We start from the raw sequence: 72,089 nt of genomic DNA, 5'->3' as shown, positions 1-72,089 counted from the left end.
AGGCAAGGCTGAAGGGGAGGAGGAGGCCTTTATTTGAAGATAACAATTCTTGTGTTGTTATGTTCAAAAGTCTTATCTAGTAAGTTTCCCATAGGAAGGTATTGGGAATAGAGACATATTTTTTTTTCAAAATTCCATGTAGGTGTCGTGGTATGGCACCATTTGCTTGTTAGGAAGTCATATGAGTTTATTTTACATGATGGTGTTCATTATGTTATTTTAGTCTTTGAAGCCAGTGACTCCATAGGGACTTGTTTTTTGATTAAATTTGCCACCAGTCTCTACTTATTTGTCCCAGAGTAGTATGTGATATCTCATAGGCAGGGATTTGAAACTATTTTTTTAAGAATTCTGGACTGACTGGTTTCCTGGATGATGAGGTCTTAGGCTATGGGAACTTTACTGTCTGCTGATTTTTATAATAAGTAACGCAAAGAATTGGTAAAGACACCAATTTTGGAGATGGAGAGGAAAGGCTGAAGGGGAGGAGGAGGCCTTTATTTGAAGATAACAATTCTTGTGTTGTTATGTTCAAAAGTCTTATCTAGTTAGTTTCCCATAGCTCGCTATCTTTTTTTCCAAATTCTTCATGTACCCACTATCTGACAAATATAATAGAAGTAGCATTATTTACTCACCTAATATTCCAAGAGCTGTTTTACAAATGGTTGAAGACTCATGTATATTGGGCTTAAAGCCAATGCCTGTAGTGGTGCCATAGGTTTAGATAAAGAACCAGGACTGAAGCAGATTTTGAGAGCTTTTGTGTGATGATAAATTGTGTAGACTTAGGATATCCAGACCTTGTACGTTTTCCAATGTGTAGCTATCATGTGTTGTACTATAGAATCAATATATTTTGGAAAAAAAAAAGTGCTTGTAAAGGGGTATACACTTCTGGGTGAATTAATTCTGTGTTTTCCTGTTTATTGTAAAAAAGTTGGGATTTTTTGGTATAGTTTTCAATTTTGTTTTATACTTGCACACATTTCATGTTAATGTTGTACTCTCATTTGATTTTGATTGGCTGTGTATAATCATGGAGATTTTATCTAGATTCTTTTACTATATTTTATATGTTATTCTGTTACATTGAAGTTAGACGCACCTTAAATCATTATAGTTACATTGGTAATATGGTGAGATTGCTATCATATCACTGTGTCATTTCCATTATGTTCATCTAATTTCCAATGGAGATGTCTGGTCAGAAGTGGTTTGTTTGGTTCAGTTGCTGGGCCCTCCTTGGATATTGGTGCTTCATGTGAAGTGGAATAACTTAGGGTAGGTCCCTTTTGCTGGATTTGGTCAGGGCAATAAAGAGATATGTAATGCTTACGTTATTGCTCCTCTCTCTCAAGGTAAAATTGTGTGGTCTGAAATGGTATCATGTTTGTTTTGGAGAAATACCACAGACCAATAACCTTAAAAGGTATTGGGAATTAAGAGGTCTGCTTTTTTCAAAATTCTGTGTAGGTGTCATAGTATGGCGCCATTTGCTGGTTAGGAGTCATCTGATTTGATTTTAGTGATGGTGTTCACTGTGTTTTTTTAGTCTTTGAAACCAGTGACTCCGCAGGAACTTGGTTTTGGTAAATTTGTCACCAGTCTCTACTTCTGTGTACCAGAGTAGTATGTGATATCTGATAGCCAGGGGTTTGAAACTATTTTTTTAAGAATTCTGTACTGACTGGATTTCCGGATTATGAGGTCCTAGGCTATAGGAACTTTAGTATTTGCTGCTATTTACAATAAGTGACACATAAGATTGGTAAAGACACCAATTTTGGAGATGGAGAGGCAAGGCTGAAGGGGAGGAGGAGGCCTTTATTTGAAGATAACAATTCTTGTGTTGTTATGTTCAAAAGTCTTATCTAGTAAGTTTCCCATAGGAAGGTATTGGGAATAGAGACATATATTTTTTTCAAAATTCCATGTAGGTGTCGTGGTATGGCACCATTTGCTTGTTAGGAAGTCATATGAGTTTATTTTACATGATGGTGTTCATTATGTTATTTTAGTCTTTGAAGCCAGTGACTCCATAGGGACTTGTTTTTTGATTAAATTTGCCACCAGTCTCTACTTATTTGTCCCAGAGTAGTATCTGATATCTCATAGGCAGGGATTTGAAACTATTTTTTTAAGAATTCTGGACTGACTGGTTTCCTGGCTGATGAGGTCTTAGGCTATGGGAACTTTACTGTCTGCTGATTTTTATAATAAGTAACGCAAAGAATTGGTAAAGACACCAATTTTGGAGATGGAGAGGAAAGGCTAAATGGGAGGAGGAGGCCTTTATTTGAAGATAACAATTCTTGTGTTGTTATGTTCAAAAGATTATCTATGAAGTTTCCCATAGCTCGCTATCTTTTTTTCCAAATTCTTCATGTACCCACTATCTGACAAATTTAATAGAAGTAGCATTATTTACTCACCTAATATTCCAAGAGCTGTTTTACAAATGGTTGGAGACTCATATGTATATTGGGCTTAAAGCCAATGCCTGTAGTTGTGCCATAGGTTTAGATAAAGAACCAGGACTGAAGCAGATTTTGAGAGCTTTTGTGTGATGATAAATTGTGTAGACTTAGGATATCCAGACCTTGTACGTTTTCCAATGCGTAGCTATCATGTGTTTTACTATAGAATCAATACATTTTGTAAAAAAAAAAGTGCTTGTAAAGGGGTATACACTTCCGGGTGAATTAATTCTGTGTTTTCCTGTTTACTGTAAAAAAGTTGGGATTTTTTGGTATAGTTTTCAATTTTGTTTTATACTTGCACACATTTCATGTTAATGTTGTACTCTCATTTGATTTTGATTGGCTGTGTATAATCATGGAGATTTTATCTAGATTCTTTTACTATATTTTATATGTTATTCTGTTACATTGAAGTTAGATGTACATTAAATCATTATAGTTACATTGGTAATATGGTGAGATTGCTATCATATCACTGTGTCATTTCCATTATGTTCATCTAATTTCCAATGGAGATGTCTGGTCAGAAGTGGTTTGTTTGGTTCAGTTGCTGGGCCCTCCTTGGATATTGGTGCTTCATGTGAAGTGGAATAACTTAGGGTAGGTCCCTTTAGCTGGATTTGATCAGGGCAATAAAGAGAGATGTAATGCTTATGTTATTGCTCCTCTCTCTCAAGGTAAAATTGTGTGGTCTGAGATGGTATCAGGTTTGTTTTGGAGAAATACCACAGACCAATAACCTTGAAAGGTATTGGGAATAAAGAGGTCTGCTTTTTTCAAAATTCTGTGTAGGTGTCATAGTATGGCGCCATTTGCTGGTTAGGAAGTCATCTGATTTGATTTTAGTGATGGTGTTCACTGTGTTTTTTTAGTCTTTGAAACCAGTGACTCCACAGGGACTTGGTTTTGGTAAATTTGTCACCAGTCTCTACTTCTGTGTACCAGAGTAGTATGTGATATCTGATAGCCAGGGGTTTGAAACTATTTTTTTAAGAATTCTGTACTGACTGGATTTCTGGATTATGAGGTCCTAGGCTATAGGAACTTTAGTATTGGCTGCTATTTACAATAAGTGACACATAAGATTGGTAAAGACACCAATTTTGGAGATGGAGAGGCAAGGCTGAAGGGGAGGAGGAGGCCTTTATTTGAAGATAACTATTCTTGTGTTGTTATGTTCAAAAGTCTTATCTCGTAAGTTTCCCATAGGAAGGTATTGTGAATAGAGACATATGTTTTTTTCAAAATTCCATGTAGGTGTCGTGGTATGGCACCATTTGCATGTTAGGAAGTCATATGAATTTATTTTACATGATGGTGTTCATTATGTTATTTTAGTCTTTGAAGCCAGTGACTCCATAGGGACTTGTTTTTTTATTAAATTTGCCACCAGTCTCTACTTATTTGTCCCAGAGTAGTATGTGATATCTCATAGGCAGGGATTTGAAACTATTTTTTTAAGAATTCTGGACTGACTGGTTTCCTGGATGATGAGGTCTTAGGCTATGGGAACTTTACTGTCTGCTGATTTTTATAATAAGTAACGCAAAGAATTGGTAAAGACACAATTTTGGAGATGGAGAGGAAAGGCTGAAGGGGAGGAGGAGGCCTTTATTTGAAGATAACAATTCTTGTGTTGTTATGTTCAAAAGTCTTATCTAGTAAGTTTCCCATAGCTCGCTATCTTTTTTTCCAAATTCTTCATGTACCCAGTATCTGACAAATATAATAGAAGTAGCATTATTTACTCACCTAATATACCAAAAGCTGTTTTACAAATGGTTGGAGACTCATATGTATATTGGGCTTAAGCCAATGCCTGTAGTGGTGCCATAGGCTTAGATAAAGAACCAGGACTGAAGCAGATTTTGAGAGCTTTTGTGTGATGATAAATTGTGTAGACTTAGGATATCCAGACCTTGTACGTTTTCCAATGCGTAGCTATCATGTGTTGTACTATAGAATCAATACATTTTGTAAAAAAAAGTGTTCGTAAAGGGGTATACACTTCTGGGTGAATTAATTCTGTGTTTTCCTGTTTATTGTAAAAAAGTTGGGATTTTTTGGTATAGTTTTCAATTTTGTTTTATACTTGCACACATTTCATGTTAATGTTGTACTCTCATTTGATTTTGATTGGCTGTGTATAATCATGGAGATTTTATCTAGATTCTTTTACTATATTTTATATGTTATTCTGTTACATTGAAGTTAGACGCACCTTAAATCATTATAGTTACATTGGTAATATGGTGAGATTGCTATCATATCACTGTGTCATTTCCATTATGTTCATCTAATTTCCAATGGAGATGTCTGGTCAGAAGTGGTTTGTTTGGTTCAGTTGCTGGGCCCTCCTTGGATATTGGTGCTTCATGTGAAGTGGAATAACCTAAGCGTAGGTCCCTTTAGCTGGATTTGGTCAGGGCAATAAAGAGAGATGTAATGCTTATGTTATTGCTCCTCTCTCTCAAGGTAAAATTGTGTGGTCTGAGATGGTATCATGTTTGTTTTGGAGAAATACCACAGACCAATAACCTTGAAAGGTATTGGGCATAAAGAGGTCTGCTTTTTTCAAAATTCTGTGTAGGTGTCATAGTATGGCGCCATTTGCTGGTTAGGAAGTCATCTGATTTGATTTTAGCGATGGTGTTCACTGTGTTTTTTTAGTCTTTGAAACCAGTGACTCCACAGGGACTTGGTTTTGGTAAATTTGTCACCAGTCTCTACTTCTGTGTACCAGAGTAGTATGTGATATCTGATAGCCAGGGGTTTGAAACTATTCTTTTAAGAATTCTGTACTGACTGGATTTCCGGATTATGAGGTCCTAGGCTATAGGAACTTTAGTATTTGCTGCTATTTACAATAAGTGACACATAAGATTGGTAAAGACACCAATTTTGGAGATGGAGAGGCAAGGCTGAAGGGGAGGAGGAGGCCTTTATTTGAAGATAACAATTCTTGTGTTGTTATGTTCAAAAGTCTTATCTAGTAAGTTTCCCATAGGAAGGTATTGGGAATAGAGACATATTTGTTTTTCAAAATTCCATGTAGGTGTCTTGGTATGGCACCATTTGCTTGTTAGGAAGTCATATGAGTTTATTTTACATGATGGTGTTCATTATGTTATTTTAGTCTTTGAAGCCAGTGACTCCATAGGGACGTGTTTTTTGATTAAATTTGCCACCAGTCTCTACTTATTTGTCCCAGAGTAGTATGTGATATCTCATAGGCAGGGATTTGAAACTATTTTTTTAAGAATTCTGGACTGACTGGTTTCCTGGATGATGAGGTCTTAGGCTATGGGAACTTTACTGTCTGCTGATTTTTATAATAAGTAACGCAAAGATTTGGTAAAGACACCAATTTTGGAGACGGAGAGGAAAGGCTGAAGGGGAGGAGGAGGCCTTTATTTGAAGATAACTATTCTTGTGTTGTTATGTTCAAAAGTCTTATCTAGTAAGTTTCCCATAGCTGGCTATCTTTTTTTCCAAATTTTTCATGTACCCACTATCTAACAAATATAATAGAAGTAGCATTATTTACTCACCTAATATACCAAAAGCTGTTTTTCAAATGGTTGGAGACTCATATGTATATTGGGCTTAAAGCCAATGCCTGTAGTGGTGCCATAGGTTTAGATAAAGAACCAGGACTGAAGCAGATTTTGAGAGCTTTTGTGTGATGATAAATTGTGTAGACTTAGGATATCCAGACCTTGTACGTTTTCCAATGCGTAGCTATCATGTGTTGTACTATAGAATCAATACATTTTGTAAAAAAAAGTGCTTGTAAAGGGGTATACACTTCTGGGTGAATTAATTCTGTGTTTTCCTGTTTACTGTAAAAAAGTTGGGATTTTTTGGTATAGTTTTCAATTTTGTTTTATACTTACACACATTTCATGTAAATGTTGTACTCTCATTTGATTTTGATTGGCTGTGTATAATCATGAAGATTTTATCTAGATTCTTTTACTATATTTTATATGTTATTCTGTTACATTGAAGTTAGATTTACCTTAAATCATTATAGTTACATTGGTAATATGGTGAGATTGCTATCATATCACTGTGTCATTTCCATTATGTTCATCTAATTTCCAATGGAGATGTCTGGTCAGAAGTGGTTTGTTTGGTTCAGTTGCTGGGCCCTCCTTGGATATTGGTGCTTCATGTGAAGTGGAATAACTTAGGGTAGGTCCCTTTAGCTGGATTTGGTCAGGGCAATAAAGAGAGATGTAATGCTTATGTTATTGCTCCTCTCTCTCAAGGTAAAATTGTGTGGTCTGAGATGGTATCATGTTTGTTTTGGAGAAATACCACAGACCAATAACCTTGAAAGGTATTGGGCATAAAGAGGTCTGCTTTTTTCAAAATTCTGTGTAGGTGTCATAGTATGGCGCCATTTGCTGGTTAGGAAGTCATCTGATTTGATTTTAGCGATGGTGTTCACTGTGTTTTTTTAGTCTTTGAAACCAGTGACTCCACAGGGACTTGGTTTTGGTAAATTTGTCACCAGTCTCTACTTCTGTGTACCAGAGTAGTATGTGATATCTGATAGCCAGGGGTTTGAAACTATTCTTTTAAGAATTCTGTACTGACTGGATTTCCGGATTATGAGGTCCTAGGCTATAGGAACTTTAGTATTTGCTGCTATTTACAATAAGTGACACATAAGATTGGTAAAGACACCAATTTTGGAGATGGAGAGGCAAGGCTGAAGGGGAGGAGGAGGCCTTTATTTGAAGATAACAATTCTTGTGTTGTTATGTTCAAAAGTCTTATCTAGTAAGTTTCCCATAGGAAGGTATTGGGAATAGAGACATATTTGTTTTTCAAAATTCCATGTAGGTGTCTTGGTATGGCACCATTTGCTTGTTAGGAAGTCATATGAGTTTATTTTACATGATGGTGTTCATTATGTTATTTTAGTCTTTGAAGCCAGTGACTCCATAGGGACGTGTTTTTTTATTAAATTTGCCACCAGTCTCTACTTATTTGTCCCAGAGTAGTATGTGATATCTCATAGGCAGGGATTTGAAACTATTTTTTTAAGAATTCTGGACTGACTGGTTTCCTGGATGATGAGGTCTTAGGCTATGGGAACTTTACTGTCTGCTGATTTTTATAATAAGTAACGCAAAGATTTGGTAAAGACACCAATTTTGGAGACGGAGAGGAAAGGCTGAAGGGGAGGAGGAGGCCTTTATTTGAAGATAACTATTCTTGTGTTGTTATGTTCAAAAGTCTTATCTAGTAAGTTTCCCATAGCTGGCTATCTTTTTTTCCAAATTTTTCATGTACCCACTATCTGACAAATATAATAGAAGTAGCATTATTTACTCACCTAATATACCAAAAGCTGTTTTACAAATGGTTGGAGACTCATATGTATATTGGGCTTAAAGCCAATGCCTGTAGTGGTGCCATAGGTTTAGATAAAGAACCAGGACTGAAGCAGATTTTGAGAGCTTTTGTGTGATGATAAATTGTGTAGACTTAGGATATCCAGACCTTGTACGTTTTCCAATGCATAGCTATCATGTGTTGTACTATAGAATCAATACATTTTGTAAAAAAAAAGTGCTTGTAAAGGGGTATACACTTCTGGGTGAATTAATTCTGTGTTTTCCTGTTTATTGTAAAAAAGTTGGAAATTTTTTGGTATAGTTTTCAATTTTGTTTTATACTTGCACACATTTCATGTTAATGTTGTACTCTCATTTGATTTTGATTGGCTGTGTATAATCATGGAGATTTTATCTAGATTCTTTTACTATATTTTATATGTTATTCTGTTACATTGAAGTTAGATGTACCTCAAATCATTATAGTTACATTGGTAATATGGTGAGATTGCTATCATATCACTGTGTCATTTCCATTATGTTCATCTAATTTCCAATGGAGATGTCTGGTCAGAAGTGGTTTGTTTGGTTCAGTTGCTGGGCCCTCCTTGGATATTGGTGCTTTATGTGAAGTGGAATAACTTAGGGTAGGTCACTTTAGCTGGATTTGGTCAGGGCAATAAAGAGAGATGTAATGCTTATGTTATTGCTCCTCTCTCTCAAGGTAAAATTGTGTGGTCTGAGATGGTATCATGTTTGTTTTGGAGAAATACCACAGACCAATAACCTTGAAAGGTATTGGGCATAAAGAGGTCTGCTTTTTTCAAAATTCTGTGTAGGTGTCATAGTATGGCACCATTTGCTGGTTAGGAAGTCATCTGATTTGATTTTAGTGATGGTGTTCACTGTGTTTTTTTAGTCTTTGAAACCAGTGACTCCACAGGTACTTACTTTTGGTAAATTTGTCACCAGTCTCTACTTCTGTGTACCAGAGTAGTATGTGATATCTGATAGCCAGGGGTTTGAAACTATTTTTTTAAGAATTCTGTTCTGACTGGATTTCCGGATTATGAGGTCCTAGGCTATAGGAACTTTAGTATTTGCTGCTATTTACAGTAAGTGACACATAAGATTGGTAAAGACACCAATTTTGGAGATGGACAGGCAAGGCTGAAGGGGAGGAGGAGGCCTTTATTTGAAGATAACAATTCTTGTGTTGTTATGTTCAAAAGTCTTATCTAGTAAGTTTCCCATAGGAAGGTATTGGGAATAGAGACATATTTTTTTTTCAAAATTCCATGTAGGTGTCGTGGTATGGCACCATTTGCTTGTTAGGAAGTCATATGAGTTTATTTTACATGATGGTGTTCATTATGTTATTTTAGTCTTTGAAGCCAGTGACTCCATAGGGACGGGTTTTTTGATTAAATTTGCCACCAGTCTCTACTTATTTGTCCCAGAGTAGTATGTGATATCTCATAGGCAGGGATTTGAAACTATTTTTTTAAGAATTCTGGACTGACTGGTTTCCTGGATGATGAGGTCTTAGGCTATGGGAACTTTACTGTCTGCTCATTTTTATAATAAGTAACGCAAAGAATTGGTAAAGACACCAATTTTGGAGATGGAGAGGAAAGGCTGAAGGGGAGGAGGAGGCCTTTATTTGAAGATAACAATTCTTGTGTTGTTATGTTCAAAAGTCTTATCTAGTAAGTTTCCCATAGCTCGCTATCTTTTTTTCCAAATTCTTCATGTACCCACTATCTGACAAATATAATAGAAGTAGCATTATTTACTCACCTAATATACCAAGAGCTGTTTTACAAATGGTTGGAGACTCATATGTATATTGGGCTTAAAGCCAATGCCTGTAGTGGTGCCATAGGTTTAGATAAAGAACCAGGACTGAAGCAGATTTTGAGAGCTTTTGTGTGATGATAAATTGTGTAGACTTAGGATATCCAGACCTTGTACGTTTTCCAATGCATAGCTATCATGTGTTGTACTATAGAATCAATACATTTTGTAAAAAAAAAGTGCTTGTAAAGGGGTATACACTTCTGGGTGAATTAATTCTGTGTTTTCCTGTTTACTGTAAAAAAGTTGGGATTTTTAGGTATAGTTTTCAATTTTGTTTTATACTTACACACATTTCATGTTAATGTTGTACTCTCATTTGATTTTGATTGGCTGTGTATAATCATGGAGATTTTATCTAGATTCTTTTACTATATTTTATATGTTATTCTGTTACATTGAAGTTAGATGTACCTCAAATCATTATAGTTACATTGGTAATATGGTGAGATTGCTATCATATCACTGTGTCATTTCCATTATGTTCATCTAATTTCCAATGGAGATGTCTGGTCAGAAGTGGTTTGTTTGGTTCAGTTGCTGGGCCCTCCTTGGATATTGGTGCTTTATGTGAAGTGGAATAACTTAGGGTAGGTCACTTTAGCTGGATTTGGTCAGGGCAATAAAGAGAGATGTAATGCTTATGTTATTGATCCTCTCTCTCAAGGTAAAATTGTGTGGTCTGAGATGGTATCATGTTTGTTTTGGAGAAATACCACAGACCAATAACCTTGAAAGGTATTGGGCATAAAGAGGTCTGCTTTTTTCAAAATTCTGTGTAGGTGTCATAGTATGGCACCATTTGCTGGTTAGGAAGTCATCTGATTTGATTTTAGTGATGGTGTTCACTGTGTTTTTTTAGTCTTTGAAACCAGTGACTCCACAGGTACTTACTTTTGGTAAATTTGTCACCAGTCTCTACTTCTGTGTACCAGAGTAGTATGTGATATCTGATAGCCAGGGGTTTGAAACTATTTTTTTAAGAATTCTGTACTGACTGGATTTCCGGATTATGAGGTCCTAGGCTATAGGAACTTTAGTATTTGCTGCTATTTACAATAAGTGACACATAAGATTGGTAAAGACACCAATTTTGGAGATGGAGAGGCAAGGCTGAAGGGGAGGAGGAGGCCTTTATTTGAAGATAACAATTCTTGTGTTGTTATGTTCAAAAGTCTTATTTAGTAAGTTTCCCATAGGAAGGTATTGGGAATAGAGACATATATTTTTTTCAAAATTCCATGTAGGTGTCGTGGTATGGCACCATTTGCTTGTTAGGAAGTCATATGAGTTTATTTTACATGATGGTGTTCATTATGTTATTTTAGTCTTTGAAGCCAGTGACTCCATAGGGACTTGTTTTTTGATTAAATTTGCCACCAGTCTCTACTTATTTGTCCCAGAGTAGTATGTGATATCTCATAGGCAGGGATTTGAAGCTATTTTTTTTATGAATTCTGGACTGACTGGTTTCCTGGATGATGAGGTCTTAGGCTATGGGAACTTTACTGTCTGCTCATTTTTATAATAAGTAACGCAAAGAATTGGTAAAGACACCAATTTTGGAGATGGAGAGGAAAGGCTGAAGGGGAGGAGGAGGCCTTTATTTGAAGATAACAATTCTTGTGTTGTTATGTTCAAAAGTCTTATCTAGTAAGTTTCCCATAGCTCGCTATCTTTTTTTCCAAATTCTTCATGTACCCACTATCTGACAAATATAATAGAAGTAGCATTATTTACTCACCTAATATACCAAGAGCTGTTTTACAAATGGTTGGAGACTCATATGTATATTGGGCTTAAAGCCAATGCCTGTAGTGGTGCCATAGGTTTAGATAAAGAACCAGGACTGAAGCAGATTTTGAGAGCTTTTGTGTGATGATAAATTGTGTAGACTTAGGATATCCAGACCTTGTACATTTTCCAATGCGTAGCTATCATGTGTTGTACTATAGAATCAATACATTTTGGGAAAAAAAAGTGCTTGTAAAGGGTTATACACTTCTGGGTGAATTAATTCTGTGTTTTCCTGTTTATTGTAAAAAAGTTGGGATTTTTTGGTATAGTTTTCAATTTTGTTTTATACTTGCACACATTTCGTGTTAATGTTGTACTCTCATTTGATTTTGATTGGCTGTGTATAATCATGGAGATTTTATCTAGATTCTTTTACTATATTTTATATGTTATTCTGTTACATTGAAGTTAGATGTACCTCAAATCATTATAGTTACATTGGTAATATGGTGAGATTGCTATCATATCACTGTGTCATTTCCATTATGTTCATCTAATTTCCAATGGAGATGTCTGGTCAGAAGTGATTTGTTTGGTTCAGTTGCTGGGCCCTCCTTGGATATTGGTGCTTCATGTGAAGTGGAATAACTTAGGGTAGGACCCTTTAGCTGGATTTGGTCAGGGCAATAAAGAGAGATGTAATGCTTATGTTATTGCTCCTCTCTCTCAAGGTAAAATTGTGTGGTCTGAGATGGTATCAGGTTTGTTTTGGATAAATACCACAGACCAATAACCTTGAAAGGTATTGGGAATAAAGAGGTCTGCTTTTTTCAAAATTCTGTGTAGGTGTCATAGTATGGCGCCATTTGCTGGTTAGGAAGTCATCTGATTTGATTTTAGTGATGGTGTTCACTGTGTTTTTTTAGTCTTTGAAACCAGTGACTCCACAGGGACTTGGTTTTGGTAAATTTGTCACCAGTCTCTACTTCTGTGTACCAGAGTAGTATGTGATATCTGATAGCCAGGGGTTTGAAACTATTTTTTTAAGAATTCTGTACTGACTGGATTTCTGGATTATGAGGTCCTAGGCTATAGGAACTTTAGTATTGGCTGCTATTTACAATAAGTGACACATAAAATTGGTAAAGACACCAATTTTGGAGATGGAGAGGCAAGGCTGAAGGGGAGGAGGAGGCCTTTATTTGAAGATAACAATTCTTGTGTTGTTATGTTCAAAAGTCTTATCTAGTAAGTTTCCCATAGGAAGGTATTGGGAATAGAGACATATATTTTTTTCAAAATTCCATGTAGGTGTCGTGGTATGGCACCATTTGCTTGTTAGGAAGTCATATGAGTTTATTTTACATGATGGTGTTCATTATGTTATTTTAGTCTTTGAAGCCAGTGACTCCATAGGGACTTGTTTTTTGATTAAATTTGCCACCAGTCTCTACTTATTTGTCCCAGAGTAGTATGTGATATCTCATAGGCAGGGATTTGAAACTATTTTTTTTATGAATTCTGGACTGACTGGTTTCCTGGATGATGAGGTCTTAGGCTATGGGAACTTTACTGTCTGCTGATTTTTATAATAAGTAACGCAAAGAATTGGTAAAGACACCAATTTTGGAGATGGAGAGGAAAGGCTGAAGGGGAGGAGGAGGCCTTTATTTGAAGATAACAATTCTTGTGTTGTTATGTTCAAAAGTCTTATCTAGTAAGTTTCCCATAGCTCGCTATCTTTTTTTCCAAATTCTTCATGTACCCACTATCTGACAAATATAATAGAAGTAGCATTATTTACTCACCTAATATACCAAGAGCTGTTTTACAAATGGTTGGAGACTCATATGTATATTGGGCTTAAAGCCAATGCCTGTAGTGGTGCCATAGGTTTAGATAAAGAACCAGGACTGAAGCAGATTTTGAGAGCTTTTGTGTGATGATAAATTGTGTAGACTTAGGATATCCAGACCTTGTACGTTTTCCAATGCATAGCTATCATGTGTTGTACTATAGAATCAATACATTTTGTAAAAAAAAAGTGCTTGTAAAGGGGTATACACTTCTGGGTGAATTAATTCTGTGTTTTCCTGTTTACTGTAAAAAAGTTGGGATTTTTTGGTATAGTTTTCAATTTTGTTTTATACTTACACACATTTCATGTTAATGTTGTACTCTCATTTGATTTTGATTGGCTGTGTATAATCATGGAGATTTTATCTAGATTCTTTTACTATATTTTATATGTTATTCTGCTACATTGAAGTTAGATGTACCTCAAATCATTATAGTTACATTGGTAATATGGTGAGATTGCTATCATATCACTGTGTCATTTCCATTATGTTCATCTAATTTCCAATGGAGATGTCTGGTCAGAAGTGGTTTGTTTGGTTCAGTTGCTGGGCCCTCCTTGGATATTGGTGCTTCATGTGAAGTGGAATAACTTAGGGTAGGTCCCTTTAGCTGGATTTGGTCAGGGCAATAAAGAGAGATGTAATGCTTATGTTATTGCTCCTCTCTCTCAAGGTAAAATTGTGTGGTCTGAGATGGTATCATGTTTGTTTTGGAGAAATACCACAGACCAATAACCTTGAAAGGTATTGGGAATAAAGAGGTCTGCTTTTTTCAAAATTCTGTGTAGGTGTCATAGTATGGCGCCACTTGCTGGTTAGGAAGTCATCTGATTTGATTTTAGTGATGGTGTTCACTGTGTTTTTTTAGTCTTTGAAACCAGTGACTCCACAGGGACTTGGTTTTGGTAAATTTGTCACCAGTCTCTAGTTCTGTGTACCAGAGTAGTATGTGATATCTGATAGCCAGGGGTTTGAAACTATTTATTTAAGAATTCTGTACTGACTGGATTTCCGGATTATGAGGTCCTAGGCTATAGGAACTTTAGTATTTGCTGCTATTTACAATAAGTGACACATAAGATTGGTAAAGACACCAATTTTGGAGATGGAGAGGCAAGGCTGAAGGGGAGGAGGAGGCCTTTATTTGAAGATAACAATTCTTGTGTTGTTATGTTCAAAAGTCTTATCTAGTAAGTTTCCCATAGGAAGGTATTGGGAATAGAGACATATTTATTTTTCAAAATTCCATGTAGGTGTCGTGGTATGGCACCATTTGCTTGTTAGGAAGTCATATGAGTTTATTTTACATGATGGTGTTCATTATGTTATTTTAGTCTTTGAAGCCAGTGACTCCATAGGGACTTGTTTTTTTATTAAATTTGCCACCAGTCTCTACTTATTTGTCCCAGAGTAGTATGTGATATCTCATAGGCAGGGATTTGAAACTATTTTTTTAAGAATTCTGGAATGACTGGTTTCCTGGATGATGAGTTGTTAGGCTATGGGAAATTTACTGTCTGCTGATTTTTATAATAAGTAACGCAAAGAATTGGTAAAGACACCAATTTTGGAGATGGAGAGGAAAGGCTGAAGGGGAGGAGGAGGCCTTTATTTGAAGATAACAATTCTTGTGTTGTTATGTTCAAAAGTCTTATCTAGTAAGTTTCCCATAGCTCGCTATCTTTTTTTCCAAATTCTTCATGTACCCACTATCTGACAAATATAATTGAAGTAGCATTATTTACTCACCTAATATTCCAAGAGCTGTTTTACAAATGGTTGGAGACTCATATGTATATTGGGCTTAAAGACAATGCCTGTAGTGGGGCCATAGGTTTAGATAAAGAACCAGGACTGAAGCAGATTTTGAGAGCTTTTGTGTGATGATAAATTGTGTAGACTTAGGATATCCAGACCTTGTACGTTTTCCAATGCATAGCTATCATGTGTTGTACTATAGAATCGATACATTTTGTAAAAAAAAAGTGCTTGTAAAGGGGTATACACTTCTGGGTGAATTAATTCTGTTTTCCTGTTTACTGTAAAAAAGTTGGGATTTTTTGGTATAGTTTTCAATTTTGTTTTATACTTGCACACATTTCATGTTAATGTTGTACTCTCATTTGATTTTGATTGGCTGTGTATAATCATGGAGATTTTATCTAGATTATTTTACTATATTTTATATGTTATTCTGTTACATTGAAGTTAGATGTACCTCAAATCATAGTAGTTACATTGGTAATATGGTGAGATTGCTATCATATCACTGTGTCATTTCCATTATGTTCATCTAATTTCCAATGGAGATGTCTGGTCAGAAGTGGTTTGTTTGGTTCAGTTGCTGGGCCCTCCTTGGATATTGGTGCTTCATGTGAAGTGGAATAACTTAGGGTAGGTCCCTTTTGCTGGATTTGGTCAAGGCAATAAAGAGAAATGTAATGCTTATGTTATTGCTCCTCTCTCTCAAGGTAAAATTGTGTGGTCTGAGATGGTATCATGTTTGTTTTGGAGAAATACCACAGACCAATAACCTTAAAAGGTATTGGGAATAAAGAGGTCTGCTTTTTTCAAAATTCTGTGTAGGTGTCATAGTATGGCGCCATTTGCTGGTTAGGAAGTCATCTGATTTTATTTTAGTGATGGTGTTCACTGTTTTTTTTTTAGTCTTTGAAACTAGTGACTCCACAGGGACTTGGTTTTGGTAAATTTGTCACCAGTCTCTACTTCTGTGTACCAGAGTAGTATGTGATATCTGATAGCCAGGGGTTTGAAACTATTTTTTTAAGAATTCTGTACTGACTGGATTTCCGGATTATGAGGTCCTAGGCTATAGGAACTTTAGTATTTGCTGCTATTTACAATAAGTGACACATAAGATTGGTAAAGACACCAATTTTGGAGATGGAGAGGCAAGGCTGAAGGGGAGGAGGAGGCCTTTATTTGAAGATAACAATTCTTGTGTTGTTATGTTCAAAAGTCTTATCTAGTAAGTTTCCCATAGGAAGGTATTGGGAATAGAGACATATTTATTTTTCAAAATTCCATGTAGGTGTCGTGGTATGGCACCATTTGCTTGTTAGGAAGTCATATGAGTTTATTTTACATGATGGTGTTCATTATGTTATTTTAGTCTTTGAAGCCAGTGACTCCATAGGGACTTGTTTTTTTATTAAATTTGCCACCAGTCTCTACTTATTTGTCCCAGAGTAGTATGTGATATCTCATAGGCAGGGATTTGAAACTATTTTTTTAAGAATTCTGGAATGACTGGTTTCCTGGATGATGAGTTGTTAGGCTATGGGAAATTTACTGTCTGCTGATTTTTATAATAAGTAACGCAAAGAATTGGTAAAGACACCAATTTTGGAGATGGAGAGGAAAGGCTGAAGGGGAGGAGGAGGCCTTTATTTGAAGATAACAATTCTTGTGTTGTTATGTTCAAAAGTCTTATCTAGTAAGTTTCCCATAGCTCGCTATCTTTTTTTCCAAATTCTTCATGTACCCACTATCTGACAAATATAATTGAAGTAGCATTATTTACTCACCTAATATTCCAAGAGCTGTTTTACAAATGGTTGGAGACTCATATGTATATTGGGCTTAAAGACAATGCCTGTAGTGGGGCCATAGGTTTAGATAAAGAACCAGGACTGAAGCAGATTTTGAGAGCTTTTGTGTGATGATAAATTGTGTAGACTTAGGATATCCAGACCTTGTACGTTTTCCAATGCATAGCTATCATGTGTTGTACTATAGAATCGATACATTTTGTAAAAAAAAAGTGCTTGTAAAGGGGTATACACTTCTGGGTGAATTAATTCTGTTTTCCTGTTTACTGTAAAAAAGTTGGGATTTTTTGGTATAGTTTTCAATTTTGTTTTATACTTGCACACATTTCATGTTAATGTTGTACTCTCATTTGATTTTGATTGGCTGTGTATAATCATGGAGATTTTATCTAGATTATTTTACTATATTTTATATGTTATTCTGTTACATTGAAGTTAGATGTACCTCAAATCATAGTAGTTACATTGGTAATATGGTGAGATTGCTATCATATCACTGTGTCATTTCCATTATGTTCATCTAATTTCCAATGGAGATGTCTGGTCAGAAGTGGTTTGTTTGGTTCAGTTGCTGGGCCCTCCTTGGATATTGGTGCTTCATGTGAAGTGGAATAACTTAGGGTAGGTCCCTTTTGCTGGATTTGGTCAAGGCAATAAAGAGAAATGTAATGCTTATGTTATTGCTCCTCTCTCTCAAGGTAAAATTGTGTGGTCTGAGATGGTATCATGTTTGTTTTGGAGAAATACCACAGACCAATAACCTTAAAAGGTATTGGGAATAAAGAGGTCTGCTTTTTTCAAAATTCTGTGTAGGTGTCATAGTATGGCGCCATTTGCTGGTTAGGAAGTCATCTGATTTTATTTTAGTGATGGTGTTCACTGTTTTTTTTTTAGTCTTTGAAACTAGTGACTCCACAGGGACTTGGTTTTGGTAAATTTGTCACCAGTCTCTACTTCTGTGTACCAGAGTAGTATGTGATATCTGATAGCCAGGGGTTTGAAATTATTTTTTTAAGAATTCTGTACTGACTGGATTTCCGGATTATGAGGTCCTAGGCTATAGGAACTTTAGTATTTGCTGCTATTTACAATAAGTGACACATAAGATTGGTAAATACACCAATTTTGGAGATGGAGAGGCAAGGCTGAAGGGGAGGAGGAGGCCTTTATTTGAAGATAACAATTCTTGTGTTGTTATGTTCAAAAGTTTTATCTAGTAAGTTTCCCAGAGGAAGGTATTGGGAATAGAGACATATTTTTTTTTCACAATTCCATGTAGGTGTCGTGGTATGGCACCATTTGCTTGTTAGGAAGTCATATGAGTTTATTTTACATGATTGTGTTCATTATGTTATTTTAGTCTTTGAAGCCAGTGACTCCACAGGGACTTGTTTTTTGATTAAATTTGCCACCAGTCTCTACTTATTTGTCCCAGAGTAGTATGTGATATCTCATAGGCAGGGATTTGAAACTATTTTTTTAAGAATTCTGGACTGACTGGTTTCCTGGATGATGAGGTCTTAGGCTATGGGAAATTTACTGTCTGCTGATTTTTATAATAAGTAACGCAAAGAATTGGTAAAGACACCAATTTTGGAGATGGAGAGGAAAGGCTGAAGGGGAGGAGGAGGCCTTTATTTGAAGATAACAATTCTTGTGTTGTTATGTTCAAAAGTCTTATCTAGTAAGTTTCCCATAGCTCGCTATCTTTTTTTCCAAATTCTTCATGTACCCACTATCTGACAAATATAATAGAAGTAGCATTATTTACTCACCTAATATTCCAAGAGCTGTTTTACAAATGGTTGGAGACTCATATGTATATTGGCTTAAAGCCAATGCCTGTAGTGGTGCCATAGGTTTAGATAAAGAACCAGGACTGAAGCAGATTTTGAGAGCTTTTGTGTGATGATAAATTGTGTAGACTTAGGATATCCAGACCTTGTACGTTTTCCAATGCATAGCTATCATGTGTTGTACTATAGAATCGATACATTTTGTAAAAAAAAAAGTGCTTGTAAAGGGGTATACACTTCTGGGTGAATTAATTCTGTGTTTTCCTGTTTACTGTAAAAAAGTTGGGATTTTTTGGTATAGTTTTCAATTTTGTTTTATACTTGCACACATTTCTTGTTAATGTTGTACTCTCATTTGATTTTGATTGGCTGTGTATAATCATGGAGATTTTATCTAGATTATTTTACTATATTTTATACGTTATTCTGTTACATTGAAGTTAGATGTACCTCAAACCATTATAGTTACATTGGTAATATGGTGAGATTGCTATCATATCACTGTGTCATTTCCATTATGTTCATCTAATTTCCAATGGAGATGTCTGGTCAGAAGTGGTTTGTTTGGTTCAGTTGCTGGGCCCTCCTTGGATATTGGTGCTTCATGTGATGTGGAATTACTTAGGGTAGGTCCCTTTTGCTGGATTTGGTGAGGGCAATAAAGAGAGATGTAATGCTTATGTTATTGCTCCTCTCTCTCAAGGTAAAATTGTGTGGTCTGAGATGGTATCAGGTTTGTTTTGTAGAAATACCACAGACCAATAACCTTAAAAGGTATTGGGAATAAAGAGGTCTGCTTTTTTCAAAATTCTGTGAAGGTGTCATAGTATGGCGCCATTTGCTGGTTAGGAAGTCATCTGATTTTATTTTAGTGATGGTGTTCACTGTTTTTTTTTTAGTCTTTGAAACCAGTGACTCCACAGGGACTTGGTTTTGGTAAATTTGTCACCAGTCTCTACTTCTGTGTACCAGAGTAGTATGTGATATCTGATAGCCAGGGGTTTGAAACTATTTTTTTAAGAATTCTGTACTGACTGGATTTCCGGATTATGAGGTCCTAGGCTATAGGAACTTTAGTATTTGCTGCTATTTACAATAAGTGACACATAAGATTGGTAAAGACACCAATTTTGGAGATGGAGAGGCAAGGCTGAAGGGGAGGAGGAGGCCTTTATTTGAAGATAACAATTCTTGTGTTGTTATGTTCAAAAGTCTTATCTAGTAAGTTTCCCATAGGAAGGTATTGGGAATAGAGACATATTTTTTTTTCAAAATTCCATGTAGGTGTCGTGGTATGGCACCATTTGCTTGTTAGGAAGTCATATAAGTTTATTTTACATGATGGTGTTCATTATGTTATTTTAGTCTTTGAAGCCAGTGACTCCATAGGGACTTGTTTTTTGATTAAATTTGCCACCAGTCTCTACTTATTTGTCCCAGAGTAGTATGTGATATCTCATAGGCAGGGATTTGAAACTATTTTTTTAAGAATTCTGGACTGACTGGTTTCCTGGATGATGAGGTCTTAGGCTATGGGAACTTTACTGTCTGCTGATTTTTATAATAAGTAACGCAAAGAATTGGTAAAGACACCAATTTTGGAGATGGAGAGGAAAGGCTGAAGGGGAGGAGGAGGCCTTTATTTGAAGATAACAATTCTTGTGTTGTTATGTTCAAAAGTCTTATCTAGTAAGTTTCCCATAGCTCGCTATCTTTTTTTCCAAATTCTTCATGTACCCACTATCTGACAATTATAATAGAAGTAGCATTATTTACTCACCTAATATTCCAAGAGCTGTTTTACAAATGGTTGGAGACTCATATGTATATTGGGCTAAAAGCCAATGCCTGTAGTGGTGCCATAGGTTTAGATAAAGAACCAGGACTGAAGCAGATATTGAGAGCTTTTGTGTGATGATAAATTGTGTAGACTTAGGAAATCCACACCTTGTATGTTTTCCAATGCATAGCTATCATGTGTTGTACTATAGAATCAATACATTTTGTAAAAAAAAAAAGTGCTTGTAAAGGGGTATACACTTCTGGGTGAATTAATTCTGTGTTTTCCTGTTTACTGTAAAAAAGTTGGGATTTGTTGGTATAGTTTTCAATTTTGTTTTATACTTGCACACATTTCATGTTAATGTTGTACTCTCATTTGATTTTGATTGGCTGTGTATAATCATGGAGATTTTATCTAGATTCTTTTACTATATTTTATATGTTATTCTGTTACATTGAAGTTAGATGTACCTCAAATCATTATAGTTACATTGGTAATATGGTGAGATTGCTATCATATCACTGTGTCATTTCCATTATGTTCATCTAATTTCCAATGGAGATGTCTGGTCAGAAGTGGTTTGTTTGGTTCAGTTGCTGGGCCCTCCTTGGATATTGGTGCTTCATGTGAAGTGGATTAACTTAGGGTAGGTCCCTTTAGCTAGATTTGGTCAGGGCAATACAGAGAGATGTAATGCTTATGTTATTGCTCCTCTTTTTCATGGTAAAATTGTGTGGTCTGAGATGGTATCATGTTTGTTTTGGAGAAATACTACAGACCGATAACCTTGAAAGGTATTGGGAATAAAGAGGTCTGCTTTTTTCAAAATTCTGTGTAGGTGTCATAGTATGGCGCCATTTGCTGGTTAGGAAGTCATCTGATTTGATTTTAGTGATGGTGTTCACTGTGTTTTTTTAGTCTTTGAAACCAGTGACTCCACAGGGACTTGGTTTTGGTAAATTTGTCACCAGTCTCTACTTCTGTGTACCAGAGTAGTATGTGATATCTGATAGCCAGGGGTTTGAAACTATTTTTTTAAGAATTCTGTACTGACTGGATTTCCGGATTATGAGGTCCTAGGCTATAGGAACTTTAGTATTTGCTGCTATTTACAATAAGTGACACATAAGATTGGTAAAGACACCAATTTTGGAGATGGAGAGGCAAGGCTGAAGGGGAGGAGGAGGCCTTCATTTGAAGATAACAATTGTTGTGTTGTTATGTTCAAAAGTCTTATCTAGTAAGTTTCCCATAGGAATGTATTGGGAATAGAGACATATTTTTCTTTCAAAATTCCATGTAGGTGTCGTGGTATGGCACCATTTGCATGTTAGGAAGTCATATTAATTTATTTTACATGATGGTGTTCATTATGTTATTTTAGTCTTTAAAGCCAGTGACTCCATAGGGACTTGTTTTTTGATTAAATTTGCCACCAGTCTCTACTTATTTGTCCCAGAGTAGTATGTGATATCTCATAGGCAGGGATTTGAAACTATTTTTTTAAGAATTCTGGACTGACTGGTTTCCTGGATGATGAGGTCTTAGGCTATGGGAACTTTACTGTCTGCTGATTTTTATAATAAGTAACGCAAAGAATTGGTAAAGACACCAATTTTGGAGATGGAGAGGAGAGGCTGAAGGGGAGGAGGAGGCCTTTATTTGAAGATAACAATTCTTGTGTTGTTATGTTCAAAAGTCTTATCTAGTAAGTTTCCCATAGCTTGCTATCTTTTTTTCCAAATTCTTCATGTACCCACTATCTGACAAATATAATAGAAGTAGCATTATTTACTCACCTAATATACCAAGAGCTGTTTTACAAATGGTTGGAGACTCATATGTATATTGGGCTAAAAGCCAATGCCTGTAGTGGTGCCATAGGTTTAGATAAAGAACCAGGACTGAAGCAGATTTTGAGAGCTTTTGTGTGATGATAAATTGTGTAGACTTAGGAAATCCACACCTTGTATGTTTTCCAATGCATAGCTATCATGTGTTGTACTATAGAATCAATAAATTTTGTCAAAAAAAAAGTGCTTGTAAAGGGGTATACACTTCTGGGTGAATTAATGTTTTCCTGTTTACTGTAAAAAAGTTGGGATTTGTTGGTATAGTTTTCAATTTTGTTTTATACTTGCACACATTTCATGTTAATGTTGTACTCTCATTTGATTTTGATTGGCTGTGTATAATCATGGAGATTTTATCTAGATTATTTTACTATATTTTATATGTTATTCTGTTACATTGAAGTTAGATGTACCTCAAATCATTATAGTTACATTGGTAATATGGTGAGATTGCTATCATATCACTGTGTCATTTCCATTATGTTCATCTAATTTCCAATGGAGATGTCTGGTCAGAAGTGGTTTGTTTGGTTCAGTTGCTGGGCCCTCCTTGGATATTGGTGCTTCATGTGAAGTGGAATAACTTAGGGTAGGTCCCTTTAGCTAGATTTGGTCAGGGCAATAAAGAGAGATGTAATGCTTATGTTATTGCTCCTCTCTCTCAAGGTAAAATTGTGTGGTCTGAGATGGTATCATGTTTGTTTTGGAGAAATACTACAGACCAATAACCTTGAAAGGTATTGGGAATAAAGAGGTCTGCTTTTTTCAAAATTCTGTGTAGGTGTCATAGTATGGCGCCATTTGCTGGTTAGGAAGTCATCTGATTTGATTTTAGTGATGGTGTTCACTGTGTTTTTTTTAGTCTTTGAAACCAGTGACTCCACAGGGACTTGGTTTTGGTAAATTTGTCACCAGTCTCTACTTCTGTGTACCAGAGTAGTATGTGATATCTGATAGCCAGGGGTTTGAAACTATTTTTTTAAGAATTCTGTACTGACTGGATTTCCGGATTATGAGGTCCTAGGCTATAGGAACTTTAGTATTTGCTGCTATTTACAATAAGTGACACAAAAGATTGGTAAAGACACCAATTTTGGAGATGGAAAGGCAAGGCTGAAGGGGAGGAGGAGGCCTTTATTTGAACATAACAATTCTTGTGTTGTTATGTTCAAAAGTCTTACCTAGTAAGTTTCCCATAGGAAGGTATTGGGAATAGAGACATATTTTTTTTTCAAAATTCCATGTAGGTGTCGTGGTATGGCACCATTTGCATGTTAGGAAGTCATATGAATTTATTTTACGTGATGGTGTTCATTATGTTATTTTAGTCTTTAAAGCCAGTAACTCCATAGGGACTTGTTTTTTTATTAAATTTGCCACCAGTCTCTACTTATTTGTCCCAGAGTAGTATGTGATATCTCATAGGCAGGGATTTGAAACTATTTTTCTAAGAATTCTGGACTGACTGGTTTCCTGGATGATGAGGTATTAGGCTATGGGAACTTTACTGTCTGCTTATTTTTATAATAAGTAACGCAAAGAATTGGTAAAGACACCAATTTTGGAGATGGAGAGGAAAGGCTGAAGGGGAGGAGGAGGCCTTTATTTGAAGATAACAATTCTTGTGTTGTTATGTTCAAAAGTCTTATCTAGTAAGTTTCCCATAGTTCGCTATCTTTTTTTCCAAATTCTTCATGTACCCACTATCTGACAAATATAATAGAAGTAGCATTATTTACTCACCTAATATTCCAAGAGCTGTTTTACAAATGGTTGGAGACTCATATGTATATTGGGCTTAAAGCCAATGCCTGTAGTGGTGCCATAGGTTTAGATAAAGAACCAGGACTGAAGCAGATTTTGAGAGCTTTTGTGTGATGATAAATTGTGTAGACTTAGGATATCCAGACCTTGTACGTTTTCCAATGCGTAGCTATCATGTGTTGTACTATAGAATCAATACATTTTGTAAAAAAAAGTGCTTGTAAAGGGGTATACACTTCTGGGTGAATTAATTCTGTGTTTTCCTGTTTATTGTAAAAAAAGTTGGACATTTTTTGGTATAGTTTTCAATTTTGTTTTATACTTGCACACATTTCATGTTAATGTTGTACTCTCATTTGATTTTGATTGGCTGTGTATAATCATGGAGATTTTATCTAGATTCTTTTACTATATTTTATATGTTATTCTGTTACATTGAAGTTAGATGTACCTCAAATCATTATAGTTACATTGGTAATATGGTGAGATTGCTATCATATCACTGTGTCATTTCCATTATGTTCATCTAATTTCCAATGGAGATGTCTGGTCAGAAGTGGTTTGTTTGGTTCAGTTGCTGGGCCCTCCTTGGATATTGGTGCTTCATGTGATGTGGAATTACTTAGGGTAGGTCCCTTTTGCTGGATTTGGTCAGGGCAATAAAGAGAGATGTAATGCTTATGTTATTGCTCCTCTCTCTCAAGGTAAAATTGTGTGGTCTGAGATGGTATCATGTTTGTTTTGGAGAAATACCACAGACCAATAACCTTAAAAGGTATTGGGAATAAAGTGGTCTGCTTTTTTCAAAATTCTGTGTAGGTGTCATAGTATGGCACCATTTGCTGGTTAGGAAGTCATCTGATTTTATTTTAGTGATGGTGTTAACTGTTTTTTTTTTAGTCTTTGAAACCAGTGACTCCACAGGGAATTGGTTTTGGTAAATTTGTCACCAGTCTCTACTTCTGTGTACCAGAGTAGTATGTGATATCTGATAGCCAGGGGTTTGAAACTATTTATTTAAGAATTCTGTACTGACTGGATTTCCGGATTATGAGGTCCTAGGCTATAGGAACTTTAGTATTTGCTGCTATTTACAATACGTGACACATAAGATTGGTAAAGACACCAATTTTGGAGATGGAGAGGCAAGGCTGAAGGGGAGGAGGAGGCCTTTATTTGAAGATAACAATTCTTGTGTTGTTATGTTCAAAAGTCTTATCTAGTAAGTTTCCCATAGGAAGGTATTGGGAATAGAGACATATTTTTTTTTCAAAATTCCATGTAGGTGTCGTGGTATGGCACCATTTGCTTGTTAGGAAGTCATATGAGTTTATTTTACATGATTGTGTTCATTATGTTATTTTAGTCTTTGAAGCCAGTGACTCCACAGGGACTTGTTTTTTGATTAAATTTGCCACCAGTCTCTACTTATTTGTCCCAGAGTAGTATGTGATATCTCATAGGCAGGGATTTGAAACTATTTTTTTAAGAATTCTGGACTGACTGGTTTCCTGGATGATGAGGTCTTAGGCTATGGGAAATTTACTGTCTGCTGATTTTTATAATAATTAACGCAAAGAATTGGTAAAGACACCAATTTTGGAGATGGAGAGGAAAGGCTGAAGGGGAGGAGGAGGCCTTTATTTGAAGATAACAATTCTAGTGTTGTTATGTTCAAAAGTCTTATCTAGTAAGTTTCCCATAGCTCGCTATCTTTTTTTCCAAATTCTTCATGTACCCACTATCTGACAAATATAATAGAAGTAGCATTATTTACTCACCTAATATTCCAAGAGCTGTTTTACAAATGGTTGGAGACTCATATGTATATTGAGCTTAAAGCCAATGCCTGTAGTGGTGCCATAGGTTTAGATAAAGAACCAGGACTGAAGCAGATTTTGAGAGCTTTTGTGTGATGATAAATTGTGTAGACTTAGGATATCCAGACCTTGTACGTTTTCCAATGCGTAGCTATCATGTGTTGTACTATAGAATCAATACATTTTGTTAAAAAAAAGTGCTTGTAAAGGGGTATACACTTCTGGGTGAATTAATTCTGTGTTTTCCTGTTTATTGTAAAAAAGTTGGACATTTTTTGGTATAGTTTTCAATTTTGTTTTATGCTTGCACACATTTCATGTTAATGTTGTACTCTAATTTGATTTTGATTGGCTGTGTATAATCATGGAGATTTTATCTAGATTCTTTTACTATATTTTATATGTTATTCTGTTACATTGAAGTTAGATGTACCTCAAATCATTATAGTTACATTGGTAATATGGTGAGATTGCTATCTTATCACTGTGTCATTTCCATTATGTTCATCTAATTTCCAATGGAGATGTCTGGTCAGAAGTGGTTTGTTTGGTTCAGTTGCTGGGCCCTCCTTGGATATTGGTGCTTCATGTGAAGTGGATTAACTTAGGGTAGGTCCCTTTAGCTGGATTTGGTCAGGGCAATAAAGAGAGATGTAATGCTTATGTTATTGCTCCTCTCTCTCAAGGTAAAATTGTGTGGTCTGAGATGGTATCATGTTTGTTTTGGAGAAATACCACAGACCAATAACCTTGGATGGTATTGGGAATAAAGAGGTCTGCTTTATTAAAAATTCTGTGTAGGTGTCATAGTATGGCACCATTTGCTGGTTAGGAAGTCATCTGATTTGATTTTAGTGATGGTGTTCACTGTGTTTTTTTAGTCTTTGAAACCAGTGACTCCACAGGGACTTGGTTTTGGTAAATTTGTCACCAGTCTCTAGTTCTGTGTACCAGAGTAGTATGTGATATCTGATAGCCAGGGGTTTGAAACTATTTATTTAAGAATTCTGTACTGACTGGATTTCCGGATTATGAGGTCCTAGGCTATAGGAACTTTAGTATTTGCTGCTATTTACAATAAGTGACACATAAGATTGGTAAAGACACCAATTTTGGAGATGGAGAGGCAAGGCTGAAGGGGAGGAGGAGGCCTTTATTTGAAGATAACAATTCTTGTGTTGTTATGTTCAAAAGTCTTATCTAGTAAGTTTCCCATAGCTCGCTATCTTTTTTTCCAAATTCTTCATGTACCCACTATCTGACAAATATAATTGAAGTAGCATTATTTACTCACCTAATATTCCAAGAGCTGTTTTACAAATGGTTGGAGACTCATATGTATATTGGGCTTAAAGCCAATGCCTGTAGTGGGGCCATAGGTTTAGATAAAGAACCAGGACTGAAGCAGATTTTGAGAGCTTTTGTGTGATGATAAATTGTGTAGACTTAGGATATCCAGACCTTGTACGTTTTCCAATGCATAGCTATCATGTGTTGTACTATAGAATCGATACATTTTGTAAAAAAAAAAGTGCTTGTAAAGGGGTATACACTTCTGGGTGAATTAATTCTGTTTTCCTGTTTACTGTAAAAAAGTTGGGATTTTTTGGTATAGTTTTCAATTTTGTTTTATACTTGCACACATTTCATGTTAATGTTGTACTCTCATTTGATTTTGATTGGCTGTGTATAATCATGGAGATTTTATCTAGATTCTTTTACTATATTTTATATGTTATTCTGTTACATTGAAGTTAGATGTACCTCAAATCATTATAGTTACATTGGTAATATGGTGAGATTGCTATCATATCACTGTGTCATTTCCATTATGTTCATCTAATTTCCAATGGAGATGTCTGGTCAGAAGTGGTTTGTTTGGTTCAGTTGCTGGGCCCTCCTTGGATATTGGTGCTTCATGTGAAGTGGAATAACTTAGGGTAGGTCCCTTTTGCTGGATTTGGTCAAGGCAATAAAGAGAGATGTAATGCTTATGTTATTGCTCCTCTCTCTCAAGGTAAAATTGTGTGGTCTGAGATGGTATCATGTTTGTTTTGGAGAAATACCACAGACCAATAACCTTAAAAGGTATTGGGAATAAAGAGGTCTGCTTTTTTCAAAATTCTGTGTAGGTGTCATAGTATGGCGCCATTTGCTGGTTAGGAAGTCATCTGATTTTATTTTAGTGATGGTGTTCACTGTTTTTTTTTAGTCTTTGAAACTAGTGACTCCACAGGGACTTGGTTTTGGTAAATTTGTCACCAGTCTCTACTTCTGTGTACCAGAGTAGTATGTGATATCTGATAGCCAAGGGTTTGAAACAATTTTTTTAAGAATTCTGTACTGACTGGATTTCCGGATTATGAGGTCCTAGGCTATAGGAACTTTAGTATTTGCTGCTATTTACAATAAGTGACACATAAGATTGGTAAAGACACCAATTTTGGAGATGGAGAGGCAAGGCTGAAGGGGAGGAGGAGGCCTTTATTTGAAGATAACAATTCTTGTGTTGTTATGTTCAAAAGTCTTATCTAGTAAGTTTCCCATAGGAAGGTATTGGCAATAGAGACATATTTTTATTTTCAAAATTCCATGTAGGTGTCGTGGTATGGCACCATTTGCTTGTTAGGAAGTCATATGAGTTTATTTTACATGATGGTGTTCATTATGTTATTTTAGTCTTTGAAGCCAGTGACTCCATAGGGACTTGTTTTTTTATTAAATTTGCCACCAGTCTCTACTTATTTGTCCCAGAGTAGTATGTGATATCTCATAGGCAGGGATTTGAAACTATTTTTTTAAGAATTCTGGACTGACTGGTTTCCTGGATGATGAGGTCTTAGGCTATGGGAACTTTACTGTCTGCTGATTTTTATAATAAGTAACGCAAAGAATTGGTAAAGACACCAATTTTGGAGATGGAGAGGAAAGGCTGAAGGGGAGGAGGAGGCCTTTATTTGAAGATAACAATTCTTGTGCTGTTATGTTCAAAAGTCTTATCTAGTAAGTTTCCCATAGCTCGCTATCTTTTTTTCCAAATTCTTCATGTACCCACTATCTGACAAATATAATAGAAGTAGCATTATTTACTCACCTAATATACCAAGAGCTGTTTTACAAATGTTTGGAGACTCATATGTATATTGGGCTTAAAGCCAATGCCTGTAGTGGTGCCATAGGTTTAGATAAAGAACCAGGACTGAAGCAGATTTTGAGAGCTTTTGTGTGATGATAAATTGTGTAGACTTAGGATATCCAGACCTTGTACGTTTTCCAATGCATAGCTATCATGTGTTGTACTATAGAATCGATACATTTTGTAAAAAAAAAGTGCTTGTAAAGGGGTATACACTTCTGGGTGAATTAATTCTGTGTTTTCCTGTTTACTGTAAAAAAGTTGGGATTTTTTGGTATAGTTTTCAATTTTGTTTTATACTTGCACACATTTCATGTTAATGTTGTACTCTCATTTGATTTTGATTGGCTGTGTATAATCATGGAGATTTTATCTAGATTCTTTTAATATATTTTATATGTTATTCTGTTACATTGAAGTTAGATGTACCTCAAATCATTATAGTTACATTGGTAATATGGTGAGATTGCTATCATATCACTGTGTCATTTCCATTATGTTCATCTAATTTCCAATGGAGATGTCTGGTCAGAAGTGGTTTGTTTGGTTCAGTTGCTGGGCCCTCCTTGGATATTGGTGCTTCATGTGATGTGGAATTACTTAGGGTAGGTCCCTTTTGCTGGATTTGGTGAGGGCAATAAAGAGAGATGTAATGCTTATGTTATTGCTCCTCTCTCTCAAGGTAAAATTGTGTGGTCTGAGATGGTATCATGTTTGTTTTGGAGAAATACCACAGACCAATAACCTTAAAAGGTATTGGGAATAAAGAGGTCTGCTTTTTTCAAAATTCTGTGTAGGTGTCATAGTATGGCGCCATTTGCTGGTTAGGAAGTCATCTGATTTTATTTTAGTGATGGTGTTCACTGTTTTTTTTTTAGTCTTTGAAACCAGTGACTCCACAGGGACTTGGTTTTGGTAAATTTGTCACCAGTCTCTACTTCTGTGTACCAGAGTAGTATGTGATATCTGATAGCCAGGGGTTTGAAACTATTTTTTCAAGAATTCTGTACTGACTGGATTTCCGGATTATGAGGTCCTAGGCTATAGGAACTTTAGTATTTGCTGCTATTTACAATAAGTGACACATAAGATTGGTAAAGACACCAATTTTGGAGATGGAGAGGCAAGGCTGAAGGGGAGGAGGAGGCCTTTATTTGAAGATAACAATTCTTGTGTTGTTATGTTCAAAAGTCTTATCTAGTAAGTTTCCCATAGCTCGCTATCTTTTTTTCCAAATTCTTCATGTACCCACTATCTGACAAATATAATTGAAGTAGCATTATTTACTCACCTAATATTCCAAGAGCTGTTTTACAAATGGTTGGAGACTCATATGTATATTGGGCTTAAAGCCAATGCCTGTAGTGGGGCCATAGGTTTAGATAAAGAACCAGGACTGAAGCAGATTTTGAGAGCTTTTGTGTGATGATAAATTGTGTAGACTTAGGATATCCAGACCTTGTACGTTTTCCAATGCATAGCTATCATGTGTTGTACTATAGAATCGATACATTTTGTAAAAAAAAAAGTGCTTGTAAAGGGGTATACACTTCTGGGTGAATTAATTCTGTTTTCCTGTTTACTGTAAAAAAGTTGGGATTTTTTGGTATAGTTTTCAATTTTGTTTTATACTTGCACACATTTCATGTTAATGTTGTACTCTCATTTGATTTTGATTGGCTGTGTATAATCATGGAGATTTTATCTAGATTATTTTACTATATTTTATACGTTATTCTGTTACATTGAAGTTAGATGTACCTCAAATCATTATAGTTACATTGGTAATATGGTGAGATTGCTATCATATCACTGTGTCATTTCCATTATGTTCATCTAATTTCCAATGGAGATGTCTGGTCAGAAGTGGTTTGTTTGGTTCAGTTGCTGGGCCCTCCTTGGATATTGGTGCTTCATGTGAAGTGGAATAACTTAGGGTAGGTCCCTTTTGCTGGATTTGGTCAAGGCAATAAAGAGAGATGTAATGCTTATGTTATTGCTCCTCTCTCTCAAGGTAAAATTGTGTGGTCTGAGATGGTATCATGTTTGTTTTGGAGAAATACCACAGACCAATAACCTTAAAAGGTATTGGGAATAAAGAGGTCTGCTTTTTTCAAAATTCTGTGTAGGTGTCATAGTATGGCGCCATTTGCTGGTTAGGAAGTCATCTGATTTTATTTTAGTGATGGTGTTCACTGTTTTTTTTTAGTCTTTGAAACTAGTGACTCCACAGGGACTTGGTTTTGGTAAATTTGTCACCAGTCTCTACTTCTGTGTACCAGAGTAGTATGTGATATCTGATAGCCAAGGGTTTGAAACAATTTTTTTAAGAATTCTGTACTGACTGGATTTCCGGATTATGAGGTCCTAGGCTATAGGAACTTTAGTATTTGCTGCTATTTACAATAAGTGACACATAAGATTGGTAAAGACACCAATTTTGGAGATGGAGAGGCAAGGCTGAAGGGGAGGAGGAGGCCTTTATTTGAAGATAACAATTCTTGTGTTGTTATGTTCAAAAGTCTTATCTAGTAAGTTTCCCATAGGAAGGTATTGGCAATAGAGACATATTTTTATTTTCAAAATTCCATGTAGGTGTCGTGGTATGGCACCATTTGCTTGTTAGGAAGTCATATGAGTTTATTTTACATGATGGTGTTCATTATGTTATTTTAGTCTTTGAAGCCAGTGACTCCATAGGGACTTGTTTTTTTATTAAATTTGCCACCAGTCTCTACTTATTTGTCCCAGAGTAGTATGTGATATCTCATAGGCAGGGATTTGAAACTATTTTTTTAAGAATTCTGGACTGACTGGTTTCCTGGATGATGAGGTCTTAGGCTATGGGAACTTTACTGTCTGCTGATTTTTATAATAAGTAACGCAAAGAATTGGTAAAGACACCAATTTTGGAGATGGAGAGGAAAGGCTGAAGGGGAGGAGGAGGCCTTTATTTGAAGATAACAATTCTTGTGCTGTTATGTTCAAAAGTCTTATCTAGTAAGTTTCCCATAGCTCGCTATCTTTTTTTCCAAATTCTTCATGTACCCACTATCTGACAAATATAATAGAAGTAGCATTATTTACTCACCTAATATACCAAGAGCTGTTTTACAAATGTTTGGAGACTCATATGTATATTGGGCTTAAAGCCAATGCCTGTAGTGGTGCCATAGGTTTAGATAAAGAACCAGGACTGAAGCAGATTTTGAGAGCTTTTGTGTGATGATAAATTGTGTAGACTTAGGATATCCAGACCTTGTACGTTTTCCAATGCATAGCTATCATGTGTTGTACTATAGAATCGATACATTTTGTAAAAAAAAAGTGCTTGTAAAGGGGTATACACTTCTGGGTGAATTAATTCTGTGTTTTCCTGTTTACTGTAAAAAAGTTGGGATTTTTTGGTATAGTTTTCAATTTTGTTTTATACTTGCACACATTTCATGTTAATGTTGTACTCTCATTTGATTTTGATTGGCTGTGTATAATCATGGAGATTTTATCTAGATTCTTTTAATATATTTTATATGTTATTCTGTTACATTGAAGTTAGATGTACCTCAAATCATTATAGTTACATTGGTAATATGGTGAGATTGCTATCATATCACTGTGTCATTTCCATTATGTTCATCTAATTTCCAATGGAGATGTCTGGTCAGAAGTGGTTTGTTTGGTTCAGTTGCTGGGCCCTCCTTGGATATTGGTGCTTCATGTGATGTGGAATTACTTAGGGTAGGTCCCTTTTGCTGGATTTGGTGAGGGCAATAAAGAGAGATGTAATGCTTATGTTATTGCTCCTCTCTCTCAAGGTAAAATTGTGTGGTCTGAGATGGTATCATGTTTGTTTTGGAGAAATACCACAGACCAATAACCTTAAAAGGTATTGGGAATAAAGAGGTCTGCTTTTTTCAAAATTCTGTGTAGGTGTCATAGTATGGCGCCATTTGCTGGTTAGGAAGTCATCTGATTTTATTTTAGTGATGGTGTTCACTGTTTTTTTTTTAGTCTTTGAAACCAGTGACTCCACAGGGACTTGGTTTTGGTAAATTTGTCACCAGTCTCTACTTCTGTGTACCAGAGTAGTATGTGATATCTGATAGCCAGGGGTTTGAAACTATTTTTTCAAGAATTCTGTACTGACTGGATTTCCGGATTATGAGGTCCTAGGCTATAGGAACTTTAGTATTTGCTGCTATTTACAATAAGTGACACATAAGATTGGTAAAGACACCAATTTTGGAGATGGAGAGGCAAGGCTGAAGGGGAGGAGGAGGCCTTTATTTGAAGATAACAATTCTTGTGTTGTTATGTTCAAAAGTCTTATCTAGTAAGTTTCCCATAGGAAGGTATTGGGAATAGAGACATATTTTTTTTTCAAAATTCCATGTAGGTGTCGTGGTATGGCACCATTTGCTTGTTAGGAAGTCATATAAGATTATTTTACATGATGGTGTTCATTATGTTATTTTAGTCTTTGAAGCCAGTGACTCCATAGGGACTTGTTTTTTGATTAAATTTGCCACCAGTCTCTACTTATTTGTCCCAGAGTAGTATGTGATATCTCATAGGCAGGGATTTGAAACTATTTTTTTAAGAATTCTGGACTGACTGGTTTCCTGGATGATGAGGTCTTAGGCTATGGGAACTTTACTGTCTGCTGATTTTTATAATAAGTAACGCAAAGAATTGGTAAAGACACCAATTTTGGAGATGGAGAGGAAAGGCTGAAGGGGAGGAGGAGGCCTTTATTTGAAGATAACAATTCTTGTGTTGTTATGTTCAAAAGTCTTATCTAGTAAGTTTCCCATAGCTCGCTATCTTTTTTTCCAAATTCTTCATGTACCCACTATCTGACAAATATAATTGAAGTAGCATTATTTACTCACCTAATATACCAAGAGCTGTTTTACAAATGGTTGGAGACTCATATGTATATTGGGCTTAAAGCCAATGCCTGTAGTGGTGCCATAGGTTTAGATAAAGAACCAGGACTGAAGCAGATTTTGAGAGCTTTTGTGTGATGATAAATTGTGTAGACTTAGGATATCCAGACCTTGTACGTTTTCCAATGCGTAGCTATCATGTGTTGTACTATAGAATCAATACATTTTGTAAAAAAAAGTGCTTGTAAAGGGGTATACACTTCTGGGTGAATTAATTCTGTGTTTTCCTGTTTACTGTAAAAAACTTGGGATTTTTTGGTATAGTTTTCAATTTTGTTTTATGCTTACACACATTTCATTTTAATGTTGTACTCTTATTTGATTTTGATTGGCTGTGTATAATCATGGAGATTTTATCTAGATTCTTTTACTATATTTTATATGTTATTCTGTTACATTGAAGTTAGATGTACCTCAAATCATTATAGTTACATTGGTAATATGGTGAGATTGCTATCATATCACTGTGTCATTTCCATTATGTTCATCTAATTTCCAATGGAGATGTCTGGTCAGAAGTGGTTTGTTTGGTTCAGTTGCTGGGCCCTCCTTGGATATTGGTACTTCATGTGAAGTGGAATAACTTAGGGTAGGTCCCTTTAGCTGGATTTGGTCAGGGCAATAAAGAGAGATGTAATGCTTATGTTATTGCTCCTCTCTCTCAAGGTAAAATTGTGTGGTCTGAGATGGTATCATGTTTGTTTTGGAGAAATACCACAGACCAATAACCTTGAAAGGTATTGGGAATAAAGAGGTCTGCTTTTTTCAAAATTCTGTGTAGGTGTCATAGTATGGCGCCATTTGCTGGTTAGGAAGTCATCTGATTTGATTTTAGTGATGATGTTCACTGTGTTTTTTTAGTCTTTGAAACCAGTGACTCCACAGGGACTTGGTTTTGGTAAATTTGTCACCAGTCTCTACTTCTGTGTACCAGAGTAGTATGTGATATCTGATAGCCAGGGGTTTGAAACTATTTTTTTAAGAATTCTGTACTGACTGGATTTCCGGATTATGAGGTCCTAGGCTATAGGAACTTTAGTATTTGCTGCTATTTACAATAAGTGACACATAAGATTGGTAAAGACACCAATTTTGGAGATGGAGAGGCAAGGCTGAAGGGGAGGAGGAGGCCTTTATTTGAAGATAACAATTCTTGTGTTGTTATGTTCAAAAGTCTTATCTAGTAAGTTTCCCATAGGAAGGTATTGGGAATAGAGACATATTTTTTTTTCAAAATTCCATGTAGGTGTCGTGGTATGGCACCATTTGCTTGTTAGGAAGTCATATGAGTTTATTTTACATGATTGTGTTCATTATGTTATTTTAGTCTTTGAAGCCAGTGACTCCATAGGGACTTGTTTTTTGATTATATTTGCCACCAGTCTCTACTTATTTGTCCCAGAGTAGTATGTGATATCTCATAGGCAGGGATTTGAAACTATTTTTTTAAGAATTCTGGACTGACTGGTTTCCTGGATGATGAGGTCTTAGGCTATGGGAACTTTACTGTCTACTGATTTTTATAATAAGTAACGCAAAGAATTGGTAAAGACACCAATTTTGGAGATGGAGAGGAAAGGCTGAAGGGGAGGAGGAGGCCTTTATTTGAAGATAACAATTCTTGTGTTGTTATGTTCAAAAGTCTTATCTAGTAAGTTTCCCATAGCTCGCTATCTTTTTTTCCAAATTCTTCATGTACCCACTATCTGACAAATATAATAGAAGTAGCATTATTTACTCACCTAATATTCCAAGAGCTGTTTTACAAATGGTTGGAGACTCATATGTATATTGGGCTTAAAGCCAATGCCTGTAGTGGTGCCATAGGTTTAGGTAAAGAACCAGGACTGAAGCAGATTTTGAGAGCTTTTGTGTGATGATAAATTGTGTAGACTTAGGATATCCAGACCTTGTACGTTTTCCAATGCGTAGCTATCATGTGTTGTACTATAGAATCAATAAATTTTGGAAAAAAAAGTGCTTGTAAAGGGGTATACACTTCTGGGTGAATTAATTCTGTGTTTTCCTGTTTATTGTAAAAAAGTTGGGATTTTTTGGTATAGTTTTCAATTTTGTTTTATACTTGCACACATTTCATGTTAATGTTGTACTCTCATTTGATTTTGATTGGCTGTGTATAATCATGGAGATTTTATCTAGATTATTTTACTATATTTTATATGTTATTCTGTTACATTGAAGTTAGATGTACCTCAAATCATTATAGTTACATTGGTAATATGGTGAGATTGCTATCATATCACTGTGTCATTTCCATTATGTTCATCTACTTTCCAATGGAGATATCTGGTCAGAAGTGATTTGTTTGGTTCAGTTGCTGGGCCCTCCTTGGATATTGGTGCTTCATGTGAAGTGGAATAACTTAGGGTAGGTCCCTTTAGCTGGATTTGATCAGGGCAATAAAGAGAGATGTAATGCTTGTGTTATTGCTCCTCTCTCTCAAGGTAAAATTGTGTGGTCTGAGATGGTATCATGTTTGTTTTGGAGAAATACCACAGACCAATAAGCTTGAAAGGTATTGGGAATAAAGAGGTCTGCTTTTTTCAAAATTCTGTGTAGGTGTCATAGTATGGCGGCATTTGCTGGTTAGGAAGTCATCTGATTTGATTTTAGTGATGGTGTTCACTGTGTTTTTTTAGTCTTTGAAACCAGTGACTCCACAGGGACTTGGTTTTGGTAAATTTGTCACCAGTCTCTACTTCTGTGTACCAGAGTAGTATGTGATATCTGATAGCCAGGGGTTTGAAACTATTTTTTTAAGAATTCTGTACTGACTGGATTTCCGGATTATGAGGTCCTAGGCTATAGGAACTTTAGTATTTGCTGCTATTTACAATAAGTGACACATAAGATTGGTAAAGACACCAATATTGGAGATGGAGAGGCAAGGCTGAAGAGGAAGAGGAGGCTTTTATTTGAAGATAACAAATCCTTTGTTGTTATGTTCAAAAGTCTTATCTAGTAAGTTTCCCATAGGAAGGTATTGGGAATAGAGACATATTTTTTTTTCAAAATTCCATGTAGGTGTCGTGGTATGGCACCATTTGCTTGTTAGGAAGTCATATGAGTTTATTTTACATGATGGTGTTCATTATGTTATTTTAGTCTTTGAAGCCAGTGACTCCATAGGGACTTGTTTTTTTATTAAATTTGCCACCAGTCTCTACTTATTTGTCCCAGAGTAGTATGTGATATCTCATAGGCAGGGATTTGAAACTATTTTTTTAAGAATTCTGGACTGACTGGTTTCCTGGATGATGAGGTCTTAGGCTATGGGAACTTTACTGTCTGCTTATTTTTATAATAAGTAACGCAAAGAATTGGTAAAGACACCAATTTTGGAGATGGAGAGGAAAGGCTGAAGGGGAGGAGGAGGCCTTTATTTGAAGATAACAATTCTTGTGTTGTTATGTTCAAAAGTCTTATCTAGTAAGTTTCCCATAGCTCGCTATCTTTTTTTCCAAATTCTTCATGTACCCACTATCTGACAAATATAATAGAAGTAGCATTATTTACTCACCTAATATTCCAAGAGCTGTTTTACAAATGGTTGGAGACTCATATGTATATTGGGCTTAAAGCCAATGCCTGTAGTGGTGCCATAGGTTTAGATAAAGAACCAGGACTGAAGCAGATTTTGAGAGCTTTTGTGTGATGATAAATTGTGTAGACTTAGGATATCCAGACCTTGTACGTTTTCCAATGCATAGCTATCATGTGTTGTACTATAAAATCAATACATTTTGTAAAAAAAAGTGCTTGTAAAGGGGTATATACACTTCTGGGTGAATTAATTCTGTGTTTTCCTGTTTACTGTAAAAAAGTTGGGATTTTTTGGTATAGTTTTCAATTTTGTTTTATACTTGCACACATTTCATGTTAATGTTGTACTCTCATTTGATTTTGATTGGCTGTGTATAATCATGGAGATTTTATCTAGATTCTTTTACTATATTTTATATGTTATTCTGTTACATTGAAGTTAGATGTACCTCAAATCATTATAGTTACATTAGTAATATGGTGAGATTGCTATCATATCACTGTGTCATTTCCATTATGTTCATCTAATTTCCAATGGAGATGTCTGGTCAGAAGTGGTTTGTTTGGTTCAGTTGCTGGGCTCTCCATGGATATTGGTGCTTCATGTGAAGTGGAATAACTTAGGGTAGGTCCCTTTAGCTGGATTTGGTCAGGGCAATAAAGAGAGATGTAATGCTTATGTTATTGCTCCTCTCTCTCAAGGTAAAATTGTGTGGTCTGAGATGGTATCATGTTTGTTTTGGAGAAATACCACAGACCAATAAACTTTAAAGGTAATGGGAATAAAGAGGTCTGCTTTTTTCAAAATTCTGTGTAGGTGTCATAGTATGGCGCCATTTGCTGGTTAGGAAGTCATCTGATTTGATTTTAGTGATGGTGTTCACTGTGTTTTTTTAGTCTTTGAAACCAGTGACTCCACAGGGACTTGGTTTTGGTAAATTTGTCACCAGTCTCTACTTCTGTGTACCAGAGAAGTATGTGATATCTGATAGCCAGGGGTTTGAAACTATTTTTTTAAGAATTCTGTACTGACTGGATTTCCGGATTATGAGGTCCTAGGCTATAGGAACTTTAGTATTTGCTGCTATTTACAATACGTGACACATAAGATTGGTAAAGACACCAATTTTGGAGATGGAGAAGAAAGGCTGAAGGGGAGGAGGAGGCCTTTATTTGAAGATAACAATTCTTGTGTTGTTATGTTCAAAAGTCTCATCTAGTAAGTTTCCCATAGGAAGGTATTGGGAATAGAGACATATTTTTTTTTCAAAATTCCATGTAGGTGTCGTGGTATGGCACCATTTTCTTGTTAGGAAGTCATATAAGTTTATTTTACATGATGGTGCTCATTATGTTATTTTAGTCTTTGAAGCCAGTGACTCCGTAGGGACTTGTTTTTTTATTAAATTTGCCACCAGTCTCTACTTATTTGTCCCAGTGTAGTATGTGATATCTCTTAGGCAGGGATTTGAAACTATTTTTTTATGAATTCTGGACTGACTGGTTTCCTGGATGATGAGGTCTTAGGCTATGGGAACTTTACTGTCTACTGATTTTTATAATAAGTAACGCAAAGAATTGGTAAAGACACCAATTTTCGAGATGGAGAGGAAATGCTGAAGGGGAGGAGGAGGCCTTTATTTGAAGATAACAATTCTTGTGTTGTTATGTTCAAAAGTCTTATCTAGTAAGTTTCCCATAGCTCGCTATCTTTTTTTCCAAATTCTTCATGTACCCACTATTTGACAAATATAATAGAAGTAGCATTATTTACTCACCTAATATACCAAGAGCTGTTTTACAAATGGTTGGAGACTCATATGTATATTGGGCTTAAAGCCAATGCCTGTAGTGGTGCCATAGGTTTAGATAAAGAACCAGGACTGAAGCAGATTTTGAGAGCTTTTGTGTGATGATAAATTGTGTAGACTTAGGATATCCAGACCTTGTACGTTTTCCAATGCATAGCTATCATGTGTTGTACTATAGAATCAATACATTTTGTAAAAAAAAAAGTGCTTTGTAAAGGGGTAAACACTTCTGCGTGAATTAATTCTGTGTTTTCCTGTTTATTGTAAAAAAGTTGGACATTTTTTGGTATAGTTTTCAATTTTGTTTTATACTTGCACACATTTCATGTTAATGTTGTACTCTCATTTGATTTTGATTGGCTGTGTATAATCATGGAGATTTTATCTAGATTCTTTTAATATATTTTATATGTTATTCTGTTACATTGAAGTTAGATGTACCTCAAATCATTATAGTTACATTGGTAATATGGTGAGATTGCTATCATATCACTGTGTCATTTCCATTATGGTCATCTAATTTCCAATGGAGATGTCTGGTCAGAAGTGGTTTGTTTGGTTCAGTTGCTGGGCCCTCCTTGGATATTGGTGCTTCATGTGAAGTGGAATAACTTAGGGTAGGTCCCTTTAGCTGGATTTGGTCAGGGCAATAAAGAGAGATGTAATGCTTATGTTATTGCTCCTCTCTCTCAAGGTAAAATTGTGTGGTCTGAGATGGTATCATGTTTGTTTTTGAGAAATACCACAGACCAATAACCTTGAAAGATATTGGGAATAAAGAGGTCTGCTTTTTTCAAAATTCTGTGTAGGTGTCATAGTATGGCGCCATTTGCTGGTTAGGAAGTCATCTGATTTGATTTTAGTTATGGTGTTCACTGTTTTTTTTTAGTCTTTGAAACCAGTGACTCCACAGGGACTTGGTTTTGGTAAATTTGTCACCAGTCTCTACTTCTGTGTACCAGAGTAGTATGTGATATCTGATAGCCATGGGTTTGAAACTATTTTTTTAAGAATTCTGTACTGACAGGATTTCCGGATTATGAGGTCCTAGGCTATAGGAACTTTAGTATTTGCTGCTATTTACAATAAGTGACACATAAGATTGGTAAAGACACCAATTTTGGAGATGGAGAGGCAAGGCTGAAGGGGAGGAGGAGGCCTTTATTTGAACATAACAATTCTTGTGTTGTTATGTTCAAAAGTCTTATCTAGTAAGTTTCCCATAGGAAGGTATTGGGAATAGAGACATATTTTTTTTTCAAAATTCCATGTAGGTGTCGTGGTATGGCACCATTTGCTTGTTAGGAAGTCATATGGGTTTATTTTACATGATGGTGTTCATTATGTTATTTTAGTCTTTGAAGCCAGTGACTCCATAGGGGCTTGTTTTTTTATTAAATTTGCCACCAGTCTCTACTTATTTGTCCCAGAGTAGTATGTGATATCTCATAGGCAGGGATTTGAAACTATTTTTTTAAGAATTCTGGACTGACTGGTTTCCTGGATGATGAGGTCTTAGGCTATGGGAACTTTACTGTCTGCTGATTTTTATAATAAGTAACGCAAAGAATTGGTAAAGACACCAATTTTGGAGATGGAGAGGAAAGGCTGAAGGGGAGGAGGAGGCCTTTATTTGAAGATAACAATTCTTGTGTTGTTATGTTCAAAAGTCTTATCTAGTAAGTTTCCCATAGCTCGCTATCTTTTTTTCCAAATTCTTCATGTACCCACTATCTGACAAATATAATTGACGTAGCATTATTTACTCACCTAATATACCAAGAGCTGTTTTACAAATGGTTGGAGACTCATATGTATATTGGGCTTAAAGCCAATGCCTGTAGTGGTGCCATAGGTTTAGATAAAGAACCAGGACTGAAGCAGATTTTGAGAGCTTTTGTGTGATGATAAATTGTGTAGACTTAGGATATCCAGACCTTGTACGTTTTCCAATGCGTAGCTATAATGTGTTGTACTATAGAATCAATACATTTTGTAAAAAAAAGTGCTTGTAAAGGGGTATACACTTCTGGGTGAATTAATTCTGTGTTTTCCTGTTTATTGTAAAAAAGTTGGGATTTTTTGGTATAGTTTTCAATTTTGTTTTATGCTTACACACATTTCATGTTAATGTTGTACTCTTATTTGATTTTGATTGGCTGTGTATAATCATGGAGATTTTATCTAGATTCTTTTACTATATTTTATATGTTATTCTGTTACATTGAAGTTAGATGTACCTCAAATCATTATAGTTACATTGGTAATATGGTGAGATTGCTATCATATCACTGTGTCATTTCCATTATGTTCATCTAATTTCCAATGGAGATGTCTGGTCAGAAGTGGTTTGTTTGGTTCAGTTGCTGGGCCCTCCTTGGATATTGGTGCTTCATGTGAAGTGGAATAACTTAGGGTAGGTCCCTTTAGCTGGATTTGGTCAGGGCAATAAAGAGAGATGTAATGCTTATGTTATTGCTCCTCTCTCTCAAGGTAAAATTGTGTGGTCTGAGATGGTATCATGTTTGTTTTTGAGAAATACCACAGACCAATAACCTTGAAAGATATTGGGAATAAAGAGGTCTGCTTTTTTCAAAATTCTGTGTAGGTGTCATAGTATGGCGCCATTTGCTGGTTAGGAAGTCATCTGATTTGATTTTAGTGATGGTGTTCACTGTGTTTTTTTAGTCTTTGAAACCAGTGACTCCACAGGGACTTGGTTTTGGTAAATTTGTCACCAGTCTCTACTTCTGTGTACCAGAGTAGTATGTGATATCTGATAGCCAGGGGTTTGAAACTATTTTTTTAAGAATTCTGTACTGACTGGATTTCCGGATTATGAGGTCCTAGGCTATAGGAACTTTAGTATTTGCTGCTATTTACAATAAGTGACACATAAGATTGGTAAAGACACCAATTTTGGAGATGGAGAGGCAAGGCTGAAGGGGAGGAGGAGGCCTTTATTTGAACATAACAATTCTTGTGTTGTTATGTTCAAAAGTCTTATCTAGTAAGTTTCCCATAGGAAGGTATTGGGAATAGAGACATATTTTTTTTTCAAAATTCCATGTAGGTGTCGTGGTATGGCACCATTTGCTTGTTAGGAAGTCATATGGGTTTATTTTAAATGATGGTGTTCATTATGTTATTTTAGTCTTTGAAGCCAGTGACTCCATAGGGGCTTGTTTTTTTATTAAATTTGCCACCAGTCTCTACTTATTTGTCCCAGAGTAGTATGTGATATCTCATAGGCAGGGATTTGAAACTATTTTTTTAAGAATTCTGGACTGACTGGTTTCCTGGATGATGAGGTCTTAGGCTATGGGAACTTTACTGTCTGCTGATTTTTATAATAAGTAACGCAAAGAATTGGTAAAGACACCAATTTTGGAGATGGAGAGGAAAGGCTGAAGGGGAGGAGGAGGCCTTTATTTGAAGATAACAATTCTTGTGTTGTTATGTTCAAAAGTCTTATCTAGTAAATTTCCCATAGCTCGCTATCTTTTTTTCCAAATTCTTCATGTACCCACTATCTGACAAATATAATTGACGTAGCATTATTTACTCACCTAATATACCAAGAGCTGTTTTACAAATGGTTGGAGACTCATATGTATATTGGGCTTAAAGCCAATGCCTGTAGTGGTGCCATAGGTTTAGATAAAGAACCAGGACTGAAGCAGATTTTGAGAGCTTTTGTGTGATGATAAATTGTGTAGACTTAGGATATCCAGACCTTGTACGTTTTCCAATGCGTAGCTATCATGTGTTGTACTATAGAATCAATACATTTTGTAAAAAAAAAGTGCTTGTAAAGGGGTATACACTTCTGGGTGAATTAATTCTGTGTTTTCCTGTTTACTGTAAAAAAGTTGGGATTTTCTGGTATAGTTTTCAATTTTGTTTTATGCTTACACACATTTCATGTTAATGTTGTACTCTTATTTGATTTTGATTGGCTGTGTATAATCATGGAGATTTTATCTAGATTCTTTTACTATATTTTATATGTTATTCTGTTACATTGAAGTTAGATGTACCTCAAATCATTATAGTTACATTGGTAATATGGTGAGATTGCTATCATATCACTGTGTCATTTCCATTATGTTCATCTAATTTCCAATGGAGATGTCTGGTCAGAAGTGGTTTGTTTGGTTCAGTTGCTGTGCCCTCCTTGGATATTGGTGCTTCATGTGAAGTGGAATAACTTAGGGTAGGTCCCTTTAGCTGGATTTGGTAAGGGCAATAAAGAGAGATGTAATGCTTATGTTATTGCTCCTCTCTCTCAAGGTAAAATTGTGTGGTCTGAGATGGTATCAGGTTTGTTTTGGAGAAATACCACAGACCAATAACCTTGAAAGGTATTGGGAATAAAGAGGTCTGCTTTTTTCAAAATTCTGTGTAGGTGTCATAGTATGGCGCCATTTGCTGGTTAGGAAGTCATCTGATTTGATTTTAGTGATGGTGTTCACTGTGTTTTTTTAGTCTTTGAAACCAGTGACTCCACAGGGACTTGGTTTTGGTAAATTTGTCACCAGTCTCTACTTCTGTGTACCAGAGTAGTATGTGATATCTGATAGCCAGGGGTTTAAAACAATTTTTTTAAGAATTCTGTACTGACTGGATTTCCGGATTATGAGGTCCTAGGCTATAGGAACTTTAGTATTTGCTGCTATTTACAATAAGTGACACATAAGATTGGTAAAGACACCAATTTTGGAGATGGAGAGGCAAGGCTGAAGGGGAGGAGGAGGCCTTTATTTGAACATAACAATTCTTGTGTTGTTATGTTCAAAAGTCTTATCTAGTAAGTTTCCCATAGGAAGGTATTGGGAATAGAGACATATTTTTTTTTCAAAATTCCATGTAGGTGTCGTGGTATGGCACCATTTGCTTGTTAGGAAGTCATATGGGTTTATTTTACATGATGGTGTTCATTATGTTATTTTAGTCTTTGAAGCCAGTGACTCCATAGGGGCTTGTTTTTTTATTAAATTTGCCACCAGTCTCTACTTATTTGTCCCAGAGTAGTATGTGATATCTCATAGGCAGGGATTTGAAACTATTTTTTTAAGAATTCTGGACTGACTGGTTTCCTGGATGATGAGGTCTTAGGCTATGGGAACTTTACTGTCTGCTGATTTTTATAATAAGTAACGCAAAGAATTGGTAAAGACACCAATTTTTGAGATGGAGAGGAAAGGCTGAAGGGGAGGAGGAGGCCTTTATTTGAAGATAACAATTCTTGTGTTGTTATGTTCAAAAGTCTTATCTAGTAAGTTTCCCATAGCTCGCTATCTTTTTTTCCAAATTCTTCATGTACCCACTATCTGACAAATATAATTGACGTAGCATTATTTACTCACCTAATATACCAAGAGCTGTTTTACAAATGGTTGGAGACTCATATGTATATTGGGCTTAAAGCCAATGCCTGTAGTGGTGCCATAGGTTTAGATAAAGAACCAGGACTGAAGCAGATTTTGAGAGCTTTTGTGTGATGATAAATTGTGTAGACTTAGGATATCCAGACCTTGTACGTTTTCCAATGCGTAGCTATCATGTGTTGTACTATAGAATCAATACATTTTGTAAAAAAAAGTGCTTGCAAAGGGGTATACACTTCTGGGTGAATTAATTCTGTGTTTTCCTGTTTACTGTAAAAAAGTTGGGATTTTTTGGTATAGTTTTCAATTTTGTTTTATGCTTACACACATTTCATGTTAATGTTGTACTCTTATTTGATTTTGATTGGCTGTGTATAATCATGGAGATTTTATCTAGATTCTTTTACTATATTTTATATGTTATTCTGTTACATTGAAGTTAGATGTACCTCAAATCATTATAGTTACATTGGTAATATGGTGAGATTGCTATCATATCACTGTGTCATTTCCATTATGTTCATCTAATTTCCAATGGAGATGTCTGGTCAGAAGTGGTTTGTTTGGTTCAGTTGCTGGGCCCTCCTTGGATATTGGTGCTTCATGTGAAGTGGAATAACTTAGGGTAGGTCCCTTTAGCTGGATTTGGTAAGGGCAATAAAGAGAGATGTAATGCTTATGTTATTGCTCCTCTCTCTCAAGGTAAAATTGTGTGGTCTGAGATGGTATCAGGTTTGTTTTGGAGAAATACCACAGACCAATAACCTTGAAAGGTATTGGGAATAAAGAGGTCTGCTTTTTTCAAAATTCTGTGTAGGTGTCATAGTATGGCGCCATTTGCTGGTTAGGAAGTCATCTGATTTGATTTTAGTGATGGTGTTCACTGTGTTTTTTTAGTCTTTGAAACCAGTGACTCCACAGGGACTTGGTTTTGGTAAATTTGTCACCAGTCTCTACTTCTGTGTACCAGAGTAGTATGTGATATCTGATAGCCAGGGGTTGGAAACTATTTTTTTAAGAATTCTGTACTGACTGGATTTCCGGATTACGAGGTCCTAGGCTATAGGAACTTTAGTATTTGCTGCTATTTACAATAAGTGACACATAAGATTGGTAAAGACACCAATTTTGGAGATGGAGAGGCAAGGCTGAAGGGGAGGAGGAGGCCTTTATTTGAACATAACAATTCTTGTGTTGTTATGTTCAAAAGTCTTATCTAGTAAGTTTCCCATAGGAAGGTATTGGGAATAGAGACATATTTTTTTTTCAAAATGCCATGTAGGTGTCGTGGTATGGCACCATTTGCTTGTTAGGAAGTCATATGGGTTTATTTTACATGATGGTGTTCATTATGTTATTTTAGTCTTTGAAGCCAGTGACTCCATAGGGGCTTGTTTTTTGATTAAATTTGCCACCAGTCTCTACTTATTTGTCCCAGAGTAGTATGTGATATCTCATAGGCAGGGATTTGAAACTATTTTTTTAAGAATTCTGGACTGACTGGTTTCCTGGATGATGAGGTCTTAGGCTATGGGAACTTTACTGTCTGCTGATTTTTGTAATAAGTAACGCAAAGAATTGGTAAAGACACCAATTTTGGAGATGGAGAGGAAAGGCTGAAGGGGAGGAGGAGGCCTTTATTTGAAGATAACAATTCTTGTGTTGTTATGTTCAAAAGTCTTATCTAGTAAGTTTCCCATAGCTCGCTATCTTTTTTTCCAAATTCTTCATGTACCCACTATCTGACAAATATAATAGAAGTAGCATTATTTACTCACCTAATATTCCAAGAGCTGTTTTACAAATGTTTGGAGACTCATATGTATATTGGGCTTAAAGCCAATGCCTGTAGTGGTGCCATAGGTTCAGATAAAGAACCAGGACTGAAGCAGATTTTGAGAGCTTTTGTGTGATGATAAATTGTGTAGACTTAGGATATCCAGACCTTGTACGTTTTCCAATGCGTAGCTATCATGTGTTGTACTATAGAATCAATACATTTTGTAAAAAAAAGTGCTTGTAAAGGGGTATACACTTCTGGGTGAATTAATTCTGTGTTTTCCTGTTTATTGTAAAAAAGTTGGAAATTTTTTGGTATAGTTTTCAATTTTGTTTTATACTTGCACACATTTCATGTTAATGTTGTACTCTCATTTGATTTTGATTGGCTGTGTATAATCATGGAGATTTTATCTAGATTCTTTTACTATATTTTATATGTTATTCTGTTACATTGAAGTTAAATGAACCTCAAATCATTATAGTTACATTGGTAATATGGTGAGATTGCTATCATATCACTGTGTCATTTCCATTATGTTCATCTAATTTCCAATGGAGATGTCTGGTCAGAAGTGGTTTGTTTGGTTCAGTTGCTGGGCCCTCCTTGGATATTGGTGCTTCATGTGAAGTGGATTAACTTAGGGTAGGTCCCTTTAGCTGGATTTGGTCAGGGCAATAAAGAGAGATGTAATGCCTATGTTATTGCTCCTCTCTCTCAAGGTAAAATTGTGTGGTCTGAGATGGTATCATGTTTGTTTTGGAGAAATACCACAGACCAATAACCTTGAAAGGTATTGGGAATAAAGAGGTCTGCTTTTTTCAAAATTCTGTGTAGGTGTCATAGTATGGCGCCATTTGCTGGTTAGGAAGTCATCTGATTTGATTTTAGTGATGGTGTTCACTGTGTTTTATTAGTCTTTGAAACCAGTGACTCCACAGGGACTTGGTTTTGGTAAATTTGTCACCAGTCTCTACTTCTGTGTACCAGAGTAGTATGTGATATCTGATAGCCAGGGGTTTGAAACAATTTTTTTAAGAATTCTGTACTGACTGGATTTCCGCATTATGAGGTCCTAGGCTATAGGAACTTTAGTATTTGCTGCTATTTACAATAAGTGACACATAGGATTGGTAAAGACACCAATTTTGGAGATGGAGAGGAAAGGCTGAAGGGGAGGAGGAGGCCTATATTTGAAGATAACAATTCTTGTGTTGTTATGTTCAAAAGTCTTATCTAGTAAGTTTCCCATAGGAAGGTATTGGAAATAGAGACATATTTTTTTTTCAAAATTCCATGTAGGTGTCGTGGTATGGCACCCTTTTCTTGTTAGGAAGTCATATGAGTTTATTTTACATGATGGTGTTCATTATGTTATTTTAGTCTTTGAAGCCAGTGACTCCATAGGGACTTGTTTTTTGATTCAATTTGCCACCAGTCTCTACTTATTTTTCCCAGAGTAGTATGTGATATCTCATAGGCAGGGATTTGAAACTATTTTTTTAAGAATTCTGGACTGACTGGTTTCCTGGATGATGAGGTCTTAGGCTATGGGAACTTTACTGTCTACTGATTTTTATAATAAGTAACGCAAAGAATTGGTAAAGACACCAATTTTGGAGATGGAGAGGAAAGGCTGAAGGGGAAGAGGAGGCCTTTATTTGAAGATAACAATTCTTGTGTTGTTATGTTCAAAAGTCTTATCTAGTAAGTTTCCCATAGCTCGCTATCTTTTTTTCCAAATTCTTCATGTACCCACTATCTGACAAATATAATAGAAGTAGCATTATTTACTCACCTAATATACCAAGAGCTGTTTTACAAATGGTTGGAGACTCATATGTATATTGGGCTTAAAGCCAATGCCTGTAGTGGTGCCATATGTTTAGATAAAGAACCAGGACTGAAGCAGATTTTGAGAGCTTTTGTGTGATGATAAATCGTGTAGACTTAGGATATCCAGACCTTGTACGTTTTCCAATGCGTAGCTATCATGTGTTGTACTATAGAATCAATACATTTTGTAAAAAAAAAAGTGCTTGTAAAGGGGTATACACTTCTGGGTGAATTAATTCCGTGTTTTCCTGTTTATTGTAAAAAAGTTGGAAATTTTTTGGTATAGTTTTCAATTTTGTTTTATACTTGCACACATTTCATGTTAATGTTGTACTGTCATTTGATTTTGATTGGCTGTGTATAATCATGGAGATTTTATCTATATTCTTTTACTATATTTTATATGTTATTCTGTTACATTGAATTTAGATGTACCTCAAATCATTATAGTTACATTGGTAAAATGGTGAGATTGCTATCATATCACTGTGTCATTTCCATTATGTTCATCTAATTTCCAATGGAGATGTCTGGTCAGAAGTGGTTTGTTTGGTTCAGTTGCTGGGCCCTCCTTGGATATTGGTGCTTCATGTGAAGTGGAATAACTTAGGGTAGGTCCCTTTAGCTGGATTTGGTCAGGGCAATACAGAGAGATGTAATGCTTATGTTATTGCTCCTCTCTCTCAAGGTAAAATTGTGTGGTCTGAGATGGTATCATGTTTGTTTTGGAGAAATACCACAGACCAATAACCTTGAAAGGTATTGGGAATAAAGAGGTCTGCTTTTTTCAAAATTCTGTGTAGGTGTCATAGTATGGTTCCATTTGCTGGTTAGGAAGTCATCTGATTTGATTTTAGTGATGGTGTTCACTGTGTTTTTTTAGTCTTTGAAACCAGTGACTCCACAGGGACTTGGTTTTGGTAAATTTGTCACCAGTCTCTACTTCTGTGTACCAGAGTAGTGTGTGATATCTGATAGCCAGGGGTTTATTTTTTTAAGAATTCTGTACTGATTGGATTTCCGGATTATGAGGTCCTAGGCTATAGGAACTTTAGTATTTGCTGCTATTTAGATTACGTGACACATAAGATTGGTAAAGACACCAATTTTGGAGATGGAGAGGCAAAGCTGAAGGGGAGGAGGAGGCCTTTATTTGAAGATAACAATTCTTGTGTTGTTATGTTCAAAAGTCTTATCTAGTAAGTTTCCCATAGGAAGGTATTGGGAATAGAGACATATTTTTTTTTCAAAATTCCATGTAGGTGTCGTGGTATGGCACCATTTGCTTGTTAGGAAGTTATATAAGTTTATTTTACATGATGGTGCTCATTATGTTATTTTAGTCTTTGAAGCCAGTGACTCCATAGGGACTTGTTTTTTGATTAAATTTGCCACCAGTCTCTACTTATTTGTCCCAGAGTAGTATGTGATATCTCATAGGCAGGGATTTGAAACAATTTTTTTAAGAATTCTGGACTGACTGGTTTCCTGGATGATGAGGTCTTAGGCTATGGGAACTTTACTGTCTGCTGATTTTTATAATAAGTAACGCAAAGAATTGGTAAAGACACCAATTTTGGAGATGGAGAGGAAAGGCTGAAGGGGAGGAGGAGGCCTTTATTTGAAGATAAAAATTCTTGTGTTGTTATGTTCAAAAGTCTTATCTAGTAAGTTTCCCATAGCTCGCTATCTTTTTTTCCAAATTCTTCATGTACCCACTATCTGACAAATATAATAGAAGTAGCATTATTTACTCACCTAATATACCAAGAGCTGTTTTACAAATGGTTGGAGACTCATATGTATATTGGGCTTAAAGCCAATTCCTGTAGTGGTGCCATATGTTTAGATAAAGAACCAGGACTGAAGCAGATTTTGAGAGCTTTTATGTGATGATAAATTGTGTAGACTTAGGATATCCAGACCTTGTACGTTTTCCAATGCATAGCTATCATGTGTTGTACTATAGAATCAATACATTTTGTAAAAAAAAAAGTGCTTGTAAAGGGGTATACACTTCTGGGTGAATTAATTCTGTGTTTTCCTGTTTACTGTAAAAAAGTTGGGATTTTTTTGGTATAGTTTTCAATTTTGTTTTATACTTGCACACATTTCATGTTAATGTTGTACTCTCATTTGATTTTGATTGGCTGTGTATAATCATGGAGATTTTATCTAGATTATTTTACTATATTTTATATGTTATTCTGTTACATTGAAGTTAGATGTACCTCAAATCATTATAGTTACATTGGTAATATGGTGAGATTGCTATCATATCACTGTGTCATTTCCATTATGTTCATCTAATTTCCAATGGAGATGTCTGGTCAGAAGTGGTTTGTTTGGTTCAGTTGCTGGGCCCTCCTTGGATATTGGTGCTTCATGTGAAGTGGAATAACTTAGGGTAGGTCCCTTTAGCTGGATTTGGTCAGGGCAATAAAGAGAGATGTAATGCTTATGTTATTGCTCCTCTCTCTCACGGTAAAATTGTGTGGTCTGAGATGGTATCATGTTTGTTTTGGAGAAATACCACAGAATAATAACCTTTAAAGGAATTGGGAATAAAGAGGTCTGCTTTTTTCAAAATTCTGTGTAGGTGTCATAGTATGGCGCCATTTGCTGGTTAGGAAGTCATCTGATTTGATTTTAGCGATGGTGTTCACTGTGTTTTTTTAGTCTTTGAAACCAGTGACTCCACAGGGACTTGGTTTTGGTAAATTTGTCACCAGTCTCTACTTCTGTCTACCAGAGTAGTATGTGATATCTGATAGCCAGGGGTTTGAAACTATTTTTTTAAGAATTCTGTACTGACTGGATTTCCGGATTATGAGGTCCTAGGCTATAGGAACTTTAGTATTTGCTGCTATTTACAATAAGTGACACATAAGATTGGTAAAGACACCAATTTTGGAGATGGAGAGGCAAGGCTGAAGGGGAGGAGGAGGCCTTTATTTGAAGATAACAATTCTTGTGTTGTTATGTTCAAAAGTCTTATCTAGTAAGTTTCCCATAGGAAGGTATTGGAAATAGAGACATATTTTTTTTTCAAAATTCCATGTAGGTGTCGTGGTATGGCACCCTTTTCTTGTTAGGAAGTCATATGAGTTTATTTTACATGATGGTGTTCATTATGTTATTTTAGTCTTTGAAGCCAGTGACTCCATAGGGACTTGTTTTTTGATTAAATTTGCCACCAGTCTCTACTTATTTTTCCCAGAGTAGTATGTGATATCTCATAGGCAGGGATTTGAAACTATTTTTTTAAGAATTCTGGACTGACTGGTTTCCTGGATGATGAGGTCTTAGGCTATGGGAACTTTACTGTCTACTGATTTTTATAATAAGTAACGCAAAGAATTGGTAAAGACACCAATTTTGGAGATGGAGAGGAAAGGCTGAAGGGGAAGAGGAGGCCTTTATTTGAAGATAACAATTCTTGTGTTGTTATGTTCAAAAGTCTTATCTAGTAAGTTTCCCATAGCTCGCTATCTTTTTTTCCAAATTCTTCATGTACCCACTATCTGACAAATATAATAGAAGTAGCATTATTTACTCACCTAATATACCAAGAGCTGTTTTACAAATGGTTGGAGACTCATATGTATATTGGGCTTAAAGCCAATGCCTGTAGTGGTGCCATATGTTTAGATAAAGAACCAGGACTGAAGCAGATTTTGAGAGCTTTTGTGTGATGATAAATCGTGTAGACTTAGGATATCCAGACCTTGTACGTTTTCCAATGCGTAGCTATCATGTGTTGTACTATAGAATCAATACATTTTGTAAAAAAAAAAGTGCTTGTAAAGGGGTATACACTTCTGGGTGAATTAATTCCGTGTTTTCCTGTTTATTGTAAAAAAGTTGGAAATTTTTTGGTATAGTTTTCAATTTTGTTTTATACTTGCACACATTTCATGTTAATGTTGTACTCTCATTTGATTTTGATTGGCTGTGTATAATCATGAAGATTTTATCTAGATTATTTTACTATATTTTATATGTTATTCTGTTACATTGAAGTTAGATGTACCTCAAATCATTATAGTTACATTGGTAATATGGTGAGATTGCTATCATATCACTGTGTCATTTCCATTATGTTCATCTAATTTCCAATGGAGATGTCTGGTCAGAAGTGGTTTGTTTGGTTCAGTTTCTGGGCCCTCCTTGGATATTGGTGCTTCATGTGAAGTGGAATAACTTAGGGTAGGTCCCTTTAGCTGGATTTGGTCAGGGCAATAAAGAGAGATGTAATGCCTATGTTATTGCTCCTCTCTCTCAAGGTAAAATTGTGTGGTCTGAGATGGTATCATGTTTGTTTTGGAGAAATACCACAGACCAATAACCTTGAAAGGTATTGGGAATAAAGAGGTCTGCTTTTTTCAAAATTCTGTGTAGGTGTCATAGTATGGCGCCATTTGCTGGTTAGGAAGTCACCTGATTTGATTTTAGTGATTGTGTTCACTGTGTTTTTTTAGTCTTTGAAACCAGTGACTCCACAGCGACTTGGTTTTGGTAAATTTGTCACCAGTCTCTACTTCTGTGTACCAGAGTAGTATGTGATATCTGATAGCCAGGGGTTTGAAACTATTTTTTTAAGAATTCTGTACTGACTGGATTTCCGCATTATGAGGTCATAGGCTATAGGAAATTTAGTATTTGCTGCTATTTACAATAAGTGACACATAAGATTGGTAAAGACACCAATTTTGGAGATGGAGAGGCAAGGCTGAAGGGGAGGAGGAGGCCTTTATTTGAAGATAACAATTCTTGTGTTGTTATGTTCAAAAGTCTTATCTAGTAAGGTTCCCATAGGAAGGTATTGGGAATAGGGAAATATTTTTTTTTCAAAATTCCATGTAGGTGTCGTGGTATGGCACCATTTGCTTGTTAGGAAGTCATATGAGTTTATTTTACATGATGGTGTTCATTATGTTATTTTAGTCTTTGAAGCGAGTGACTCCATAGGGACTTGTTTTTTGATTAAATTTGCCACCAGTCTCTACTTATTTTTCCCAGAGTAGTATGTGATATCTCATAGGCAGGGATTTGAAACTATTTTTTTAAGAATTCTGGACTGACTGGTTTCCTGGATGATGAGGTCTTAGGCTATGGGAACTTTACTGTCTGCTGATTTTTATAATAAGTAACGCAAAGAATTGGTAAAGACACCAATTTTTGAGATGGAGAGGAAAGGCTGAAGGGGAGGAGGAGGATTTTATTTGAAGATAACAATTCTTGTGTTGTTATGTTCAAAAGTCTTATCTAGTAAGTTTCCCATAGCTCGCTATCTTTTTTTCCAAATTTTTCATGTACCCACTATCTGACAAATATAATAGAAGTAGCATTATTTACTCACCTAATATACCAAGAGCTGTTTTACAAATGGTTGGAGACTCATATGTATATTGGGCTTAAAGCCAATGCCTGTAGTGGTGCCATAGGTTTAGATAAAGAACCAGGACTGAAGCAGATTTTGAGAGCTTTTGTGTGATGATAAATTGTGTAGACTTAGGATATCCAGACCTTGTACGTTTTCCAATGCGTAGCTATCATGTGTTGTACTATAGAATAAATACATTTTTTAGTGCTTGTAAAGGGGTATACACTTCTGGGTGAATTTATTCTGTGTTTTCCTGTTTACTGTAAAAAAGTTGGGATTTTTTGGTATAGTTTTCAATTTTGTTTTATACTTACACACATTTCATGTTAATGTTGTACTCTCATTTGATTTTGATTGGCTGTGTATAATCATGGAGATTTTATCTAGATTCTTTTACTATATTTTATATGTTATTCTGTTACATTGAAGTTAAATGTACCTCAAATCATTATAGTTACATTGGTAATATGGTGAGATTGCTATCATATCACTGTGTCATTTCCATTATGTTCATCTAATTTCCAATGGAGATGTCTGGTCAGAAGTGGTTTGTTTGGTTCAGTTGCTGGGCCCTCCTTGGATATTGGTGCTTCATGTGAAGTGGAATAACTTAGGGTAGGTCCCTTTAGCTGGATTTGGTCAGGGCAATAAAGAGAGATGTAATGCTTATGTTATTGCTCCTCTCTCTCACGGTAAAATTGTGTGGTCTGAGATGGTATCATGTTTGTTTTGGAGAAATACCACAGAATAATAACCTTTAAAGGAATTGGGAATAAAGAGGTCTGCTTTTTTCAAAATTCTGTGTAGGTGTCATAGTATGGCGCCATTTGCTGGTTAGGAAGTCATCTGATTTGATTTTAGCGATGGTGTTCACTGTGTTTTTTTAGTCTTTGAAACCAGTGACTCCACAGGGACTTGGTTTTGGTAAATTTGTCACCAGTCTCTACTTCTGTCTAGCAGAGTAGTATGTGATATCTGATAGCCAGGGGTTTGAAACTATTTTTTTAAGAATTCTGTACTGACTGGATTTCCGGATTATGAGGTCCTAGGCTATAGGAACTTTAGTATTTGCTGCTATTTACAATAAGTGACACATAAGATTGGTAAAGACACCAATTTTGGAGATGGAGAGGCAAGGCTGAAGGGGAGGAGGAGGCCTTTATTTGAAGATAACAATTCTTGTGTTGTTATGTTCAAAAGTCTTATCTAGTAAGTTTCCCATAGGAAGGTATTGGAAATAGAGACATATTTTTTTTTCAAAATTCCATGTAGGTGTCGTGGTATGGCACCCTTTTCTTGTTAGGAAGTCATATGAGTTTATTTTACATGATGGTGTTCATTATGTTATTTTAGTCTTTGAAGCCAGTGACTCCATAGGGACTTGTTTTTTGATTCAATTTGCCACCAGTCTCTACTTATTTTTCCCAGAGTAGTATGTGATATCTCATAGGCAGGGATTTGAAACTATTTTTTTAAGAATTCTGGACTGACTGGTTTCCTGGATGATGAGGTCTTAGGCTATGGGAACTTTACTGTCTACTGATTTTTATAATAAGTAACGCAAAGAATTGGTAAAGACACCAATTTTGGAGATGGAGAGGAAAGGCTGAAGGGGAAGAGGAGGCCTTTATTTGAAGATAACAATTCTTGTGTTGTTATGTTCAAAAGTCTTATCTAGTAAGTTTCCCATAGCTCGCTATCTTTTTTTCCAAATTCTTCATGTACCCACTATCTGACAAATATAATAGAAGTAGCATTATTTACTCACCTAATATACCAAGAGCTGTTTTACAAATGGTTGGAGACTCATATGTATATTGGGCTTAAAGCCAATGCCTGTAGTGGTGCCATATGTTTAGATAAAGAACCAGGACTGAAGCAGATTTTGAGAGCTTTTGTGTGATGATAAATCGTGTAGACTTAGGATATCCAGACCTTGTACGTTTTCCAATGCGTAGCTATCATGTGTTGTGCTATAGAATCAATACATTTTGTAAAAAAAAAAGTGCTTGTAAAGGGGTATACACTTCTGGGTGAATTAATTCCGTGTTTTCCTGTTTATTGTAAAAAAGTTGGAAATTTTTTGGTATAGTTTTCAATTTTGTTTTATACTTGCACACATTTCATGTTAATGTTGTACTCTCATTTGATTTTGATTGGCTGTGTATAATCATGAAGATTTTATCTAGATTATTTTACTATATTTTATATGTTATTCTGTTACATTGAAGTTAAATGTACCTCAAATCATTATAGTTACATTGGTAATATGGTGTGATTGCTATCATATCACTGTGTCATTTCCATTATGTTCATCTAATTTCCAATGGAGATGTCTGGTCAGAAGTGGTTTGTTTGGTTCAGTTGCTGGGCCCTCCTTGGATATTGGTGATTCATGTGAAGTGGAATAACTTAGGGTAGGTCCCTTTAGCTGGATTTGGTCATGGCAATAAAGAGAGATGTAATGCTTATGTTATTGCTCCTATCTCTCAAGGTAAAATTGTGTGGTCTGAGATGGTATCATGTTTGTTTTGGAGAAATACCACAGAATAATAACCTTGAAAGGAATTGGGAATAAAGAGGTCTGCTTTTTTCAAAATTCTGTGTAGGTGTCATAGTATGGCGCCATTTGCTGGTTAGGAAGTCATCTGATTTGATTTTAGCGATGGTGTTCACTGTGTTTTTTTAGTCTTTGAAACCAGTGACTCCACAGGGACTTGGTTTTGGTAAATTTGTCACCAGTCTCTACTTCTGTGTACCAGTAGTAGTATGTGATATCTGATAGCCAGGGGTTTGAAACTATTTATTTAAGAATTCTGTACTGACTGGATTTCCGGATTATGAGGTCCTAGGCTATAGGAACTTTAGTATTTGCTGCTATTTACAATAAGTGACACATAAGATTGGTAAAGACACCAATTTTGGAGATGGAGAGGCAAGGCTGAAGGGGAGGAGGAGGCCTTTATTTGAAGATAACAATTCTTGTGTTGTTATGTTCAAAAGTCTTATCTAGTAAGTTTACCATAGGAAGGTATTGGAAATAGAGACATATTTTTTTTTCAAAATTCCATGTAGGTGTCGTGGTATGGCACCCTTTTCTTGTTAGGAAGTCATCTGATTTGATTTTAGCGATGGTGTTCACTGTGTTTTTTTAGTCTTTGAAACCAGTGACTCCACAGGGACTTGGTTTTGGTAAATTTGTCACCAGTCTCTACTTCTGTGTACCAGAGTAGTATGTGATATCTGATAGCCAGGGGTTTGAAACAATTTTTTTTAAGAATTCTGTACTGACTGCATTTCCGGATTATGAGGTCCTAGGCTATAGGAACTTTAGTATTTGCTGCTATTTACAATAAGTGACACATAAGATTGGTAAAGACACCAATTTTGGAGATGGAGAGGCAAGGCTGAAGGGGAGGAGGAGGCCTTCATTTGAAGATAACAATTCTTGTGTTGTTATGTTCAAAAGTCTTATCTAGTAAGTTTCCCATAGGAATGTATTGGGAATAGAGATATATTTTTTTTTCAAAATTCCATGTAGGTGTCGTGGTATGGCACCATTTGCATGTTAGGAAGTCATATGAAATTATTTTACATGATGGTGTTCATTATGTTATTTTAGTCTTTAAAGCCAGTGACTCCATAGGGACTTGTTTTTTGATTAAATTTGCCACCAGTCTCTACTTATTTGTCCCAGAGTAGTATGTGATATCTCATAGGCAGGGATTTGAAACAATTTTTTTAAGAATTCTGGACTGACTGGTTTCCTGGATGATGAGGTCTTAGGCTATGGGAACTTTACTGTCTGCTGATTTTTATAATAAGTAACGTAAAGAATTGGTAAAGACACCAATTTTGGAGATGGAGAGGAAAGGCTGAAGGGGAGGAGGAGGCCTTTATTTGAAGATAACAATTCTTGTGTTGTTATGTTCAAAAGTCTTATCTAGTAAGTTTCCCATAGCTCGCTATCTTTTTTTCCAAATTCTTCATGTACCCACTATCTGACAATTATAATAGAAGTAGCATTATTTACTCACCTAATATTCCAAGAGCTGTTTTACAAATGGTTGGAGACTCATATGTATATTGGGCTAAAAGCCAATGCCTGTAGTGGTGCCATAGGTTTAGATAAAGAACCAGGACTGAAGCAGATTTTGAGAGCTTTTGTGTGATGATAAATCGTGTAGACTTAGGATATCCAGACCTTGTACGTTTTCCAATGCGTAGCTATCATGTGTTGTACTATAGAATCAATACATTTTGTAAAAAAAAAAGTGCTTGTAAAGGGGTATACACTTCTGGGTGAATTAATGTTTTCCTGTTTACTGTAAAAAAGTTGGGATTTGTTGGTATAGTTTTCAATTTTGTTTTATACTTGCACACATTTCATGTTAATGTTGTACTCTCATTTGATTTTGATTGGCTGTGTATAATCATGGAGATTTTATCTAGATTATTTTACTATATTTTATATGTTATTCTGTTACATTGAAGTTAGATGTACCTCAAATCATTATAGTTACATTGGTAATATGGTGAGATTGCTATCATATCACTGTGTCATTTCCTTTATGTTCATCTAATTTCCAATGGAGATGTCTGGTCAGAAGTGGTTTGTTTGGTTCAGTTGCTGGGCCCTCCTTGGATATTGGTGCTTCATGTGAAGTGGAATAACTTAGGGTAGGTCCCTTTAGCTAGATTTGGTCAGGGCAATAAAGAGAGATGTAATGCTTATGTTATTGCTCCTCTCTCTCAAGGTAAAATTGTGTGGTCTGAGATGGTATCATGTTTGTTTTGGAGAAATACTACAGACCAATAACCTTGAAAGGTATTGGGAATAAAGAGGTCTGCTTTTTTCAAAATTCTGTGTAGGTGTCATAGTATGGCGCCATTTGCTGGTTAGGAAGTCATCTGATTTGATTTTAGTGATGGTGTTCACTGTGTTTTTTTAGTCTTTGAAACCAGTGACTCCACAGGGACTTGGTTTTGGTAAATTTGTCACCAGTCTCTACTTCTGTGTACCAGAGTAGTATGTGATATCTGATAGCCAGGGGTTTGAAACTATTTTTTTAAGAATTCTGTACTGACTGGATTTCCGGATTATGAGGTCCTTGGCTATAGGAACTTTAGTATTTGCTGCTATTTACAATAAGTGACACAAAAGATTGGTAAAGACACCAATTTTGGAGATGGAAAGGCAAGGCTGAAGGGGAGGAGGAGGCCTTCATTTGAACATAACAATTCTTGTGTTGTTATGTTCAAAAGTCTTACCTAGTAAGTTTCCCATAGGAAGGTATTGGGAATAGAGACATTTTTTTTTTTCAAAATTCCATGTAGGTGTCGTGGTATGGCACCATTTGCTTGTTAGGAAGTCATATAAGTTTATTTTACATGATGGTGTTCATTATGTTATTTTAGTCTCTGAAGCCAGTGACTCCATAGGGACTTGTTTTTTGATTACATTTGCCACCAGTCTCTACTTATTTGTCCCAGAGTAGTATGTGATATCTCATAGGCAGGGATTTGAAACTATTTTTTTAAGAATTCTGGACTGACTGGTTTCCTGGATGATGAGGTCTTAGGCTATGGGAACTTTGCTGTCTGCTGATTTTTATAATAAGTAACGCAAAGAATTGGTAAAGACACCAATTTTGGAGATGGAGAGGAAAGGCTGAAGGGGAGGAGGAGGCCTTTAGTTGAAGATAACAATTCTTGTGTTGTTATGTTCAAAAGTCTTATCTAGTAAGTTTCCCATAGCTCGCTATCTTTTTTTCCAAATTCTTCATGTACCCACTATCTGACAAATATAATAGAAGTAGCATTATTTACTCACCTAATATTCCAAGAGCTGTTTTACAAATGGTTGGAGACTCATATGTATATTGGGCTTAAAGCCAATGCCTGTAGTGGTGCCATAGGTTTAGGTAAAGAACCAGGACTGAAGCAGATTTTGAGAGCTTTTGTGTGATGATAAATTGTGTAGACTTAGGATATCCAGACCTTGTACGTTTTCCAATGCGTAGCTATCATGTGTTGTACTATAGAATCAATAAATTTTGGAAAAAAAAGTGCTTGTAAAGGGGTATACACTTCTGGGTGAATTAATTCTGTGTTTTCCTGTTTATTGTAAAAAAGTTGGGATTTTTTGGTATAGTTTTCAATTTTGTTTTATACTTGCACACATTTCATGTTAATGTTGTACTCTCATTTGATTTTGATTGGCTGTGTATAATCATGGAGATTTTATCTAGATTATTTTACTATATTTTATATGTTATTCTGTTACATTGAAGTTAGATGTACCTCAAATCATTATAGTTACATTGGTAATATGGTGAGATTGCTATCATATCACTGTGTCATTTCCATTATGTTCATCTAATTTCCAATGGAGATGTCTGGTCAGAAGTGGTTTGTTTGGTTCAGTTGCTGGGCCCTCCTTGGATATTGGTGCTTCATGTGAAGTGGAATAACTTAGGGTAGGTCCCTTTAGCTGGATTTGATCAGGGCAATAAAGAGAGATGTAATGCTTGTGTTATTGCTCCTCTCTCTCAAGGTAAAATTGTGTGGTCTGAGATGGTATCATGTTTGTTTTGGAGAAATACCACAGACCAATAACCTTGAAAGGTATTGGGAATAAAGAGGTCTGCTTTTTTCAAAATTCTGTGTAGGTGTCATAGTATGGCGCCATTTGCTGGTTAGGAAGTCATCTGATTTGATTTTAGTGATGGTGTTCACTGTGTTTTTTTAGTCTTTGAAACCAGTGACTCCACAGGGACTTGGTTTTGGTAAATTTGTCACCAGTCTCTACTTCTGTGTACCAGAGTAGTATGTGATATCTGATAGCCAGGGGTTTGAAACTATTTTTTTAAGAATTCTGTACTGACTGGATTTCCGGATTATGAGGTCCTAGGCTATAGGAACTTTAGTATTTGCTGCTATTTACAATAAGTGACACATAAGATTGGTAAAGACACCAATATTGGAGATGGAGAGGCAAGGCTGAAGAGGAAGAGGAGGCTTTTATTTGAAGATAACAAATCCTTTGTTGTTATGTTCAAAAGTCTTATCTAGTAAGTTTCCCATAGGAAGGTATTGGGAATAGAGACATATTTTTTTTTCAAAATTCCATGTAGGTGTCGTGGTATGGCACCATTTGCTTGTTAGGAAGTCATATGAGTTTATTTTACATGATGGTGTTCATTATGTTATTTTAGTCTTTAAAGCCAGTGACTCCATAGGGACTTGTTTTTTTATTAAATTTGCCACCAGTCTCTACTTATTTGTCCCAGAGTAGTATGTGATATCTCATAGGCAGGGATTTGAAACTATTTTTTTAAGAATTCTGGACTGACTGGTTTCCGGGATGATGAGGTCTTAGGCTATGGGAACTTTACTGTCTGCTTATTTTTATAATAAGTAACGCAAAGAATTGGTAAAGACACCAATTTTGGAGATGGAGAGGAAAGGCTGAAGGGGAGGAGGAGGCCTTTATTTGAAGATAACAATTCTTGTGTTGTTATGTTCAAAAGTCTTATCTAGTAAGTTTCCCATAGCTCGCTATCTTTTTTTCCAAATTCTTCATGTACCCACTATCTGACAAATATAATAGAAGTAGCATTATTTACTCACCTAATATACCAAGAGCTGTTTTACAAATGGTTGGAGACTCATATGTATATTGGGCTTAAAGCCAATGCCTGTAGTGGTGCCATAGGTTTAGATAAAGAACCAGGACTGAAGCAGATTTTGAGAGCTTTTGTGTGATGATAAATTGTGTAGACTTAGGATATCCAGACCTTGTACGTTTTCCAATGCATAGCTATCATGTGTTGTACTATAGAATCGATACATTTTGTAAAAAAAAAGTGCTTGTAAAGGGGTATACACTTCTGGGTGAATTAATTCTGTGTTTTCCTGTTTACTGTAAAAAAGTTGGGATTTTTTGGTATAGTTTTCAATTTTGTTTTATACTTGCACACATTTCATGTTAATGTTGTACTCTTATTTGATTTTGATTGGCTGTGTATAATCATGGAGATTTTATCTAGATTCTTTTACTATATTTGATATGTTATTCTGTTACATTGAAGTTAGATGTACCTCAAATCATTATAGTTACATTGGTAATATGGTGAGATTGCTATCATATCACTGTGTCATTTCCATTATGTTCATCTAATTTCCAATGGAGATGTCTGGTCAGAAGTGGTTTGTTTGGTTCAGTTGCTGGGCCCTCCTTGGATATTGGTGCTTCATGTGAAGTGGAATAACTTAGGGTAGGTCCCTTTAGCTGGATTTGGTCAGGGCAATAAAGAGAGATGTAATGCTTATGTTATTGCTCCTCTCTCTCAAGGTAAAATTTTGTGGTCTGAGATGGTATCATGTTTGTTTTGGAGAAATACCACAGACCAATAACCTTGAAAGGTATTGGGAATAAAGAGGTCTGCTTTTTTCAAAATTCTGTGTAGGTGTCATAGTATGGCGCCATTTGCTGGTTAGGAAGTCATCTGATTTGATTTTAGTGATGGTGTTCACTGTGTTTTTTTAGTCTTTGAAACCAGTGACTACACAGGGACTTGGTTTTGGTAAATTTGTCACCAGTCTCTACTTCTGTGTACCAGAGAAGTATGTGATATCTGATAGCCAGGGGTTTGAAACTATTTTTTTAAGAATTCTGTACTGACTGGATTTCCGGATTATGAGGTCCTAGGCTATAGGAACTTTAGTATTTGCTGCTATTTACAATACGTGACACATAAGATTGGTAAAGACACCAATTTTGGAGATGGAGAGGAAAGGCTGGTGGGGAGGAGGAGGCCTTTATTTGAAGATAACAATTCTTGTGTTGTTATGTTCAAAAGTCTCATCTAGTAAGTTTCCCATAGGAAGGTATTGGGAATAGAGACATATTTTTTTTTCAAAATTCCATGTAGGTGTCGTGGTATGGCACCATTTTCTTGTTAGGAAGTCATATAAGTTTATTTTACATGATGGTGCTCATTATGTTATTTTAGTCTTTGAAGCCAGTGACTCCGTAGGGACTTGTTTTTTTATTAAATTTGCCACCAGTCTCTACTTATTTGTCCCAGTGTAGTATGTGATATCTCATAGGCAGGGATTTGAAACAATTTTTTTAAGAATTCTGGACTGACTGGTTTCCTGGATGATGAGGTCTTAGGCTATGGGAACTTTACTGTCTGCTGATTTTTATAATAAGTAACGCAAAGAATTGGTAAAGACACCAATTTTGGAGATGGAGAGGAAAGGCTGAAGGGGAGGAGGAGGCCTTTATTTGAAGATAACAATTCTTGTGTTGTTATGTTCAAAAGTCTTATCTAGTAAGTTTCCCATAGCTCGCTATCTTTTTATCCAAATTCTTCATGTACCCACTATCTGACAAATATAATAGAAGTAGCATTATTTACTCACCTAATATACCAAGAGCTGTTTTACAAATGGTTGGAGAGTCATATGTATATTGGGCTTAAAGCCAATGCCTGTAGTGGGGCCATAGGTTTAGATAAAGAACCAGGACTGAAGCAGATTTTGAGAGCTTTTGTGTGATTATAAATTGTGTAGACTTAGGATATCCAGACCTTGTACGTTTTCCAATGCATAGCTATCATGTGTTGTACTATAGAATCAATACATTTTGTAAAAAAAAGTGCTTGTAAAGGGGTATACACTTCTGGGTGAATTAATTCTGTGTTTTCCTGTTTACTGTAAAAAAGTTGGGATTTTTTGGTATAGTTTTCAATTTTGTTTTATGCTTACACACATTTCATGTTAATGTTGTACTCTTATTTGATTTTGATTGGCTGTGTATAATCATGGAGATTTTATCTAGATTCTTTTACTATATTTTATATGTTATTCTGTTACATTGAAGTTAGATGTACCTCAAATCATTATAGTTACATTGGCAATATGGTGAGATTGCTATCATATCACTGTGTCATTTCCATTATGTTCATCTAATTTCCAATGGAGATGTCTGGTCAGAAGTGTTTTGTTTGGTTCAGTTGCTGGGACCTCCTTGGATATTGGTGCTTCATGTGAAGTGGAATAACTTAGGGTAGGTCCCTTTAGCTGCATTTGGTCAGGGCAATAAAGAGAGATGTAATGCTTATGTTATTGCTCCTCTCTCTCAAGGTAAAATTGTGTGGTCTGAGATGGTATCATGTTTGTTTTTGAGAAATACCACAGACCAATAACCTTGAAAGATATTGGGAATAAAGAGGTCTGCTTTTTTCAAAATTCTGTGTAGGTGTCATAGTATGGCGCCATTTGCTGGTTAGGAAGTCATCTGATTTGATTTTAGTGATGGTGTTCACTGTTTTTTTTTAGTCTTTGAAACCAGTGACTCCACAGGGACTTGGTTTTGGTAAATTTGTCACCAGTCTCTACTTCTGTGTACCAGAGTAGTATGTGATATCTGATAGCCATGGGTTTGAAACTATTTTTTTAAGAATTCTGTACTGACTGGATTTCCGGATTATGAGGTCCTAGGCTATAGGAACTTTAGTATTTGCTGCTATTTACAATAAGTGACACATAAGATTGGTAAAGACACCAATTTTGGAGATGGAGAGGCAAGGCTGAAGGGGAGGAGGAGGCCTTTATTTGAAGATAACAATTCTTGTGTTGTTATGTTCAAAAGTCTTATCTAGTAAGTTTCCCATAGGAAGGTATTGGGAATAGAGACATTTTTTTTTTTCAAAATTCCATGTAGGTGTCGTGGTATGGCACCATTTGCTTGTTAGGAAGTCATATGAGTTTATTTTACATGATGGTGTTCATTATGTTATTTTAGTCTTTGAAGCCAGTGACTCCATAGGGACTTGTTTTTTGATTAAATTTGCCACCAGTCTCTACTTATTTGTCCCAGAGTAGTATGTGATATCTCATAGGCAGGGTTTTGAAACTATTTTTTTAAGAATTCTGGACTGACTGGTTTCCTGGATGATGAGGTCTTAGGCTATGGGAACTTTACTGTCTGCTGATTTTTATAATAAGTAACGCAAAGAATTTGTAAAGACACCAATTTTGGAGATGGAGAGGAAAGGCTGAAGGGGAGGAGGAGGCCTTTATTTGAAGATAACAATTCTAGTGTTGTTATGTTCAATAGTCTTATCTAGTAAGTTTCCCAGAGCTCGCTATCTTTTTTTCCAAATTCTTCATGTACCCACTATCTGACAAATATAAAAGAAGTAGCATTATTTACTCACCTAATATACCAAGAGCTGTTTTACAAATGGTTGGAGACTCATATGTATATTGTGCTTAAAGCCAATGCCTGTAGTGGTGCCATAGGTTTAGATAAAGAACCAGGACTGAAGCAGATTTTGAGAGCTTTTGTGTGATGATAAATTGTGTAGACTTAGGATATCCAGACCTTGTACGTTTTCCAATGCGTAGCTATCATGTGTTGTACTATAGAATCAATACATTTTGTAAAAAAAAAGTGCTTGTAAAGGGGTATACACTTCTGGGTGAATTAATTCTGTGTTTTCCTGTTTATTGTAAAAAAGTTGGACATTTTTTGGTATAGTTTTCAATTTTGTTTTATACTTGCACACATTTCATGTTAATGTTGTACTCTCATTTGATTTTGATTGGCTGTGTATAATAATGGAGATTTTATCTAGATTCTTTTACTATATTTTATATGTTATTCTGTTACATTGAAGTTAGATGTACCTCAAATCATTATAGTTACATTGGTAATATGGTGAGATTGCTATCATATCACTGTGTCATTTCCATTATGTTCATCTAATTTCCAATGGAGATGTCTGGTCAGAAGTGGTTTGTTTGGTTCAGTTGCTGGGCCCTCCTTGGATATTGGTGCTTCATGTGAAGTGGAATAACTTAGGGTAGGTCCCTTTAGCTGGATTTGGTCAGGGCAGTAAAGAGGAGATGTAATGCTTATGTTATTGTTCCTCTCTCTCAAGGTAAAATTGTGTGGTCTGAGATGGTATCATGTTTGTTTTGGAGAAATACCACAGACCAATAACCTTGAAAGGTATTGGGAATAAAGAGGTCTGCTTTTTTCAAAATTCTGTGTAGGTGTCATAGTATGGCGCCATTTGCTGGTTAGGAAGTCATCTGATTTGATTTTAGTGATGATGTTCACTGTGTTTTTTTAGTCTTTAAAACCAGTGACTCCACAGGGACTTGGTTTTGGTAAATTTGTCACCAGTCTCTACTTCTGTGTACCAGAGTAGTATGTGATATCTGATAGCCAGGGGTTTGAAACTATTTTTTTAAGAATTCTGTACTGACTGGATTTCCGGATTATGAGGTCCTAGGCTATAGGAACTTTAGTATTTGCTGCTATTTACAATAAGTGACACATAAGATTGGTAAAGACACCAATTTTGGAGATGGAGAGGCAAGGCTGAAGGGGAGGAGGAGGCCTTTATTTGAAGATAACAATTCTTGTGTTGTTATGTTCAAAAGTCTTATCTAGTAAGTTTCCCATAGGAAGGTATTGGGAATAGAGACATATTTTTTTTTCAAAATTCCATGTAGGTGTCGTGGTATGGCACCATTTGCTTGTTAGGAAGTCATATGAGTTTATTTTACATGATTGTGTTCATTATGTTATTTTAGTCTTTGAAGCCAGTGACTCCATAGGGACTTGTTTTTTTATTAAATTTGCCACCAGTCTCTACTTATTTGTCCCAGAGTAGTATGTGATATCTCATAGGCAGGGATTTGAAACTATTTTTTTAAGAATTCTGGACTGACTGGTTTCCTGGATGATGAGGTCTTAGGCGATGGGAAATTTACTGTCTGCTGATTTTTATAATAAGTAACGCAAAGAATTGGTAAAGACACCAATTTTGGAGATGGAGAGGAAAGGCTGAAGGGGGGGAGGAGGCCTTTATTTGAAGATAACAATTCTTGTGTTGTTATGTTCAAAAGTCTTATCTAGTAAGTTTCCCATAGCTCGCTATCTTTTTTTCCAAATACTTCATGTACCCACTATCTTACAAATTTAATTGAAGTAGCATTATTTACTCACCTAATATACCAAGAGCTGTTTTACAAATGGTTGGAGACTCATATGTATATTGTGCTTAAAGCCAATGCCTGTAGTGGTGCCATAGGTTTAGATAAAGAACCAGGACTGAAGCAGATTTTGAGAGCTTTTGTGTGATGATAAATTGTGTAGACTTAGGATATCCAGACCTTGTACGTTTTCCAATGCGTAGCTATCATGTGTTGTACTATAGAATCAATACATTTTGTTAAAAAAAAGTGCTTGTAAAGGGGTATACACTTCTGGGTGAATTAATTCTGTGTTTTCCTGTTTACTGTAAAAAAGTTGGGATTTTTTGGTATAGTTTTCAATTTTGTTTTATGCTTACACACATTTCATTTTAATGTTGTACTCTTATTTGATTTTGATTGGCTGTGTATAATCATGGAGATTTTATCTAGATTCTTTTACTATATTTTATATGTTATTCTGTTACATTGAAGTTAGATGTACCTCAAATCATTATAGTTACATTGGTAATATGGTGAGATTGCTATCATATCACTGTGTCATTTCCATTATGTTCATCTAATTTCCAATGGAGATGTCTGGTCAGAAGTGGTTTGTTTGGTTCAGTTGCTGGGCCCTCCTTGGATATTGGTGCTTCATGTGAAGTGGAATAACTTAGGGTAGGTCCCTTTAGCTGGATTTGGTCAGGGCAATAAAGAGAGATGTAATGCTTATGTTATTGCTCCTCTCTCTCAAGGTAAAATTTTGTGGTCTGAGATGGTATCATGTTTGTTTTGGAGAAATACCACAGACCAATAACCTTGAAAGGTATTGGGAATAAAGAGGTCTGCTTTTTTCAAAATTCTGTGTAGGTGTCATAGTATGGCGCCATTTGCTGGTTAGGAAGTCATCTGATTTGATTTTAGTGAAGGTGTTCACTGTGTTTTTTTAGTCTTTGAAACCAGTGACTCCACAGGGACTTGGTTTTGGTAAATTTGTCACCAGTCTCTACTTCTGTGTACCAGAGTAGTATGTGATATCTGATAGCCAGGGGTTTGAAACAATTTTTTTAAGAATTCTGTACTGACTGGATTTCCGGATTATGAGGTCCTAGGCTATAGGAACTTTAGTATTTGCTGCTATTTACAATAAGTGACACATAAGATTGGTAAAGACACCAATTTTGGAGATGGAGAGGCAAGGCTGAAGGGGAGGAGGAGGCCTTTATTTGAAGATAACAATTCTTGTGTTGTTATGTTCAAAAGTCTTATGTAGTAAGTTTCCCATAGGAAGGTATTGGGAATAGAAACATATTTTTTTTTTCAAAATTCCATGTAGGTGTCGTGGTATGGCACCATTTGCTTGTTAGGAAGTCATATGAGTTTATTTTACATGATGGTGTTCATTATGTTATTTTAGTCTTTGAAGCCAGTGACTCCATAGGGACTTGTGTTTTGATTAAATTTGCCACCAGTCTCTACTTATTTGTCCCAGAGTAGTATGTGATATCTCATAGGCAGGGATTTGAAACTATTTTTTTAAGAATTCTGGACTGACTGGTTTCCTGGATGATGAGGTCTTAGGCTATGGGAACTTTACTGTCTGCTGATTTTTATAATAAGTAACGCAAAGAATTGGTAAAGACACCAATTTTGGAGATGGAGAGGAAAGGCTGAAGGGGAGGAGGAGGCCTTTATTTGAAGATAACAATTCTTGTGTTGTTATGTTCAAAAGTCTTATCTAGTAAGTTTCCCATAGCTCGCTATCTTTTTTTCCAAATTCTTCATGTACCCACTATCTGACAAATATAATAGAAGTAGCATTATTTACTCACCTAATATACCAAGAGCTGTTTTACAAATGGTTGGAGACTCATATGTATATTGGGCTTAAAGCCAATGCCTGTAGTGGTGCCATAGGTTTAGATAAAGAACCAGGACTGAAGCAGATTTTGAGAGCTTTTGTGTGATGATAAATTGTGTAGACTTACGATATCCAGACCTTGTACGTTTTTCAATGCGTAGCTATCATGTGTTGTACTATAGAATCAATACATTTTGGAAAAAAAAAGTGCTTGTAAAGGGGTATACACTTCTGGGTGAATTAATTCTGTGTTTTCCTGTTTATTGTAAAAAAGTTGGGATTTTTTGGTATAGTTTTCAATTTTGTTATATACTTGCACACATTTCATGTTAATGTTGTACTCTCATTTGATTTTGATTGGCTGTGTATAATCATGGAGATTTTATCTAGATTATTTTACTATATTTTATATGTTATTCTGTTACATTGAAGTTAGATGTACCTCAAATCATTATAGTTACATTGGTAATATGGTGAGATTGCTATCATATCACTGTGTCATTTCCATTATATTCATCTAATTTCCAATGGAGATGTCTGGTCAGAAGTGGTTTGTTTGGTTCAGTTGCTGGGCCCTCCTTGGATATTGGTGCTTCATGTGAAGTGGAATAACTTAGGGTAGGTCCCTTTAGCTGGATTTGATCAGGGCAATAAAGAGAGATGTAATGCTTATGTTATTGCTCCTCTCTCTCAAGGTAAAATTGTGTGGTCTGAGATGGTATCATGTTTGTTTTGGAGAAATACTACAGACCAATAACCTTGAAAGGTATTGGGAATAAAGAGGTGTGCTTTTTTCAAAATTCTGTGCAGGTGTCATTGTATGGCACCATTTGCTGGTTAGGAAGTCATCTGATTTGATTTTAGTGATGGTGTTCACTGTATTTTTTTAGTCTTTGAAACCAGTGACTCCACAGGGACTTGGTTTTGGTAAATTTGTCACCAGTCTCTACTTCTGTGTACCAGAGTAGTATGTGATATCTGATAGCCAGGGGTTTGAAACTATTTTTTTAAGAATTCTGTACTGACTGGATTTCCGGATTATGAGGTCCTAGGCTATAGGAACTTTAGTATTTGCTGCTATTTACAATAAGTGACACAAAAGATTGGTAAAGACACCAATTTTGGAGATGGAGAGGAAAGGCTGAAGGGGAGGAGGAGGCCTTTATTTGAACATAACAATTCTTGTGTTGTTATGTTCAAAAGTCTTATCTAGTAAGTTTCCCATAGGAAGGTATTGGGAATGGAGACATATTTTTTTTTCAAAATTCCATGTAGGTGTCGTGGTATGGCACCATTTGCTTGTTAGGAAGTCATATGAGTTTATTTTACATGATTGTGTTCATTATGTTATTTTAGTCTTTGAAGCCAGTGACTCCATAGGGACTTGTTTTTTGATTAAATTTGCCACCAGACTCTACTTATTTGTCCCAGAGTAGTATGTGATATCTCATAGGCAGGGATTTGAAACCATTTTTTTAAGAATTCTGGACTGACTGGTTTCCTGGATGATGAGGTCTTAGGCTATGGGAACTTTACTGTCTGCTGATTTTTATAATAAGTAACGCAAAGAATTGGTAAAGACACCAATTTTGGAGATGGAGAGGAAAGGCTGATGGGGAGGAGGAGGCCTTTATTTGAAGATAACAATTCTTGTGTTGTTATGTTCAAAAGTCTTATCTAGTAAGTTTCCCATAGCTCGCTATCTTTTTTTCCAAATTCTTCATGTACCCACTATCTGACAAATATAATAGAAGTAGCGTTATTTACTCACCTAATATTCCAAGAGCTGTTTTACAAATGGTTGGAGACTCATATGTATATTGGGCTTAAAGCCAATGCCTGTAGTGGTGCCATAGGTTTAGATAAAGAACCATGACTGAAGCAGATTTTGAGAGCTTTTGTGTGATGATAAATTGTGTAGACTTAGGATATCCAGACCTTGTACGTTTTCCAATGCGTAGCTATCATGTGTTGTACTATAGAATCAATACATTTTGTAAAAAAAAAAGTGCTTGTAAATGGGTATACACTTCTGGGTGAATTAATTCTGTGTTTTCCTGTTTACTGTAAAAAAGTTGGGATTTTTTGGTATCGTTTTCAATTTTGTTTTATACTTGCACACATTTCATGATAATGTTGTACTCTCATTTGATTTTGATTGGCTGTGTATAATCATGGAGATTTTATCTAGATTCTTTTACTATATTTTATATGTTATTCTGTTACATTGAAGTTAGATGTACCTCAAATCATTATAGTTACATTGGTAATATGGTGAGATTGCTATCATATCACTGTGTCATTTCCATTATGTTCATCTAATTTCCAATGCAGATGTCTGGTCAGAAGTGGTTTGTTTGGTTCAGTTGCTGGGCCCTCCTTGGATATTGGTGCTTCATGTGAAGTGGAATAACTTAGGGTAGGTCCCTTTAGCTGGATTTGATCAGGGCAATAAAGAGAGATGTAATGCTTATGTTATTGCTCCTCTCTCTCAAGGTAAAATTGTGTGGTCTGAGATGGTATCAGGTTTGTTTTGTAGAAATACCACAGACCAATAACCTTAAAGGTATTGGGAATAAAGAGGTCTGCTTTTTTCAAAATTCTGTGTAGGTGTCATAGTATGGCGCCATTTGCTGGTTAGGAAGTCACCTGATTTGATTTTAGTGATGGTGTTCACTGTGTTTTTTTAGTCTTTGAAACCAGTGACTCCACAGGGACTTGGTTTTGGTAAATTTGTCACCAGTCTCTACTTCTGTGTACCAGAGTAGTATGTGATATCTGATAGCCAGGGGTTTGAAACTATTTTTTTAAGAATTCTGTACTGACTGGATTTCCGCATTATGAGGTCCTAGGCTATAGGAACTTTAGTATTTGCTGCTATTTACAATAAGTGACACAAAAGATTGGTAAAGACACCAATTTTGGAGATGGAGAGGAAAGGCTGAAGGGGAGGAGGAGGCCTTTATTTGAACATAACAATTCTTGTGTTGTTATGTTCAAAAGTCTTATCTAGTAAGTTTCCCATAGGAAGGTATTGGGAATGGAGACATATTTTTTTTTCAAATTTCCATGTAGGTGTCATGGTATGGCACCATTTGCTTGTTAGGAAGTCATATGCGTTTATTTTACATGATTGTGTTCATTATGTTATTTTAGTCTTTGAAGCCAGTGACTCCATAGGGACTTGTTTTTTGATTAAATTTGCCACCAGTCTCTACTTATTTGTCCCAGAGTAGTATGTGATATCTCATAGGCAGGGATTTGAAACTATTTTTTTAAGAATTCTGGACTGACTGGTTTCCTGGATGATGAGGTCTTAGGCTATGGGAACTTTACTGTCTGCTGATTTTTATAATAAGTAACGCAAAGAATTGGTAAAGACACCAATTTTGGAGATGGAGAGGAAAGGCTGAAGGGGAGGAGGAGGCCTTTATTTGAAGATAACAATTCTTGTGTTGTTATGTTCAAAAGTCTTATCTAGTAAGTTTCCCATAGCTCG

The sequence above is a fragment of the Rhinoderma darwinii genome, chromosome 2, assembly GCF_050947455.1.
Source record: "Rhinoderma darwinii isolate aRhiDar2 chromosome 2, aRhiDar2.hap1, whole genome shotgun sequence".
In the NCBI taxonomy this organism is placed as follows: Eukaryota; Metazoa; Chordata; class Amphibia; order Anura; family Rhinodermatidae; genus Rhinoderma; species Rhinoderma darwinii.
Note: the sequence above shows the minus strand (reverse complement) of the source record.